The sequence below is a fragment of the Netta rufina genome (assembly GCF_964035555.1).
Source record: "Netta rufina genome assembly, chromosome: 18".
NCBI classification, from domain to species: domain Eukaryota; kingdom Metazoa; phylum Chordata; class Aves; order Anseriformes; family Anatidae; genus Netta; species Netta rufina.
The window spans coordinates 9,557,352-9,621,989 of record NC_140142.1 but is presented as its reverse complement, the minus strand read 5'-3'; the positions used below and the strand labels follow the sequence as shown (position 1 = coordinate 9,621,989).

The 64,638-nt window shown below is 51.4% G+C and overlaps 4 protein-coding genes across 4 annotated transcripts in view; 1 reads left to right on the top strand and 3 right to left on the bottom strand.

The window, feature by feature from the left end:
• Positions 1-1,523: 1,523 nt before the first annotated feature.
• Positions 1,524-2,456, top strand: LOC311216424 (olfactory receptor 14C36-like; the record flags this gene model as incomplete). Its single annotated transcript, XM_084297960.1, has 1 exon — positions 1,524-2,456. One exon carries the CDS (start codon positions 1,524-1,526, stop codon positions 2,454-2,456), a length of 933 nt encoding a protein of 310 aa, XP_084154086.1.
• A 2,007-nt stretch (positions 2,457-4,463) lies between these two features.
• Positions 4,464-37,776, bottom strand: LOC311216423 (antigen WC1.1-like; the record flags this gene model as incomplete). Its single annotated transcript, XM_084297959.1, has 13 exons — positions 4,464-4,483; positions 5,125-5,277; positions 7,623-7,718; positions 8,371-8,511; positions 8,780-8,815; positions 9,179-9,619; positions 10,098-10,412; positions 10,538-10,852; positions 10,933-11,259; positions 11,368-11,682; positions 12,084-12,221; positions 36,635-36,713; positions 37,717-37,776. 13 exons carry the CDS (start codon positions 37,774-37,776, stop codon positions 4,464-4,466), a joined length of 2,436 nt encoding a protein of 811 aa, XP_084154085.1.
• Positions 37,777-55,959: 18,183 nt separating this feature from the next.
• LOC311216578 (olfactory receptor 14I1-like) lies at positions 55,960-56,892 on the bottom strand (the record flags this gene model as incomplete). The annotated part of the gene is made up of 1 exon (XM_084298111.1): positions 55,960-56,892. The coding sequence occupies one exon, from the start codon at positions 56,890-56,892 to the stop codon at positions 55,960-55,962; it is 933 nt and encodes a 310-aa protein (XP_084154237.1).
• Positions 56,893-63,326: 6,434 nt separating this feature from the next.
• Positions 63,327-64,638, bottom strand: part of LOC311216422 (olfactory receptor 14C36-like) — a gene marked incomplete at both ends in the record, with an annotated part of 10,930 nt that continues 9,618 nt past the window's right edge. The window contains one exon of the mRNA XM_084297958.1: positions 63,327-63,991. Within this exon, the coding sequence (XP_084154084.1) occupies positions 63,327-63,991 (665 nt within the window). The remainder of the gene's footprint in view (positions 63,992-64,638) is intronic.

The window sequence follows — 64,638 nt, the reverse complement described above, 5'->3', positions numbered from 1 at the left end:
CAGGGCATGGAAAGGTGATCCTTGGACCTCATCCATTTTCTGAATAAGGAAGGACAGTGCTGGAAATGAGATTCCTTCAGCGGCTGATGGAAGGAACATCAGGGATTACTTCAGTGTGTTTTAAAGCTGATTCCCCTGGAGGCCCAGGGACATCTCAAGGGACATGAGAGAGGGGAGAGACAGAGAGGCATTAGACTGGAGCTGTGCTGCTGAACTGGGCTGGGCTTCTCAGCCCAAGGGGAGCTCCTGGAAAGCAGGCAGCACTGCAGAGAGACAGCTCTGCCCAGAAGCTGCTCCTCTGCACAGTGCAGCAGGGCTGGGGGCACTGCCTGCAGGGGACAAAGGCGGCTGAGAGAAGGGAGGGAGATGTTAAAGGCAGTGTGGAGGGGGGATGCTGAGAGCTCAGTGCGGGAGAAATCTTCACAGCCCTGAACAGGGTAAGTCTCTGGCTGCAGGGCAGCACAGCTGTTGTTTCTGGTGCCATCTCCAGATTTGCTGGCAAATCCCACAGCCTATGGGAACTTTCAAAAGAACTCTTTGGATATTTATCTTTGGAGAATTCTCTTTGGATAACAGAAGAATGACAAGCTCCAGAGCAGGGATTACCTACCAAAGCTATCAGTGGGACAGGACACGAGGGTTCCTTCTCACAGGACCAGCTGCAGGCTGTGCAAGCAGGGAGCAAGCAAGGGTGCCCAGGGCTGTGGTGCAGAGCAGGGTCCCTGCTGAGCCCCAGGGGCTTTGTTCCGGGGCAGAGCCTCTCCCACCTGCGAGGCTCTGCACTCAGCCTGCCTGGGGAGCTGCCCAGGGTGCTGTGGGGAGAAGCTGTGGCTGGAAGGACCAGAAGGCCAGGGCCGGACAGGGTCCTGCTGCTGGCAGGGGGCTGCTACATGGGCCAGGCTCCTCATATCTCCCCAGCACCCCCAGGGCATTTCTGGGGGAGATTCTTGAAAGGGAAGAACAACACCTGCCATAACTGAAGGAATGGCACTCTCTGAGGTCTCATTTTTCAACTTCCTGCTTTGGATGGCGGTCAGGGAGATGATAATGGTGTTGTTAGGATTGTAGAAGGGACCTAAACTCATAGAGCATTACAGTTAAAAGAGATTTGTAGGTCTTTGAGGAAACTCATATATTCACTCCACACCATTTAACCTACAGGCAGCACCAGCGCAACCTTCTTTGTTTCTTTGTGGGATTGTTGGATGTCCCTTTCATCACTTGTAAATAGGGAGATGCCTCTGGCCAGTGGATACCTGAGATGCACCCCTGGTGTTCTTTACCAGCAGCACTGATTACTGCTGAGATTACAGAGGATCTTCATGGTCTCTGTGGCATCCTTAGGCAGAGAGATGCAGAGCTCCAGGCAGGAGCAAGTCTTCTTGAGATGAAGATGCAGTGAGGATACAGCCTTGTTAAGGATGTTTTCTTTGAAATAAGGTTTAGTTTTTGCTTAGAAAAGTCTCTCTAACATGTCACTGTCTATTCCTCCATGGACAGGCAACCATGCCCTGAGGCAGCAAATGTCCAACAGCACCTTCCCAACAGAGTTCCTTCTCCTGCCATTCGCAGACACACGCAAGCTGCAGCTCCTGCACTTTGGGCTCTTCCTGGGCATCTACCTGGCTGCCCTCCTGGGCAACGGCCTCATCCTCACAGCCATAGCCTGCAACCACCGCCTCCACACCCCCATGTACTTCTTCCTCCTCAACCTCGCCCTCCTCGACCTGGGCTCCATCTCTACCACTGTTCCCAAAGCCATGGCCAACTCCCTGTGGGACACCACAGCCATCTCCTCCTATGGATGTGCTGCTCAGATTTTATTCTTTTTCTTTTTCATTTCAGCAGAGTTTTATCTTCTCACCATCATGGCTTATGACCGCTACATTGCCATCTGCAAACCCCTGCACTACGGGACAATAATGGACAGCAGAATTTGTGTCAACATGGCAGCAGCTGCCTGGGGCTGTACTTTTCTCTATGCTGTGCTGCACACTGCCAATACCTTTTCCCTCCCCCTCTGCCAAGGCAATGCCCTAGACCAGTTCTTCTGTGAAGTTCCCCAGATCCTCAAGCTCTCCTGCTCAGATGCCTACCTCAGAGAAGTTGGGCTTCTTGTGGTTAGTGCCTGCTTAGCATTTGGATGTTTTCTTTATGTTGTGCTCTCCTATGTGCAGATCTTCAGGGCAGTGCTGAGGATCCCCTCACAGCAAGGACGACACAAAGCCTTTTCCACATGCCTCCCTCACCTGGCTGTTGTCTCCCTGTTTCTCAGCACTGCCACATTTGCCTATCTGAAGCCCCCCTCTGTATCCTCCTCCTCCCTGAATCTTTTGCTGGCAGTTTTATATTCAGTGGTGCCTCCAGCAGTGAACCCCCTCATCTACAGCATGAGGAACAAGGAGCTCAAGGATGCAGTGTGCGAATTGGTAACTGGATATTTTCAGAACCAATAAACTGCTGTTCTTCCTCTGCATATCACTTATAATGTAGCTCATTACAGGCTCAGAAGCTGGAAATTTGTGTGTGGTTGTGTAGCATTATCTTATCTTTGATTTATTTGTAATAGTGCTGAACACAGAAAGTATCATTATTCATCCTCTTCCATTTCAGTATCTACCTGTCCGTGTGATTCTGAGACATGGAGTAAACGAGAAGCCAGGCTCTCTATGTATTTCAATAAAAGAAAGAACCCTGCTGTGATTTGCTTGCCTGAGATCCTTCCTCAGAGACCTGTGGTGGAGCTGCAGGGGCACATGTCTTCATGGACAGCCAACATGTCCTCACTAAGGGCAGAGCGTGCCTAACATATCTGTAGGCCTACTGCAATGGTGTTACGGTGTTTGTGTGTAAGAGAAAAGTAACTGACATCATCTACCTGATTTGTGCAAAGTATTTGACACATCCCATGTGGCATTCCTGCCTCTAAATTGGAGAGACATGGATCTGACAGATGGACCACTCAATGTATATAAGGAATTGTCTGGATGGTCGCAGTCACAGGGTTGTGGTCAACAGATCAATGTCCAAGTGGAGATCTGTTATGAATGGTGTTCTTAAGGGCTTGGTACTGGGACCAGCACTATTTCACATCTTTGTTGGTGACATGGGTAGTGGGATCGAGTGCACCCTCAGCGAGTTTGCTGATGACAACAAGCAGTGTGGTGAGGTTGACGTGCTGGAGGGAAGGGGTGTCATCTAGTGGGGCCATGACAGGCTTGAGAGGTGGGCCTGTGTGAAACTCATGAACTTCAACAAGGCTGAGTGTAAACTCCCACACGTGGGTTGAAGCAGTCCTATGCATAAATACAAGCTGGGTGGAGAAGGGAGTGAGAGCAGCTTTGAGGAGAGGGTCCTGGGAGTATGGTGCTTCAAAAACTCAACGTGTGTAGGCAATATGCACTTGTAGCCCTGAAAGCAAAATCCTGGGCTGCATCAGAATGAACATCGCCAGCAGGTCAGGGGAGATGATTCTCACTTTTTCTTCCTAACTTGTGAGACCCCACTTAAAATAGGGTGTTCACCTCTGGGATCCCCAACGTGAGAAAGACATGGACCCATTGGAGCAAGTCCAGAGGAAGGCCACAAAAATGATAAGAGGGCTGGAGCATCTCTCCTATGAAGAGGGAGAAGAGAGGAATTAAGAACAGAAGGCCCTGGGCCTTCGTAGGCAGAACATAGAGCAACCTTCCAGTAGCTCCAGAGGGCATAAAGGAAAGCTGGAGAGAGAGAATTTATTAGAGGATGTAGTAACAGGACAAGGGGAAAAAGCTTTAAACTCAAAGAAGGTAGATTGAGATCAGATATTCAGAAGAAATCATTTACTCTGAGGGTGGTGAGGCACTGCAGGAGGTTGCCCAGAAAGGCTGTTGGATGGTGTCCCATCCCTAGAAGCATTCAAGGCCAGGCTGGATGGGGCTTTGAGCAACCTGATTTTGAGGAAGGTGTTCCTGACACAGCCAGGACAGCTGACCCAAATGGATCAAACAGATGTTCCAGACCATCCAGCACCCCCTGCAGCACACCACCCCACTACTAAAAGCATCTCTCAGCCTGCAGCAGAGGAGCCTGCTGGGGAAGAGCTGGGGAGGACCTACCAGCAGGATCAGAGAGGGCAGTTTGGGTACCAAGTCCTGCCCAGGGGTCCAACACTTCTCGCCACTCTGATCCTGCAGGAGAGGTTTCTCTGTCGGTGGGTGCTGGGCAGGCATCTTTGGGTTCCACGGGGGCCCAAGGCTGTAGAAGATGGGTGCTACCAGCGAGTGTATCATGGGGCATCACACAGAGCCACTTTTGCTGGAAACTGCCTGTGGCTGGCAGGACGGAAATGTCTCTGTCAGTAGGAATACTGTCTAGGGACTGGGGGTTCTGGCAGCCCTACAGCCTGATCCCAACCCCGTTGGTCCCAAGAAATGACCATTCCCCACTATTGCATCTTTGAGCTCTACTCCAATTGGTTAGCCTCAGAGAGAGACCCCGACACCTGGGCAGGGAAACACTGGACCTGGGGCAAAGCCCCCAGAATGTTTTAATATAAACATTTGCCAACACAAAGCACAAAAACAGGGAATACCAAGAAGGGAAATACCCATGTGTGTCTGCAGACTGCTGGAAAAGGGAGACCGTTCCCTGGCACTCACGGCTCTCCCAGTGGCACTGAGCTCTCCTCCTTCCTGGTTGCAACCAGCTGCTCGGCAGGGTTGGGCTCTGCTGGCCTGGAGCTCTGGGACACTTGTGCAGGTGGCTCTGGTGTCACATCCTGGGTGTCCTCATGGGGACATGCCAGAGACACCTCTTCAACATCGTCATAGCACATGTGTACCAGAAAAGGGGACAAGGTGTCTCCCTCAGCTCCAGGGTGCCCAGCACTTCTCCAGGAGCGCAGGCTTCCCTCTGTAAGCATCAAGGCAGGCTGCTGTGGTTGGGCCTGTGGGGTGCTCCTCAGGGCTGTACAACACCTTCCCCCTCCACACCAGCCTGAGACACTCGGCCCATTCTCCCAGCCCCCCAAAATATCTCAGGACAGGTTCTCTATGTCAGGAGATCAGGCTCTAAATATTTCATGGATTCTCCTGGCCCTGGGATTGGCACCTAGGAAGTGGCAGTGCTGCATTGCCCTCTCACCTGTGGCTGTATTCCTGGGCCCATCTCCTTCCTCTGGTGTCCTGGGCACTTCCCAGTCCCCCTGCCCAGGGAAAGGATGCTCCCCAGGGTCAGAAACCTCCTCAGCATCATCGTAGCCATCCACTGGGTCACCTCCAGGCAGGACAGGGACATCTGAAAGGAGAGGAGAGGTGGTGGCAGTGAGAAGAGACGTTCTGCAGAGCAGAGGGTGGGAGGGCATGCAGGGACACAGGGCTGACATGCTGCTGGTGTCAGGGCCAAAGCAGAGCCCTCGTCCTTCCAGCTCTGATGGTGGCACTCAGTGGCACTGCTGTCTGTCTGTCTTCTGGGAGGAGAGATAGAGCCCTTCCTCTCCCTCCCCCTCCAATCCCTGGGGCTGGCCCCAGATCATCCTCCTCCTCTCTGTGCCTGGGGTAGGGCTTCAGCTGGGGCAGGGACCCCTCTGAAAAGGAGGCTGCAGAGAGCTGCAGTGGGTGCTGTGGGATGAGCCCTGCTGCCCCATCTTGTGGTCAGCACTGCTGGGGATGGGCAACCAGAGCACTGGGTCAGAGTGGGGGGGAGACCACCCCTGCTACCCTGGGATGAGCCCATCCCGTAGGGGCTCCCAGAGCTGCCCTGGGACAGCCCCCTGAGCTGGTGGAAGGGGATGGGGAGCAGGATGTGGCCCTCATTATCCATGAAGGACTGGTTGGTGACCTAGTACGGCACTTAGATGTGCACAAGTCGATGGGGCCGGATGGGATCCACCCAAGGGTACTGAGGGAACTGGCAGAGGAGCTGGCCAAGCCACTGTCCATCATTTATCAACAGTCCTGGCTATCAGGGGAGGTTCCAATCGACTGGCGGCTAGCAAACGTGATGCCCATCTACAAGAAGGGCCGGAGGGCAGACCCGGGAAACTACAGGCCTGTCAGTTTGACCTCAGTGCCAGGAAAGCTCATGGAGCAGATCCTCCTGAGAGTCATCATGCAGCAATTGCAGGGGAAGCAGGCGATCAGGCCCAGTCAGCATGGCTTTATGAAAGGCAGGTCATGCCTGACGAACCTGATCTCCTTCTATGACAGAGTGACGCGCTGGGTGGATGAGGGAAAGGCTGTGGATGTGGTCTACCTTGACTTCAGCAAGGCTTTTGACACCGTCTCCCACAGCATTCTCCTCAAGAAACTGGCTGCTCTTGGCTTGGACTGGCGCACGCTTCGCTGGGTTAGAAACTGGCTGGATAGCCGGGCCCAAAGAGTCGTGGTGAATGGAGCCAAGTCCAGTTGGAGGCCAGTCACTAGTGGCGTCCCCCAGGGCTCGGTGCTGGGGCCGGTCCTCTTTAATATCTTCATTGATGATCTGGACGAGGGCATCGAGTGCACCCTCAGTAAGTTCGCAGATGACACCAAGTTAGGTGCGTGTGTCGATCTGCTCGAGGGTAGGAAAGCTCTGCAGGAGGATCTGGATAGGCTGCACCGATGGGCTGAGGTCAACTGCATGAAGTTCAACAAGGCCAAGTGCCGGGTCCTGCACCTGGGGCGCAATAACCCCAAGCAGAGCTACAGGCTGGGAGAGGAATGGTTGGAGAGCTGCCAGGCAGAGAAGGACCTGGGAGTGATGGTGGATAGTCTGCTGAATATGAGCCAGCAGTGTGCTCAGGTGGCCAAGAAGGCCAACGGCATCCTGGCTTGTATCAGGAACGGTGTGACCAGCAGGGCTAGGGAGGTGATTGTCCCCCTGTACTCAGCTCTGGTGAGGCCGCACCTCGAGTACTGTGTTCAGTTTTGGGCCCCTCGCTACAAGAAGGACATGAAGGTGCTTGAGCGGGTGCAGAGAAGGGCGACAAAGCTGGTGAGGGGCCTGGAGAACAAGTCCTACGAGGAGCGGCTGAGGGAGCTGGGCTTGTTCAGCCTGGAGAAGAGGAGGCTCAGGGGTGACCTTATCGCTCTTTTTAGGTACCTCAAGGGAGGCTGTAGCGAGGTGGGGGTTGGCCTGTTCTCCCACGTGCCTGGTGACAGGACGAGGGGGAATGGGCTTAAGTTGAGCCAGGGGAGTTTTAGGTTAGATGTTAGGAAGAACTTCTTCACTGAAAGGGTTGTGAGGCACTGGAACAGGCTGCCCAGGGAAGTGGTGGAGTCACCATCCCTGGAAGTCTTCAAAAGACGTTTAGATGTAGAGCTTAGGGATATGGTTTAGTGGAGGGCTGTTAGCGTTAGGTTGGAGGTTGGACTCGATGACCTTGAGGTCTCTTCCAACCTAGAAAATTCTGTGATTCTGTGATTCTGTGATTCTTCGCTCAGCCCTTGGATGTCCCCAGGGTGCAGGGCCAGGCAGAGAGGGGCTGTCCCCTCTGGGATGGGCAGAGCTGGTGGGGAGGAAGCTCCTCTGTGGGGGCCAACGCCTGGATCTCTCCCACAGATCCCATGGTCCAACCATTTCAGGGACCATTGGTAGGAGTTGCAGGGGACAGCCCTGGTCTGGGGTAGGGAGAAAGATCCCCTTCATGAACATACACCCACCTGAGAGACTGAACCTCACCTGCTTCTCCCACGCCAGGCTGTAAGCGATCTCCTCGTACACGGCCTCAGGGAAGGGCTCCCCAGCTCTCCCGGAGCCTGGGGACAGAGGAAGGGCAGGTCTGGGAATGGGCAGAGAGGGACAGGACCCCACTGGGTTCCCCCAGCCCCATTCCCTAGGCCAGCACAGGGCTGTCCCCACAGCACAGCCCCACTGTGTTGTGTTGGCACTGAGGCCACATCCCCAGGGAGGGCAGCATCCCCATGGAGATGGTCTGGGGCAGCATCAGCCTTGCACCATCCCTTTGGAAACAGCCCGTGTGCCCCTTTGGTCCCTGGGTCATGTCCGAGTGCAGACCCTGCACCAATTCCCTCATTTCCCCTTCTCATGGAGCTGCTCCATCTCTGCCCCACACATCAAAAGCACAGCCCGTGTCCTGTTGGGGGGTGGCTGACACCACAGTGATGGACCCCGCTGCCCCATGCTCCTCCTGCCAGAGCTGCTCAGAGGACTGCCAGCAGTGCATCTTCCCCTTCTCACCCAGCCCAGCTCTCACATTTCTCTCCTCACCCCAGAACTGATGCCCCAGGGTCTGGACTCTCTCCACCCCTTGATGTTCATCTGTCAGTCAGTGGGGCAGCACATGGGGCAGGAGGCAGCACACGGCTCTGTTTCTGTGCCCCAGGACACCAACACTCCCATCCCTGCCAGGAGGCATCTGCCCCCCAGGACCACTGGGGAAGGACCCACCTCTGCACCGAGCCCTGGCGCTTCGCACCTGCCCAGCCAGGAGGGCCAGGAGCAGGCAGAGGAGGGCCCCCAGGATGATGCAGAGGATGACAGGCACCGAGAGTCTCTCGCTGCTGGTGGTTGGACGGCCCCGTGGGGGATCTGCATGGGCAGGAACATGGCAGGGGCAGCATCAGACAAGGGAGAGGCTGGGGGCAGGATAAGCCACTGCTGACCACACAAGGCAGCAGGGGCTGGGGGGGACAGGGCTGGGTGATGGGGCAGCTCCCACCCTGCTGGGTCCATCACAGACTTCTCCCATCTCCCTCAATTTCCTGGGAGTCTCACAGCCCAGCAAGGAGCCCCTTCCCCTGGCTGTAGGTCACAGCTTCTCTGTGGGCAGACCCAGCCCTGGGGAAGGACAGCTTACCTGCTTGTGGGGAGGATGTTGCTGTCCTGGGTGCAGCTACAGGGGAGCAGAAGGAGAGTTGGGCTGAGAGGCTGGGGCTGTGGCACCAGGCAGCCTCCCTAGCAGATGGCCCCTACATGTGCCACCTGAATTGTCCCTCCTTTGGGGCTAGGCAGGGTGGCAGGGACAGGGCCCAGCACCACTGCTCTGGGCTGCTCACAAGACAGTGCAGGCAGCCCAGGGGATGTGCTGGCACATCCAGCCCCACAGAGGCTACTCCCCACCCAACACCAGCCCCCCACTCTGCAGGAACACCCTTGCTTGGTCCCGCACTGGGGCCATGCCAGGATCCAGCAGGGCAGACACCCAAGCCAGCTCCTTGCCAAGCCCCCAGCAATGTCTCCCAGCCCCACTGCTCACCTGAGCAATGCACAGCCGCATCTGCCTTATGCTGGCAGGCACCGCTGTCCCCTGGCTGGGCCCAGCAGTCCTGCAGAGACAGCTCCGTCCCCCTGCACTCCATCAGCCACATGGGGCCCGTCCCCTCTCCAGCAACAGCCTGGCCCAGGGCATAGACCGCGGGGCCACAGCCCAGCTGCCTGCACGCCACCTCGGCATCCCGCATGTCCCAGGCATTGTCACACAGCGTCCCCCAGGTGCCGCGGTGCCAGATCTCCACTCTGCCCGAGCAGCCGTCCTTGCCTCCCACGGTGCGGATCTTCTCCCTGTCTGGGGAGGCAGCAATGTCCCATGGCACCAGGACAACTGGGGGAGCCCTGCCAGGTAAGGGGGGCACGCGCAGGGGCAGCTCCCTACCTGTGCAGCTGGTGGAGTTGGGGCATGCAGCCACCTGCGGCCTTTCTGTCCATGTCCCAAAGGAAAGAGAAGTTGGGCTGAAAAGGGCTGCTCTCGGGGTCATGCAGAAGAAAGCAGGGCTGACCTCTGCTCGCACATCCCCATGCTGGGTCAGGGCAGCAGCAGATCCCCATTCATTCCTCCCACACGTCACTGCATGGGGGACCCAAGTGCTTGGCCCCACAAGGTCCCTGGTTCACAGAGCAGCAGGAGGCTGTCCCTGGAGGGGGGACTCCTGAAAGCCCTGCATGGTCTCCTCTCAGACCTTGCGTGGAGATGCCTCTGCATCCCCTAGGGGCTGAGGGCAGCCCACATGTTGACTGCTGCTGGTGGGCATGGGTGGCTCTGAGAGCTGAAGTCACCTTTGTGCCACCAGCAGCAACAGGGTCTAATGCAGGAAGTCAAAGCCCCTCTGGGTTCCTTCTCTGCATTTCACCATACCCAGTGGGGAACAGGACCTGGTGCCTTGAGAAACCAGATTTACCATTGCAGGTGATGTAGATCTCTTCTCGGCTGTCATCACACGACTGCAGATGCCAGGCAGCAGAGGGACACTGCCAGAAGGAGCTGTTGCTCTTCCCACACTCCACGTGATCCAGCCACGCGGTGCCAGACAGCTTGGCAGAGTTTAAAATTATTTCCCAATCCCCCTCATTCCCGCAGCCCAGCTCCTTGCACACCAGTGACACCGCCTCGGTGGTCATGGAGTTGGAGCAAACGCTGCCCCACGTCCCGTTGTAGAAAACCTGAAGGCGCCCGGAGCAGCCGTCACTGTTCTCCAGCCTCAAGGCCATGAACTCTGGAAGGAGGAAAGGCCCCAGGGATGTCCTTGGATGTCAGACACTGATAGCCTTGGCCCTACCTGGCTCTACCCTCACCCTGGCCTCACTGGCCCCAGCTTTCCTCCCAGCTCCCAGCACAGACCTGAACAGATGACTCCCGCGTCCTCCTTGTGCCCGCAGTCGTGCTGCCCCCAGGCCTTGGCAGGGCAGTCCCAGAGAGCAGCTTCGGCCCCGGAGCAGTTGACGCCATCCAGCCAGATCTGCCCGGAGCCCTCCCCAAACCGAGCAGAGCCGGCTGCCTCCAGGGCCCCTCCGCAGCCCAGCTGGCGGCAAACGACGGCGGCGTCGGCCAGGTCCCAGGCGTCGTCGCAGACGGTGCCCCAGCGCCCCTGGTAGTAGATCTCCACTCTCCCGGCACAGCGCCCGGCCCCGTCCGCCAGCCGGACCCGCCGGCTCCCTGCAGCAGGGAGAACCCCGGCTGTCAGTGGCTTGCTGCCCTCCCAGCCACAAACCTGGGGGATGTGCAGCACCACTCACCCCGGCACACGACCCCCACGTCCTCCATGATTCCTGCTGCTGGTGTGCTCTCGGGCAGGGAGGTGTTGCAGAGGCTCAGGTCAGCCTCGTGCCCTGCACACCGCACCCCACGCAGCCCCACAGGTCCTGGTCCTCTCTCAGCCCTCACGGGGGTGTAGGCTGCCTCTGCCTCTCTGCACTGCAGCTGCCGGCACACCACGCTGGCCTCCTGCATGTCCCACTGCTCATCCAGGACTCTGCCCCACGTCCCGTGCTGGAAGACCTCCACGCGCCCGTCGCACCGGCTCCCTCCGCCCACCAACCATACAGACATGTTGCGAGCCGGGCCTGATGAGAGCAGAAATTCAGCCTGGTGCTGCCATGGGGTCCCCAAATTTGTGTGGCCGTGTCACAGTCCAGGGGCAAATGGACTTTACAGCACTGCCCAGTACTCACCTGAGCAAATGACAGCAGCAGCGTTCTCCTGGGAGCACGGTGAGGCCCCCAGGGCAGTCACCGGGCACTGCCCCAGGTGGGCTTCAGTCCCATCACAGTGGAACGAGTCTCTCCAGACGGGGCCGGTTCCTCTCCCAAAATGCCCTCCTCCAGGAATGGACTCAGCAAAGCCACAGCCGAGGTGCCGACAGAGAACGTGGGCGTCCGAGAGGTCCCAGCGGGAGGCACAGAGTGTCCCCCATGTCCCCAGCACCTCCACCTCCACCCTGCCCTCACACGCTGTGCTGCCGTTCACCAGCCTGAACCCCGTGTACTCTGGGGACAAAGGAGGGTGAGAGAGGCCACATTTGTGCTCTTGTTCCCACAGGAGCTGCAGGAGAGGCCGAAGGGACAGCGTGCCTTTCTCCTCCTGCAGCACTCTCATTTTGGGGCTGCAGACCACCACCTAACCCCACCTGTCTCCCACCCAGCACAGCCCAGTGCCCACCCTGCTCTCCTTCCCCCACCACAACCCCAGTGGCCATCATTCCACCCCAAGTCCTTACGTGTGCAGGTGACATGAGTGCCATTGCTGTGGGTGCAGGCCTTGTCCTTGGAGGCCCCCCAGGGGCAGAAGAGGATGGTGGATTCATTTCCCACACACTGCAGCTCTCTGTCCCAGACAGGACCGGCCCCTTCTCCCAGCTGAGCTGCCCCATGGACAGACAGGGCTGTGCCACACTGCAGCTCCCTGCACACCACCTCGGCAGCTTTGGCACCAAAGTGGGAGTGACAGACAGCTTTCCACTGGTCCCTGTCGTAGATCTCCACACTTCCTGAGCAGGGGCTGTCCCCTCCGACCAGCCGCACAAATCCTGGAGCAACCAAGGAGACCTGTGAGTTCCCAGAGCCCTCTGGCAATTCTGTGCCCACCTCCTACCTCATCCCTAAGGCAGCCGCACGCAGAGCCCCATGGCCAGCCCTGCAGCTCTCAGTGGGTACTGATGGCAAAAACATGTCAGGGCTCCCCTGCTGTTCCTCAGAAAACTGCTGAGCACCCATGGGCTGCCCTCTCTCCCAGCCCCCAGCCACAGGCACTGCTCAAACTGTTGCTGCCCGGAGTCCCTGGGCTGCCCAGCCCCAGACCCAGCACAGCAGCACCCGCAGCACGTGGGCCCAGGGAAACAGGCCCAGGAACTCGTGGCTACTTCAGCCTGCTCTGCCCCACAAGGCTCAGGCCAGTTAGAAGAAATCCTTGGAACTGCCCAAAAGCCCCCCTGTTCCCAGGGAATGCTGGGGCTCTTGGGGAGCTCCTGCTAGATGGGGCACATCGGGGGATCCTCTGCAAAGGGGGGTCCTCCGGTAGGGACAGTGTGGTGCTGGACATGCATGTCCCCAGCCACCTACCATGCATGGGTCAGGAAAGCAGGCAGAGAGCAGTCCTGGGCTGACACGAGCTCCTGGTGTGAGGGCAGGCAGAGAGGAGAGCCAGGAGGTGCTGGCACAGCCCCTGTGGCACAGGGCACGCAGGAGAGCCTGAGCAGTGGGTCAGCACTGCCTGGAGGGCCTGTGTCTCTGGGGGCTGGCTCTCATGGGGTGACCCCAGGACAGGAACAAGGTGCCACTTGCCACCCTGCTTGTCTGCCCAAGCCCAGTGCTCCTGCCCTCTGAGTAGCCCCTCTGCTTTGGCTGAGGTTCTCGTGTCTGCTGGGGGTACAACCCCAAAAGTCCTGGGCCATTGCACGCCCTTCCCTGAGGCTGCTGTTGGCTGGGGGAGCTGCTCTAGATTCCCCTGGCATAGGGACCAGCCTGCCAGACAGGGCCTGGGCGAATGGGAGGAGAAAGATGGGAACCAGGCAGCACAATGGGGAAGATTGAGGGCTTTCCTCTCCCAGCCCCAGGCATCTCCCTAGGCTTGGCTACTCCAGCTTCACGGCCAGGCTGGATGTGCCCCCACTGGGCTTTCCCCAGGGACAAGGGACACCAGCAGTGACAGACCCAGCTCAGAGTGCAACTTGACACACAGAGCCATGTTCTGGTGTCCACTTGCTGCTTCCTGAGGTCACAGCCAGGTCCCTTAGAAGTGTCCTCGTCCCAGAAGTAGGGAACAAGTTCAGTCCTTACCAGAGCATGTCACTCCAGCATCCCAGCTGTGAATGCAGTATGCTTTACCCCATCCTGCATGTGTGCAGTCAGACAGGGCAGACTCGGTGCCACGACAGTGAAAATTATTCATCCAAATGCGCCCAGATCCCAGCCCGAAGTGTGCATTCCGATGAGCTTTGAGAGCAACCCCACAGCCCAGCTGCCTACAAACCACTGCAGCATCGGACATGTCCCAGTTGCCATGGCACACGGTCCCCCACTGGCCCTGATGTTTCACCTCCACTCTCCCAGCACAGCGACTGCCGCCATCCGCCAGCCTCACCTCCGCAGCCCCTTCAAACACCAACACAGGAAGGGTCAGGAGAGTTTTGAGTCCCACATTGTGTGTCCGTGAGGACCCCCTCCCCAGGCAGACTCCCAGTTCCCAGGGTGGGATCCCTGTCCCCATAGGCTATCTCAGGGGCAGTGGGGGGTTCCTCCTCTCCCCATGGGCTATGCTGGGCTGGGGATACCCAGCTCTAGCCCTCCTGGGCCATTTGCTGCCCCACAGCCCTCACCACCTCCTCCCACCCCAGCGGACCCCTGCCCCCACCCATGCCCACCCCCACACAGCCCCCAGCCCTGCATGGGGCTCCCACTCTTCCCCATCCCAGTGTCCCCCAAACAGACCCATGCCCCTGAGCAGCTTCCATTGCCCATTGTCTGCCACAGGCACCTCCCAAACCCACTGTCTGGGTTGACCGCAAAAATATCGACAGCCCACATTCCTTCCCAATCCCTGCTGTCAGACAGGCCCCTGTGCTTGACCAGGGCCCCCAAGAAGAACACCTCTTGGTGCAGATGCCCCAGTCCCCTTCTGTTAATGGGACACAACCTGCCCTCCTGGAGTCAGTGTTTCCCCAGATCCCATGGGCAGGGAACAGCACACAACCCCCCTGGGGCACCCCAGACATTGGCTGTGCCCTGGAGATCACTGAGGGCCATTCACTGTCTGGGCCTTCTCCAGACCCAGAGACACCGAGCTGGGGAACAAGGGGTCGCAAAAGGGTACCCAAGGACAAGGTGTCTAGAAATGAAGCCAGGTGTGGGCTGCCAAAAACATGGGAGATGTGAAAATGGATTACCCCCTCCCACCCAGACAGGCACAGATTAAAGAACAGAGCTGAGAGACTGAGCACCTTCTGCCTCTCACATGAGTGGTGCCTGAAAACAACCCCACTCCCAGAGAGATCCCAATGGCCCCACTGCTGCCCATTGTCCCAAGGTTGTTGAAAACAGAAGCTGGCACTTACCTCTGCATGGCTGCACCCAGAGGAACAGCCACAGCACCCAAGGGAAAAGGAGTCCCTCTGTCCCCATCCTGAGGCTCCTGTCCTGACAGCAATGCCCTGCTGCTGGAGCTCCTGGGGACCCACAGTGAAATGGAGATGATGGGAGGGCAATATATCTGTGCAGATGCTGTCCCAGCTGCAGGAGGAGCCAATCGAAGCAGCAGGCACCTTTTTAGACGTTATCGGCACTTATCTCCCCTCCGACGCAGCCCAGCTCTCCAATGAACTTCTCCAGCGCTCTTCATGACCATATATGAGGGACGGCTCCGCTGCGGCTCTCACGTCACTGCGGTGGGAGATCATCGTGGGGTAGGGTTGGGTGTGGGGGCAGATGGCTCTGACACCCCTTGCAGCCTGCTGTGGGAGCACGGAGCATCTCCTAAGCTGTAGCATCCAAGAGCCCAAGGTGTGATTGTCCGGCCGTCTCTGAGCCATGGGATCCACAGGGCTGGTCCTGCAGCAGGGCTGTCAGGCTGGGAAGAGACCAGCCCCTGCCCCTGCTACAGCCCCCGCTGTGCTGGCAGCAGCAGCTGGGAAAGGCCCTTGGGCAGGGCCAGAGCCCCGTTATGGGGGTGCTGCCTGTCCCGTCCCTCCCCAGGGAGCCTCCTGTGGGGTCCCGGCAGCAGCCAGAGCTGGTCCAGGGCCTGCCCTGGCAGCAGAGCTGCAGCCCAGAGCCTCAGGCGTCTCCCTGGCTCTCAGCGTGTCACCCAGGGGCCGTTATTCCCCGCGGCGGGTCGGGAGCTGGAGCCTGCCTGCCACTGCAGGTGCACAAACCGCAGCCCATGTGACATGGCGCCCGGGCAGGAAGACGGTGGTTTCCTCCTGGCCCCGTGCCCAGGCATGGCCCTGCGGTGCCTCCCAGCCTCCTCACAGCTCCAAGCCTGGCAGAGTCCAAGAAGTGTTGGACAATGCTCTCAGACATATACTTTATTATATATATATATAGAAATATAAATACATATATATATACATTTTATATTTTTAATAGAACACACATTTTTATGAATATATACAATATATATATATTACTTATACATTATTATATTTTTATATTTTTTATTAGATTAAATATTATTCTTATATATTTCATGTATTATTATATAGTTCATATGATAATATATAATTACCGATATTATATTATAGATTATATTATATTTTTATTTGATAAATATTTTTATTACATAAAGTATTCCAGTATATTATACTGGATTATGTTATATTATACAGTATAATATATTATATTAATTATATTATATATTTTATCTTATTTTATTTTATTTTTCATTAAATTAATTTTACATGTATTATACATATGTAAAAGGTTTATTTTTTATAAATCTATACATTATATATTTTAGTATTTTTAAAATATATTTACAGTTTGTATAGTTTTTTAGATACATATATAATTTATTTTATTGTCTGGTGGCTGGAGTTTGACTCACTGATCCTTGATTCTTTCCAACTCGGGCTATTTCATGATTCTGCCCAATACAGCTCCAGGTGATGCCATAGCATCTTCACCTGCCATGGGCCTGCTCCTGGCCTATATTCAGACAGCAATGACCTCACAAACACCTACACAAGTTCTTGGCCTGTTCCAGGCCTGCCACCTCCTCAGGCACCAGTGACCTCACAGGTACCTGTACAATCCGTGGGCCTTGCCCTGACCTATCAGCTAATTGATCACCAGTGACCTCCCCACAGACCCACACAAGCCATGTGCTTATTCCTGGCCTCCTGGCTTCTCAGGCACCAGGGTCCTCCCAGCATCTAGCACAGGCCACCCTTGCTCTCAGCCAGTTAGTTACACAGGCACCACTGGCATCCAAATGACATCCACAGGCCAGGGGACTGCTCCTGGCCTATCAACTCCTCAGCTGACCATGACCTCATATGCACATGTTGCCTAATGGAAGGTGTCCCTGCCTGTAGCAGAGGGATGTGGACTAGATGGTCACTAGAATTCCTACAACCCAAACCATTCTATGACTCTGTGATTCTCTGATATCCTTGCAGCTGATGCATACTCACCATGGAAGTAGTCAGGCTCCAGTGACCTCCCGAGAACTTATACAGCCATGCACCTGCTCCTGCCCTATTGGCTACTCAGCCAAGAGTGGCATCACAGGTACATTCCCCAGGCATGGGTCTCCTTCCTGCCTGTCATCTTCTCAGGCTCCTGTGACCTCACAAGCTCTTACGAGAGCTGTGGGCCTGCTGCTGGTCTGTCAGCTCCACAGACACCACTGACCTGAGCACCACATAGACACCTGTTTGGTTTCTGTTCCCAATGAAGTAGTGTGATGCACCAGTAGACAGGTGCCTGGGGTTTCTGTCGGATTTCAGGAATAATCAAGCATGGGGTGCCATCGGTGACATGACATCATAAGCTCCCAAAGACCCACACAAGCCATATGCTTATTCCTGGCCTACTGGCTTCTCAGGCACCAGGGTCCTCACAACACCTAGCACAGGCCACCCTTGCTCTCAGCCTGTCAGCTACTCAGGCACCACTGTTATCACAGGAATATTCACCTGCCATGGGCCTGCTCATGGCCTATCAGATCTTCAGCTGACAGTGACCTCATAAACACAGATAATCTATTGGAAGATGCTAGTGTCCCTGTCCAAGGTGGGCGGTGGCTGCTGATGTTCAGCTGGCTGTTGACCAACATCCCCAGGTGCTTTTCTTCTGGACAGCTTTCCAGCCACTCTTCCCCAAGCCTATGCTACTGCATGGGGTTGTTATGATCCAAGTGCAGAAGCACTGTTGAATGTCATGTGATTGGACTCAGTCCATCAATCTAGCCTTTCCACATCCCTCTGCAAAGCTTTCCTACCCTCAAGCAGATCAACTGTCCCACCTAACTTCTTGTCATCTGCAGATATACTGAGGGTGTACTTGATCCTCTCATTCGGATCATAGATCTAAATATTAAATAAAACTGGACCCAATCCCTGGGAATCCCTGGGGAATGTCACTGATGACTAAGCTGAACATCTGGTCAACTGACACCAACTGGACTGAACTCCCTTCACTCCTTCACTCTTTGAGCATGGCCATTTAGAAAGTTCTTCAACCAGCAAACTGTACACTTGTCCAAGCCATGAGCGGCCAGATGGGTTGTCATTCTGCAGGGCTACTTCTGGTGAGGCTGAGTGAATACTAAGATGTAGCTCCTTCTTTTATGCTTTTTCTAATGCCCTGTTCTCAGTCCTTTCAAACCAACTAAGCATGAATCTGGTGCTTGTGATGAGCTGGTGCTCAGGTCGTGTTCCAGTTACTTGCTATATCATGTATCATTGTTGTTGAGTTTGTACAGCACTGGCATTCTCGCACTCCCTTTTACCTCTGTTTGCTTGAGTCTGCGGTGTCAATGGTAGTTCAGGAAGACTGGGAGGGGAGTGGCTTCAGGGGAAGCACGAGGTTGCTTCTGTCACAGTGGGACTTTGGTCTGCCTGCACAGTTCAGTGGCTCAAGCTCTGACACAGCCAGGAGTTCCACACTTCAAGGGAATCCCAAAGGTAGTTCCTTCCTGAAGGGCGATGCCATCCTGAGTCCTGTCCTTGCCTGTGCAACATCTATCAGTGTCGATACAAGTTTGTCCTCAGAAGAAAGGCCCCATCACAATGGGCTGCCTAGAGCTGGGCTCCTCTCTACAGTTCTGACCTGGAGTCTTCTCCTGCAGGGCCTCTCCGTGGACTGCATCCTCCTTCAGGCCACATCCACCTGCTCCCACGTGGGGTCTTCCATCAGTTGCCATGTGGAGATCTGCTCCAACATGGTGCACCATGGGCTGCAGGGCAACTTCTGCTCTGCCACCTGGAGCACTTCCACACCCTATTTCTTCATTGACCTTGGTGTCTGCAGGGTTGTTTCTCTCAGCTTCATGAGGCCAAACTGCTTCAGTTAAGTGACTAAACCAAAAGAATGCAGGATTTGGGGATTAGGTGTTCAGGTTAGGCTTTAGGGATTAGATCTTGCCTTCCAGGGTTAGTGGTTGGGCAGAGTATTAGAGGGAGGCCTGTGTTTACTGCTTTGGGTTCTAGTCTGTGTCTAGTGTAGAGACTATGTTATGTTACATTGGGATTTTCTTCAGGGCTCTGTTGAGGAATTATGTTAAGGCTGGAATTCAATGCTAGGGATGAAAGGCCGAGGAATAGGGTAAGAAATGAGCTAAGAGTGTATGGTAAGGCCTTATGGATTTGGGACTTGGCTAACCCATGCCAGGTGAGGTTTGAGGTTGGGGTAAGAGTAGTGGATTCCTTGCAGAGAGAGGGATAGCATTTAGATGTAGGGGTAAGTAGGGCTTATGGTTACTGCTTCAAAATATTGCCAGGGCTTGACCTGGATGTTTTCCTAGTAAGTGTTGCAGCAGCACAGCCTTGCCTGAACCCCTCTCACCTCTTCCAGATCTTTCCTTTCTGTTAGCCAAGTCCCTCTTCTCTCCCCCAAATCTCCCACCTTTATTCTCTCAGCTTTCCCCTGGTCTCCCCAAATGTGTCACCCTGTTGGGGGCAGCTTTCTGAAGGCCTTTATGACCTCAGAGGCTCTTCCTCCCTGCTGTTGGCCAGCCAGGTGCTGGGACAGAAGTTACCTCACAGCCAGCATCCACAGGGCTACAAGGAGGTGTTGTGCTCAGCAGGCCTCTTCCCAGCCCATCCAGGAATACCCGGTGTAGGGGATGCCCTGCACAATCCCTCAGGTACCCTGTGGGCTGAGCAACTCATGCTTCAGAACACCTCCCACCTGTCTGGACTCACATTTCCCTGGGAGTTCTTCAGCTCCTTCAGGGCATCCTGAAGGAAATGACCACCTCAATATGCAAAAAAATTATCACGTACTGAGTGCACATGTTAGGGAAGTGTTCAAAACTCTCTGTGGTAGGTGGGAAAGATCATGTCTAGATTTGTTTCATTCAAGTGCATTCCCAGGGCACATTGCCATTAAAAGGAAGGTGACCTTGCGTCACTGTCTGTCCCACAGTATAGTCCTAGGGAATATCTTATGGAACTTCTGCTCACTGGTAGTCATCTCTCCACGCCCACATCTTGTGCACTGTCATATGGAGAATAAAGACATGGACTCCTGATACACTAATTCATTATCCCTCAGAGGAGGAAATATCAACCACTTGTGTGAGCTGTGGCAAGAGCCCCGTCTGGGAATGGTGGTTGCAAGGAGTTGTTCTGGGACCATTGCCCTGAGGCAGCATTTCCCAGAGTGTCCAGAGAACAGTGGTCCATCCCAGCCGGTTCTCTGCTGGTTCTCCCTGTCTCACCCAGGAGGCCAGCTCAGCCCAGACCCTCCCAAGCTCTCCACACCTCCATCTCCTATCCCCAACCCAGCCCAGCCCAGAAGAGCAGCCCATGCTGGGCAGACCCCAAAGTATCAAATGGAGAAGTGGAGGGCAGTGGCAGTATCTCTGCTGCTGCCATCTGCAGGAGATTCCCCTCCCACAGGCATCCTGCAGCTCCCCAGGCCAGCCCCAATCCCCAGCACAGCACAGCACCACACTGCTGGCCCTGGGGCTCTTCAGGCACCACCACTGCAAACACACAGAGCTCTGCTCTGCTCCCAGGACACCCCATGTCCCACACAGCCTTGCCCCAGCCCAGCACGTCTGGGATGGTCTGAGTAGCCATTCCTGCAGCCCCTGCCCATGCTGCCCACAGCCCCCAGCTGGTGGTGCTGCTCTGCAGAGCAAGGGGGCTGTGGTGCGTGGGGCTGTGGGGGCACTCTGCAGGGCCGTGCTGGTCAGGCTGGGAAGGCAGAGCCAGCTGGTAGGGGGCACTGCCACTGACTGCCTCCCACACAAGTGGTTCCTTGGCCATGGATAGCTGGCACAGATAGCCGGCCTTCTTCAGAGTCAGAGACTCATGGAATAGCCCGAGCTGGAAGGGACCCACAAGGATCATCGAGTCCAACTCACTTCCAATGTCAGGATATGTTTTGGGGTGATTCACTGTATTCAATCTATGAAATTTCATCTGAGGTATAACAACCAATTCAACAGAGAGCTTTCCCTATGCCTGCAGTGTTCCCTGGAGTTGCAGAGCTCTGCTTTTCTCACCCAGATTTAGCACCTCAGGGTGGCTCCACCTGGGACGTGCCCGTGCTCTATGGGCTCCACGTGCTATTGACTCCCTGGCACACACTGTCCCTGCTGAGTGCTTGGGCTCTCCTGGCAGCTCCCTCTTTCCTCCTGAAAGAAGCCTGTCTGCCATTATCCCTCTCACCCACTATGTACAGAGGCAGGTGAATTCACCATCTCTGTGGGTCCTGTCCAAGAACAGGAAACAATCACAGGTTCAGCCTGGCAATGCTGCACCCTGGCAATGCTGCTGTGGCAGGACCCTTCTCCCCTCCACCTCTGCAATCTGCCACGTGCCCCTGAAGCTCCACCACAGGTCTACAAGGAAGGGTATCAGGCAAGTAATTCAATGCATGGTCCTTTCTTTTGTTAAAATACTCAGAAAGCCTGACCCACCATTTATACAAAAACTTGGAGTCACATGAGACAGATACATACAGTGTAGGAAGGTATGAACAATGGTATTTCTTTGTGGGAAACACTATGAGAAGTAAAGCAAAGTAAAAAAGGAAAAAAAAAAATAAACAAATAGAAAGATTTCTGGGTATGTATACAGTTAACATTAAGAACACAGACAGTTTATTCCTTCTGAAAAATCTCCAGTCATCACTTTCCATACTACATCCTTGAGCTCCCGATTCCTCATGCTGTAGATGAGGGGGTTCACTGCTGGAGGCACCACCGAGTCCAGAACTGTCAGCAAAAGATTAAGGGAGGAAGAGGACATAGACGGGGGCTTCAGGTAGGCAAAAAAGGCAGTGCTGAGAAACAGGGAGACCACAGCCAGGTGAGGGAGGCATGTGGAAAAGGCTTTGTGTCATCCTTTGTGTCATTCCCCTAGAAAGGGGCTTAGCTGCCTCCCCGTGCCTCACAGAATCCCACTGGAGTTGGGATTCCTCTTCCTTGGTTCAGGTGGGCACAAACCAGGCAGCTCTATGTAAGCTGCTTGTCTCAGCTTTCAGCACTTTGGATGGAGACAGAGGCCAAAAGGGAGCTGTTCAGAGGCAGACACCAGGTGATATTGGAGATGGCAGAGTGACATCTGAGTGACATTTGAAGTGCCAAATTCCTCTGGGCCATAAACAGAGATTTTATTATTGCATGTACAATGTAATATAACTGTAGCCATTGCTCAATAGCAAAGAAATAAAAGAAATAAAAGGCATGCTGTGACCTAGTTGCCGTCACTGGAACGTGGTGGGACCACTCCCATGACTGGAGTGCTGCAATGACTGGTTATGGGCTCTTCAGAAGAGACAGACAGAAGACAGACAGAACAGAAAGGGTGGTGGTGTGGCTCTTTATATTAGGGAGTGTTTTGACATTGCAGAACTCGAATCTGGGAATGATAATATTGAGTCCCTATAGGTTAGGGTCAGAGGGAAGGCCAACAAGGCAGGCATCCTGGTGGGGATATCTTATTGACCGCCAAACCAGGATGAGGAGACAGATGAGGCATTCTACAAGCAGACTTTGAGCTGGTCAGGACACTGGTTGGCAGAGTGCCTTGGGAGGCAGTTCTGAAGGACAGAGGAGTCCAGAAAGGTTGAGCACTCTTCAAGAAGGAAATCTTCAAGGCTCAGGAGCAATCTGTCCATCCCCACTGTCGTGGTTTAACCCGGCCAGCAGCTAAACACCACGCAGCTGTTCGCTCACCCTCCCCCTCCCTCTCTGGGACGGGGGAGAGAAATGGAAAGTGAAGCCCGTGAGTTGAGATAAAGACAGTTCAATAAGACAGGAAAATAATGACAATAATAATAGTAATAATAATAATAATAATAATAATAATAATACAATGGTGATAATAGTACTACTACTAATAATATGTACAAACAAGTGATGCACAATGCAATTGCTCACCACCCGCTGACTGATGCCCAGCCTAACCCCGAGTAGTCCTGCCCCCTCCACCCAGCTAGCCACCCCTATATATTGTTTAGCATGACGTCAGATGGTATGGAATACCCCTTTGGCTAGTTTGGGTCACCTGTCCTGGGTCTGTCCCCTCCCAGCTCTTACTGCACCCCCAGCCTGCCTGTTGGCAGGACAGAGCAAGAAGCTGATATGTCCTTGGTTTAGTATAAGCACTGCTCTGCAACAATTAAAACATCGGGGTGTTATCAGCACTCTTCTCATCCTAAGCCAAAACACAGCATTCCACCAGCTACTAGGAAGAAAATTCTGTTCTAACTGAAACCAGGACACCCACGTACCCAAAGATGAGCCAGCATGGAAGAAGACTGGCTTGGCTGAACAGAAAGTTGTGGCTAGAGCTTAGGAAGAAAAAGAGGGTTTAGGACCTTTGGAAAAGAGGGCAGGCCACTCAGGAGGACTATAAGGACCTTGTGAGGATCTCCAGGGACAAAATTAGAAAGGCCAAAGCTCATCTGGAGCTCACTCTCACTGCTGCTGTTAAAGATAACAGAAAATGTTTTTATAAATACAGAAACACAAAAAGGAGGACTAAGGAGAATCTCCATCCTTTACGGGATGTGGGGGGAAACTTAGTGACAAGAGATGAGGAAAAGGCTGAGTTGCTTAATGCCTTCTTTGCCTCAGTCTTTAGTGGCAAGACCAGTAGTTCTCGGGGTACCCATCCCCCTGATCTGGTGGAAGGGGATGGGGAGCAGAATGTGGGCCTCATAATCCATGAGGACATGGTTGGAGACCTGCTACAGCACTTAGATGTACACAAGTCAGTAGGGCTGGATGGGATCCACCTGAGGCATCCCACCCCTCATCCTCCTGTAGCGAGGTGGGCATTGGTCTATTCTCCAACATGCCCTTTTATAGGACAAGGGAGAATAGGCTAAAGTTGTGCCAGAGGAGGTTTAGGTTGGATATTGGCAAAAACTTCTTTAGAACGAAGGCAAGAGGAGCCTGGCCAGGAGAGATGTGAGATTTGGGGGAGGAAAGAAGAGCTTGGATAGCAGAAGCTAACTATTTTGAAGAGGTAAGAATATTCAGGTAATGTTGATCCCACCATAAAGCTGACTTGAAGCAGTCATGTGAGGCCCTTACCCTATTTTAACCTCTTACATTAATACCTAAATCTAAATGCCACTCCACACCCTGACAGTAATCCACCACTCTAATTTTTGACCATGATATCCCTTGAAGCCAAAATTAGTCCATAACCCCTTTCCATTACCTTTCCTCTCTTGCTCATCCTCATCCCTGCCCTTAACAATACCATTGAAATGCTCTATTTATCCCTAGTCTTCTTGCAGATCTAAAAAAACCCTCAAAGAGCTTGCCCATACCCTAACCACAGACCTGACACCACAAGCAGAACACCAAACCCTCCCACTAAACATCTGCTTAATCTCTCACCCAGAAAGGTTTGCCATAGTCCCTAATGCCGTAAATGAATAAGTATCATCCAAAGCCTGTCTTCCTGTGCATTAACCTTCTCACCTTTAACCCTTTTCCTAATCCTCAACATAGGTTCTTGTTCCCTTGGGGCAGGTCAGGAACCATGAGATTGCTGTGCAGTCACATGGCATTCAAAGATGAACGTGAGGGGCCATGGATTTGATCAGCTTGTAGGTCACAAGGAGGAGGTGGGTGGGAATGCTCTGATGAGCTCAGCTCTATCTCAGGATCTCCCAAACCAGCAGGAGGAACTGGCCTGTGAAAGGGACTGTGAGGTCACTTCTGTCTGAAGCAGCTGACAGGTCACACTTATACTCGGGAACTCTAGTTTTCAGCTGACATCTGCCAGTGGTCCTGGTAGACCAGCAGAAGGCACCTGTTTGGCATGCTGACTGTGGGATCCCCTCTGCCTACATTCCCAGGAGGACCCAGACAGAAAAAGGCTCAGATATGGGTTGTCCTGTCTCTTCTGCTTGAGTCCATGACTGGACAGCAGCAGGCACAAGGCTTGGGTGTGTCTGCAGAAAAGTCTGTAAGGTCAGCAGCCGGACCACGGCTTGGAAGATCCTGGTGAGGTGACTGCTGTCTGGTTAGTTGACAGGATGCAAGAAGGATGACAGGTTGTGATGCCTACTTCAGGAGTGGTTTCCACCCTGATGGAGCTTTCTTTGGTAGTAGGAAAGAGCAGGAGAGAAAAACCTGCCAGAAAGTGCACCTTGGAAGGTTGGCACTGGCCATGAAGAAGACAAAATGTCCCTCAAAGAGTTGTGCTGTGGTGCTAGAGGTCACCCAAAGAGTGTCTTTGATCAGACCATGGGTTTGTGTTTGAAGGAACAGCTGGTGAGGGTTGACGAGACATTGGTGAAACCACGGAAATGCCAGGATGAAAGCAAGGTGAAGAACAGAAATGGGTGTCTGCAGGTTTCCAGGAAATAGGGCAAAGTGTGGGGCAACATAGGAAAGTCTGGAGAGGCCAAAGAGGTGGGTGCTGGCAAGAAGAGAAGGCCCCAGCAGCCCTGACTTTTTTGTCCCCTTGGATAGAGCTTCTGAGGAGATGAGATACAGTCATTGCAAGGGTCTCATTGCTTTCTTAGACCCTGTGCAGAGGCAGGGAGGTGTCATACCATTGTTCTTCTTGAGGCATCACACTGCCCACCACACCCCACAAATCCCCAGCAGGAGCCCAGAGCCAGACATGGGAGTGCAGGACATTCCCTTCTAGTGGCTGGAGTCAGGACCTGGCCCTTTCACTTCAGCACAACAAACCCAGACTTTTCTCAGCACAGTGCTTTCCCTATCTGTAATCATGGCCTCCAATTATCTGCCCTAATGAGTCCCTGAGGAGAATCTTTTGGTAACGGCACTCAGTGGGGCCCATTAATACTCCAAGTCACTTCAACTTTTCCTTCTGACTTTACTTGCTCAAGCAATTGCATCATTCTCCTCTCAGTACTTGAGTTTCACAGACTGAGCACCAAAATCCACCATGGAACTCATAACAGTGCAGAAACTCCTAAGCAAACATATGTCTTCCATAGTGTTATTCAAGTCTTCAAGACTTGGAGAACTAATTGGAGAGATTTCATGGTGTAGTTAAGGAGGAAGATTTCAAAAAACACCTAATAAACATCTCTTCTAATTTTAAAGGATGATTTTTGTTGCATTTCAGTTTTGAGCACCTTTCTTCAATTTATATTAATCCAGGGCTTCTCCTGTGAAAAAAAGGTGGAAAAGCAGTCACTTGAGGTTTGACAGTGCATAGACAACCTTGCTCCTCACAACCCCAACCCTGACACTTCTCTCACTGCCCACCTGGTGCTTGCATCCCTTTCCCTTACACCAGACATCTGCACTGAAGTCTGCAGCTGGATGTTACAGCCCCCTTGCACCAGCTCCCACCTGCTTTCCTTAGAGACCTGGCTGCACACAGGCACAGAAGGGTTTTTCCTTATTTTAAAACAATCAACAGGAAAACATGCAGCAATTTTCCAAACAGCAAAGCAAGCTCCTCATCTTGTATGTCTCCAGTCAGGCTTACCTCACTGGTTTTAAAATTAAGTAAATTTAGTGTTTTATACTAATTAATAGGAAAGTATAGGTATTCAGATTAGTATGATTCCATAAGATTTTAATTCAATGATAAATGATGAGGAGCTTGCTACAGAAACAATTAGGCAGACTGCTAATCGATGAGCAAGCTTGAACTCAATGAAGCTCAAAGCAGAACCTGGGTCAGTGAGAGAAATCTGAATGATCAAAGAGTAAGGGGAGGAAGAAGCAGGAGAACCATGGGAAGTGCATAGGTCCAGACAGGCATCTGGAAAGGGGACATTCAATATAGATAGTTTATTCAAGATGGGTGGAAGTGCCTGGAAGATGAGGGAGTACACCATGATGGACAAAGAGATGACAATGCAAGTACAAGTGACCTTCAGTATTTCTTCTCCTGTGATGAATAGAGATCCTGAAAATTTACCTGAAGAAGGATGTAGATCACTGCTGAAGGAAGTGTCTTTTTGTACCATCACCAATGCAGATTACAAAAATACTTCCTCACATCATGGTAATATGTCCCACCCCATCTTTACCATCCTGTGGGTCAAGGTAGAGGGAGCTGTCAGCCAAGGGACATATTTGGGTGACAAAGAGGGGACCCAGCAGAGACAAGGAGTCCAGGCAGTGGGGTGGGGGAGGCCAGGAGAAGCAGCCCAAGGGGTGCTGCTGCTTGTGAGGACACGTTTGTGCCAGCAGCCTGAGTGGACAGCAGCTCTGTGGAGGCGAGGGGAGTCCAGGGAGCACATGCCAAGAGTGCTTCTGCCAGCAGAGACAAGGCCGGGGCTGAGGCCAAGGGGAGAGGCAGGCCCAGGGCACGGGGCTGCAGGGGCCATGCTGAGTTCCCTGCCCCTGCAGCAGCCGCACTGGCCCTCAGCAGATGTGCTGGCCGGCACACAATGGGAGGTCCTGTTGTGCATCAGAGAGCCACAAAGAGAACACTGGAGAGGGCTGGGGTGATGTGGTTGTCACTGTCCCATGAAAGGGCTGTCTGGGGGTCCCCTCTGCTACAGCTACCGCATGGAGCATGGCAGGAGGAGGGCACGCAGGGCGTGTGACCACACTGCAGAGCCTGACCCTGGACTCTACATGACTGCCTTGCAGGTCCTGGCAGGCTGCGGTGAGGGGACGAGTGAGGGCCCTGGGCCCTCTTCCTGCTCTGCCCAGGCCAGCAAGGGCCCAGAGCGGCCTCCTCTCCCCTGCCCCTGCAGCTCTGGGCTCCCTTCATGCAAGCCCTGGCTCTGCAGCACCAAGCCCTGCTGGGAGCCCTCCCCTAAATGCTGCCACCACTCCCTCATGCTGCTGTTGCCCTGTGCCAGGCACTGCCCAGCCCAGCCCAGCCCAGCACCTGCCCACCTCTCCCTATTTCGATGCCCTCTCCGCAGCCCAGTGCAGCCCAGTCCTGCCCATCCCAGCCCAACAGCCCAGGCTGGGCTGTCCCCAGGGCAGTGCCCACCGCAGGCTGCTGCAGGGCTCTGGGCATGGCCACCACAGCTGCAGCCTCTCACAAGGCACCACAGCTGCTGGGACAAAGGTGGCTCTGGGCCTCCCCAGCAACCCCAGGGCTGGGGCTCTTAGTTGCCCAGTTAAGTTGCCCCCTTAATTAATTTTCAGAGAGCATTGTATTAATCATAGAAAGGAATTTATTGAGTAAGCAACAGCAAGCAAAACAGCCTTGGGCGGCTGGGGATTCTCGGCTCTGACAATGGCGCGCACCTCACCCCCGCCAGGGTCCCTTTTTATATCTTGGTTATTCCGGGGTTATGCAGCACATCCTGGTATGTTCTGCGACTGCGCACACTGTTGCTGGGGGGTCGTCTCTGTCCCTCTGGTGGTCGTGAAAATGAAGGCCGTAGTCTTCCTCAGCGTTGTGGTTCAACTTCTTTTTTTATTTGGTCATGTTGGCCCAGCATGATACAGGAAGGCAGGATGTTGAGACACTAGTTTAACAGCTTATCAGGAGATGGTTACATGATGGTTACAACAGTGTCTTTGAACAAAAGAGGCAACTGAGATGCAGAAAGAGAGAAGGGGAGGGGGTTCTGTTTTTTTGTTACATTGAGCAAAAGAATTTTCATAGTGTCTAGCCAAGCATTATACAGCTTCTTCAGCAGGGAGCTTTTGCAACTCACGCTCCTCAAACAGAACTCCTTGTTTTTATAATCTAAAAGACAATGAACAAACATTTATGGTGTATTACAATGGGCACCCCCTGCCTTTCTGCTCACGTGTATCTAGCAAATCACTGAGGCTGTCCATGTCCCGTCGTCCTCATGGAGCGGTCACTCCCATCCTGGCCTGATCGTGTCACCTTCCTGCTTACTGTGGACAGTGGTGGGTATGGGTTGTGGCAAACTTATCTGTCCTAGAGAGCATTGACAGCTCTTATTCCAACTGACTTCTTAAGGTGAGAGCAGCCAGGATTGTGCTGTGGTCTGGTCCAATCGCCGTTTGATTCTGGCTGAAAGAAGCACCAAATGGAGCAGCATCCCTCTGTCAACACGCGCAGCCCCAGTCACTGTGCCCGAGGGTCTCCAGCAACTCACCAAGGCCGTCCTTGTCCCATCATCCTCATGGAGCACTCACTGCCCTCCTGGCCCGAGCGTGTCACCATCCTGCTTGCTGATAGAGGCTGGTGGGTGTGGGCTGGGGAGATCTTACCTGTCCTGGAGAGCATTGGCAGCTCTTCCGTGCAGCTGAGTGCTTGAGGGCAGAGAGGCCAGGATTGTGCCGTTTCTGGCTGAAAAAGGAAAAGCACCAAACAGAGCAGCATCCCCCTGTAACCATGGGCAGCGCTTGCCTGAGTGCCCAAGGGTCTCCAGCGACTCACCGAGGCTGTCCGTGTCCCGTCATCCTCATGCAGCGGTCACTCCCATCCTGACCCAATCGTGTCACCATCCTGCTTGCAGTTAGAGCCTCGTGGGTGTGGGTTGGGGAGATCTTACCTGTCCTGGAGAACGTTGGCAGCTCTTCCTCCCAGAAGTCTTCTCAAGGGGAGAGAGGCCAGGATTGTGCCATGGTCTCATCCCATCGCTGTGTGTGTCTGGCTTTAATAACAGACAGAGCAAACGGAGCAGCACCCCCGTGTGACCACAGGATGACCCTGCCTCTGTGCCTGAGCTTCTTGAGCATCTCACCAACTCTGACCACCTCCCATCATCCTGTTGGAGTGCTCACTGCCATCCTGGACCAATCGAATCACCTTCCTGTTTGCTGTGGCCTTGGTGAGTGTGGTTTGGGGTAATCTTATCACTCCGAAGAGCATTGGAAGTTCTTCCTTCCAGCTGAGTTCTCAAGGGGAGAGTGGCCAGCAGTGTGCTGTGGTTTGCTCCCATCGCTGTGTGAATCTGGCTGCAAAAGGAGAAGCACCAAATGGAACAGCATCCCTCTGTGAGCACGGGCAGCCCCTACTTCTGTGCCCGAGGGTCTCCAGTGACTCACCAAGGCTGTCATTGTTCGGTCATCCTCATGCAGCGACCACTCCCATCCTACCCCGATCATGTCACCGTCCTCCTTGCTGTTAGAATCTGGTGGGTGTGGATTGGGGCAATCTTACCTGTCCTGGAGAGTGTTGGCAGCTCTTCCTTACAGCTGACTTCTCAAGGGGAGAGCGGCCAGAATTGTGCCGTGGTCTGGTTCCATCGCTGTGCATTTCAGGCTGAAACAGAAGCACCAAGAGACAGAGCAGCATCTGTCTGTGAACATGGGCAGCCCCTGCCTCTGTGCCTGAGGGTCTCCAGCTACTCATCGAGACTGTCCGTGTCCTGTCGTCCTCATGGAGCGCTCACTCCCGTCCTAGCCTGATTGTGTCACCTTCCTGCTTCCTGTGGACAGTGGTGGGTGTGGGTTGGGGCAATCTTACCTGTCATGGAGAGCGTTGGCAGCTCTGATTCCAGCTGATTTCTCAAGGGGAGAGTGGCCAGGAGTGTGCTGCGGTTTGTTGTCATCGCTGTGTGATTCTGGCTGTAAAACAGAAGCACCAAATGGAGCAGCATCCCTCTGTGAGTATGGACATCCCCTGCCTCTCTGCCCGAGGGTCTCCAGCTACTCACTGAAGCTGTCAATTTTCCGTCATCCTGATGGAGCAGTCACTCCCGTCCTACCCCGATCATGTCACTGTCCGGCTTGCTAATGGAACCTGGTGGGTGTGGGTTGGGGCATTCTTACCTGTCATGGAGAGCGTTGGGAGCTCTTCCTTACAGCTGATTTCTCAAGGGGAGAGCGGCCAGGATTATACCGTTGTCTGGTTCCATCGCTGTGCGTTTCTGGCTGAAAGAGAAGCACCACGAGACAGAGCAGCATCCCTCTGTTAACATGGGCAGCCCCTGCCTCTGTGCCCGAGGGTCTCTAGCAACTCACCAAAGCTGTCCCTGTCCCATTGTCCTCATGGAGCGGTCACTGCCCTCCTGGCCCGAGCGTGTCACCTTCCTGCTTGCTGTTAGTGCCTGGTGGGTGTGGGTTGGGGAGATCTTACCTGTCCTGGAGAGCGCTGGAACTTCCTTCCACCTGACTTCTCAATGGGAGAGAGGCCAGGATTGTGCCTTGGTCTCATCCCATCTCTCTGTGTGTCTGGCTTTAATAACAGACAGAACAAACGGAGCAGCATCCCTCTGTGACCATAGGCAGTGACCTGACTCTGTGCCCAAGGGTCTACCAGGACTCACCGAGGCTGTCCCTGTCCCATCGTCCTGATGGAGCAGTCACTGCTGTCCTACCCCGATCGTGTCACCTTCCTGCTTGCAGTTAGAGCCTTGCGGGTGTGGGTTGGGGTGATCCTACCTGTCCTGGAAAGCGTTGGCAGCTCTTCCTTCCAGTTCAGTGGTCGAGGGCAGAGAGGCTAGGAGTTTGCTGTGGTCTGGTCTAATCGCTGTGTGTGTCTGACTGAAAGAGAAGAAGCACAAAACAAAGCAGCACCTCCCTGTGACCATGGGCAGCCCCTGCCTCTCAGCTCAAGAGTATCTAGCGACTCACCGATGCTGTCTGTGTCCCGTCTTCCTGATGCAGCATTCACTGCCATCCTGCCCCCATTCTGACAGCTTCCTGCTTGCTGTGGACCATCGAGGGTGTGGGTTGGGGTGATCTTGCCTGTGCTAGAGAGCATTGGCAGCACTTCCTCCCAGCTGACTTTTCAAGGGGAGAGCGGCCAGGATTGTGCCGTGGTCTGGTCCAATCGCTGTGTGATTCTGGCTGAAAGAAAAGAAGCACCAAATGGAGCAGCGTCCCTCTGTCTACACGGGCAACCCTTGCCTCTGTACCCGAGGGTCTCTAGCTACTCACCGAGGCTTTCCGTGTTCCGTCGTCTCCATGGAGCGGTCACTGCCATCCTAGTCTGATCGTGTCACCTTCCTGATTTCTGTGGACAGTGGTGGATGAGGTTTGGGGCGATGATACTCGTCCTGGAGAGTGCTGGATGTTCCTTCCAGATGTCTTCTCAAAAGGATAGTCGTCAGGATTGTGCCGTCGTCAGCTTCCCATCGCTGTGTGTGTCTGGCTTTAATAAGAGAAAGAACAAACGGAGCAGCATCCCCGTGTGACCAGGGGCTGACCCTGCCTCTGTGCCTAACGGACCCGAGCGTCTCACCACGTCAATCCATCTCCCGCCATCCTGATGGAGCGGTCACTCCTGTCCTGGCCCAAGCGTGTCAATGTCCTGCTTGCTATGAGGCAGTTGTTGGGTGTGGGTTGGGGCGAAATTACCTGTCCTGGAGATTGTTCACACCTTTTCCAGCTGACTTCTCAATGCGAGAGAGTCCAGGAGTGTGCCATGGCTTCATTCCAGCACTGTCAGTGTCTCCAGCTCTAATAGAGGAGGCGACAAACCGAGCAGCCACCCCCTCTCAGCACTGGAAGCCATTCCTTCCTCCTTGCACGAGGCTCTCCCAGCCTCACACCAAGGCTGTCCATCTCCCATCTTCCTGATGCCCAGGAGATGTTTGTTTGTTGTAGCTTAAATGTGCCATATTCCCACTTAGCGTAGTGACACCATGGTGGGGAATGGCTTGGGGCTGTCTTATCTGTCCTGGAGAGCGTTGGCATGTTTTCTGGCTGAGTTGCCAAAGCGAGAGAGGCCAGCAGTGTGCCATGGTCCGGTCTCATCGCTAGGGACGTTTCTGTCTGAAAAAGGAAAAGCACTAAACAGAGCAGCATCCCCCTGTAACCATGGGCAGCACTTGCCTGAGTACCCAAGAGTCCACCAGGACCCACCAAGGTTGTCCCTGTCCCATCGTCCTGATGGAGCAGTCAGTGCTGTCCTACCCTGATCGTGTCACCTTCCTGCTTGCATTTAGAGCCTTGTGGGTGTGAGTTGGGGTGATCCTACCTGTCCTGGAGAGCGTTGGCAGCTCTTCCTTCCAGCTGAGCAGTCGAGGGCAGAGAGGCTAGGAGTTTGTCGTGGTCTGGTCTCATCATGGTGTATGTCTGGCTGAAAGAGAAGAAACACAAAACAAAGCAGCACCTCCCTGTGACCATGGGCAGCCCCTGCCTCTCTGCTCAAGAGTATCTAGCGACTCACCGAGCCTGTCTGCGTCCCGTCTTCCTGATCAAGCATTTGCTGCCGTCCTGCCCCCATTCTTTCAGCTTCCTGCTTGCTGTGGATGATCGGGGATGTGGGTTGGGGTGATCTTACCTGTCCTGGAGAGGGTTGGCAGCTCTTATTCCAGGTGATTTCTCAAGGGGAGAGTGGCCAGGAGTGTGCTGTGGTTTGCTCCCATTGCTGTGTGAATCTGGCTGCAAAAGAGAAGCACCAAACGGAGCAGCATCCCTCCATGACCATGGGCAGCCCCTGCCTCTCTATCTGAGGCTCTACCACGACTCACCGAGACTGTCATTGCTCCATCATCCTGATCCAGTGGTCACTCCCGTCCTACCCCGATCATGTCACCATCCTGCTTGCTAATAGAACCTGGTGTGTGTGGCCTGGGGAAATCTTGCCTGTCCTGGAGAGCATTGGCAGCTCTTATTCCAGCTGATTTCTCAAGGGGAGTGTGGCCTGGATTGTGCTGTGGTTTGGTCCCATCGCTGTGTGATTCTGGCTGCAAAAGAGAAGCACCAGAAGGAGCAGCATCCCCCTGAGACAACAGGCTGCCCCTACCTCTGTGCCCGAGGGTCTCCAGCGAGTCTCCAAGGCTGTCTGTGTCTCGTTGTCCTGATGGAGCGGCCACTCCCGTCCTACCCCGATCATGTCACCATCCTTCTTGCTGTTAGAACCTGGTGGGTGTGGGTTGGGGCAATCTTACCTGTCCTGGAGAGTGCTGGCAGCTCTTCCTTACAGCTGTCTTCTCAAGGGGATGGCAGCCAGGATTGTGCCGTGGTCTGGTTCCATCGCTGTGCATTTCTGGCTAAATGAGAAGCACCACGAGACAGAGCAGCATCCCTCTCTGAACACGAGCATCCCCTACTTCTGTGCCTGAGGGTCTCCAGCGTCTCACCAAAGCTGTCCCTGTCCCATTGTCCTCATGGACTGGTCACTGCCCTCCTGGCTCTATCATGTCACCGTCCTCCTTCCTGTTAGAGCCTGGTTGTGTGGGTTTGGGAAATCTTACCTGTCCTGGAGAGCGTTGGCAGATTTTCCTTCCAGCTGAGCAGTCGAGGCCAGAGAGGCTAGGAGTTTGCTGTGGTCTGGTCTTGTCGCTGTGTGTGTCTGGCTGAAAGAGAAGAAACACAAAACAAAGCAGCACCTCCCTGTGACCATGGGCAGCCCCTGCCTCTCAGCTCAAGAGCATCTAGCGACTCATCGAGGCTGCCTGTGGCCCGTCTTCCTCATGCAGCATTCACTGCCGTCCTGCCCCCATTCTGTCAGCTTCCTGCATGCTGTGAACCATCAGGGGTGTGGGCTGGGGTGATCTTACCTGTCCTGGAGAGGATTGGCAGCTCTTATTCCAGGTGGTTTCTCAAGGGGAGAGTGGCCAGGAGTGTGCTGTGGTTTGGTGCCATCGCTGTGTGATTCTGGCTGCAAAAGAGAAGCACCAAACGGAGCAGCATCCCTCTGTGAGCACGGGCAGCCCGTGCCTCTCTGACTGAGGGTCTCCAGCGAGGCACCAAGGCCGTCTGTGTCTCGTTGTCCTGATGGAGTGGTCACTCCCGTCCTAGCCTGATCGTGTCACCGTCCTGCTTGCTAATAGAACCCAGCGGGTATGGGTTGGGGCGATCTTACCTGTCCTGGAGAGCATTGGCAGCTCTTATTCCAGCTGACTGCTCAACGGGAGAGCGGCCTGGATTGTGCCTTGGTCTGGTCCAATCGCTGTTGGATTCTGGCTGAAAGAGAAGAAGCACCAAACAGAGCAGCATCCCGCTGTCAACACGAGCAGCCCCTGCTTCTGTGCCTAAGGGTCTCCAGTTACTCACCGAGGCTGTCCGTGTCCCGTCATCCTCATGCAGCGGTCATTGCCCTCCTGGCCCGATCATGTCACCGTCTTCCTTGCTCTTACAGCCTGCTGGGCGTAGGTTGGGGTGATCTTACCTGTCCTGGAGAGCGCTGGAAGTTCCTTCCAGATGACTTCTCAAGGGGAGAGAGGCCAGGATTGTGCCATGCTCTCGTCCCATCGCTGTGTGTGTCTGGCTTTAATATCAGAAAGAGCAAACAGAGCAGCACCCCCGTGTGACCACAGGATGACCCTGTCTCTGTGCCCGAGGTTCTCGAGCATTTTACCAAGTCTGACTCCTGCCATCATCCTGTTGGAGCGCTCACTGCCATCCTGGACCAATCGAATCACCTTCCTGTTTGCTGTGGACCTTGGTGAGTGTGGTTTGGGGTGATCTTACCTCTCCAGAAGAGCATGGCAAGTTCTTCCTTCCAGCTGACTTCTCAAGGGGAGAGCGGCCAGGAGTGTGCCGTGGTCTGGAGTCAATTCTGTGTGTGTCTGGCTTTAATAAGAGAAGGAAAAAGAGGAGCAGCATCCCTCCATGACCATGGGCAGCTCCTGCCTGTCTGCCCAAGTCTGTACCACGACTCACCGAGGCTGATATTGCTCCATCATCCTGATCCAGTGGTCACTCCCATCCTACCCCGATCATGTCACCATCCTTCTTGCTCTTAGAACCTGGTGGGTGTGGGTTTGGGAGATCTTACCTGTCCAGGAGAGCGTTGGCAGCTCTTCCTTACAGCTGACTTCTCAAGGGAGAGAGGCCAGGATTGTGCCGTGATCTGGTTCCATCGCTGTGTGTGTCTGGCTTTAATAAGAGAAAGAACAAACAGAGCAGCATCCCCCTGTGACCAGGGGCTGACCCTGCCTCTGTGCCCAACAACCTCGAGCGTCTCACCACGTCAATCCGTCTCCTGTCATCCTGACCGAGCGGTCCCTCCCATCCTGGCCCAAGTGTGTCACTGTCCTGCTTGCAAAGAGACCATGCTGGGGTTTGGGTTGAGGCGAAATTACCTGTCCTGGAGATCATTGACACCTTTTCCAGCTGACTTCTCAATGCGAGAGAGTCCAGGAGTCTGCCATGCCTTCTCAAGAGGAGAGCGGCCAGGTTGTGCCGTCGTTTTTTTCCATCGCTGTGTGATTCTGGCTGCAAAAGAGAAGCACCAACTGGAGAAGCATCTCTCTGTGAACACGGGCAGCCCCTGCCTCTCTGCTCAAGAGTATCTAGCGACTCACTGAGGATGTCTGTGTCCCGACTTCCTGATGAAGCATTCATTGCCGTCCTGCCCCAACTCTGTCAGCTTCCTGCTTCCTGTGTACCATCAGGGGTGAGGGTTGGAGCAATCTTACCTGTCCTGGAGAGCGCTGGTAGCCGTTCCTTCCAGCTGATTTCTCAAGGGCAGAGTGGCCACGAGTGTGCTGTGGTTTGCTCCCATCTCTGTGTGAATCTAGCTGCAAAAAGAGAAGTACAAAACGGAGTGGCATCCCCCTGAGAGCACAGGCTACCCCTACTTCTGTGCCCGAGGGTCTCCAGCAACTCATCGAGGCTGTCAATGTTCTGTCATCCTGATACAGTGGCCACTCCTATCCTACCCTGATCATGTCACCATCCTGCGTGCTAATAGAACTTGGTGGGTGTGCATTAGGGCAATCTTACCTGTCCTGGAGAGCATTGGCAGCTCTTCCTCCAGATGAGTGCTCGAGTTAGAGAGGCCAGAAGTTTGCCATGGTCCGGTCTAATGGCTACGTATGTTTCTGTCTGAAAGAGGAAAAGCACCAAACGGAGCAGCATCCCCCTGTAACCATGGGCAGCACTTGCCTGAGTGCCCAAGGGTCTCCAGCGACTCACCGAGGCTGTCCGTGTCCCATCATGCTCATGCAGCGGTCACTCCCGTCCTAACCTGATCATTTCACTGTCCTGCTTGCAGTGCTTGCACCTGGTGGGTGTGCATTAGGGCTATCTTACCTGTCCTGGAGAGCATTGGCAGCTCTTTCGTCCAGCTGATTGCTCGAGGGCAGAGAGGCCAGGACTGTGCTGTTTCTAGCTGAAAGAGAAAAAAAAACAAACAGAGCAGCAACCCCCTGTGACCATGGGCAGCCCCTGCCTCTCTGCTAAAGTGTATCTAGCGTCTCACCGAGGCTGTCCATGTCCTCTCGTCCTCATGGAGCGCTCACTGCCATCCTGGCCCCAGTGTGTCACCGTCCTCCTTGCTCTTACAGCCTGCTGGGCGTAGGTTGGGGTGATCTTACCTGTCCTGGAGAGCACTGGAAGTTCCTTCCAGATAACTTCTCAAGGGGAGAGAGGCCAGGACTGTGCCGTGCTCTCGTCCCATCGCTGTGTGTGTCTGGCTTTAATGTCAGAAAGAACAAACGGAGCCGCACCCCCGTGTGACCACAGGATGACCCTGCCTCTGTGCCCGAGGTTCTGGAGCATCTCACCAAGTCTGACCACCTCCCATCATCCTGGTGGAGCGCTCACTGCCATCCTGGACCAATCGAATCACCTTCCTGTTTGCTGTGGACCTTGGTGAGTGTGGTTTGGGGTGATCTTACCTCTCCAGAAGAGCATGGCAAGTTCTTCCTTCCAGCTGACTTCTCAAGGGCTGAGAGGCCAGGTTTGTGCCGTGGTCTGGAGTCAATTCTGTGTGTGTCTGGCTTTAATAAGAGAAGGAAAAAGAGGAGCAGCATCCCTCCATGACCATGGGCAACCCCTGCCTGTCTGCCCAAGGCTCTACCACGACTCACCGAGACTGTCATTGCTCCATCATCCTGATCCAGTGGTCACTCCCATCCTACCCCGATCATGTCACCATCCTGCTTGCTAATAGAACCTGGTGTGTGTGGCCTGGGGAAATCTTGCCTCTTCTGGAGAGCATTGGCAGCTCATTCCAGCTGATTTCTGAAGGGGAGAGTGGCCTGGATTGTGCTGTGGTTTGCTCCCATCGCTGTGTGAATCTGGCTGCAAAAGAGAAGCACCAAACGGAGCAGCATCCCCCTGAGACAACAGGCTGCCCCTACTTCTGTGCCCGAGGGTCTCCAGTGACTCACCGAGGCTGTCATTGTTCCGTTGTCCTGATGCAGCGACCACTCCCGTCCTACCCCGATCATGTCACCATCCTTCTTGCTGTTAGAACCTGGTGGGTGTGGGTTGGGGCAATCTTACCTGTCCTGGAGAGCGCTGGTAGCCCTTCCTTACAGCTGTCTTCTCAAGGGGAGGGCGGCCAGGATTGTGCCGTGGTCTGGTTCCATCGCTGTGCATTTCTGGCTAAATGAGAAACACCACGAGACAGAGCAGCATCCCTCTCTGAACACGAGCATCTTCTGCCTATGTGTCCGAGGGTCTCCAGTTACTCACCGAGGCTGTCCCTGTCCCATCGTCCTCATGGAGCGGTCACTGCCCTCCTGGCCCGATCATGTCACCCTCCTCCTTCCTGTTACAGCCTGGTGGGTGTGGGTTTGGGAGATCTTACCTGTCCTGGAGATAGTTGGCAGATTTTCCTTCCAGCTGAGCGGTCGAGGACAGAGAGGCTAGGAGTTTGCCGTGGTCTGGTCTTGTCGCTGTGTGTGTCTGTTTCTGGATTGTGCTGTTTCTGGCTGAAAGTGGGAAAGCACCAAACAGAACAACAACCCCCTGCAACCATGGCAGTCCCTGCGTCTCTGCTCAAGAGTATCTAGCGACTCACCGAGGCTGTCAGTGTCCGTTTGTCCTCATGGAGCGGTCACTGCACTCCTTGCCTGAGCGTGTCTCCATACTGCTTTCATTTAAAGGCTTCTGGGCATAGGTTGATGAGGTCTTACCTGTCCTGGAGAGTGCTGGAAGTTCCTTCCAGCTGACTTCTCAAGGGGAGAGTGGCCAGGAGTGTGCTGTGTTTTTGTGCCATCGCTGTGTGATTCTGGCTGAAAGAGAAGAAGCCCCAAACACAGAAGCATCCCTCTCTAAGCTTGGGAAGCCCCTGTCTCTGTGCCCGAGGGTCTCCAGCGACTCACCAAGGCTGTCGGTGTTCCGTGAACCTGATGGAGCGGTCACTCCCATCCTAACCAGATTGTGTCACCGTCCTGCTTGCAAATAGAACCTGCTGGGTGTGGTTTGGGGCGATCTTACCTGTCCTGGAGAGTGTTGGCAGATCTTCCTTACAGCTGTCTTCTCAAGGGGAGGGTGGCCAGGATTGTGCCATGGTCTGGTTCCATCGCTGTGCGTTTCTGGCTGAAAGAGAAGCACCGCGAGATAGAGCAGCATCCTCCTGAGACCACAGGCTGCCCTTGCCTCTGTGCCCGACAGTCTCCAGCGACTCACCAAGGCTGTCATTGTTCCGTCATCCTGATACAGTGACCACTCCCGTCTTATCCTGATCATGTCACCGTCCTGCTTGCTGTTAGTGCCTGGTGGGTGTGGGTTGGGGAGATCTTACCTGTCCTGGAGAGCGCTGGAACTTCCTTCCACTTGACCTGACTTCTCAATGCGAGAGAGGCCAGGATTGTGCCTTGGTCTCATCCCATCTCTCTGTGTGTCTGGCTTTAATAACAGACAGAACAAACGGAGCAGCATCCCTATGTGACCATAGGCAGTGACCTGACTCTGTGCCCAAGGGTCTACCAGGTCTCACCAAAGCTGTCCCTGTCCCATCGTTGTGATGGAGCAGTCACTGCTGTCCTACCCCGATCGTGTCACCTTCCTGCTTGCTGTTAGTGCCTTGTGGGTGTGGGTTGGGGTGATCTTACCTGTCCTGGAGAGCGTTGGCAGCTCTTCCTCCCAGATGAGTGGTCGAGGCCAGAGAGGCTAGGAGTTTGCCGTGGTCTGGTCTCATCGCTGTGTGTGTCTGACTGAAAGAGAAGAAGCACAAAACAAAGCAGCACCTCCCTGTGACCATGGGCAGCCCCTGCCTCTCAGCTCAAGAGTATCTAGCGACTCATCGATGCTGTCTGTGTCCCGTCTTCCTGATGCAGCATTCACTGCCATCCTGCCCCCATTCTGACAGCTTCCTGCTTGCTGTGGACCATCGAGGGTGTGGGTTGGGGTGATCTTGCCTGTGCTAGAGAGCATTGGCAGCACTTCCTCCCAGCTGACTTTTCAAGGGGAGAGCGGCCAGGATTGTGCCGTGGTCTGGTCCAATCGCTGTGTGATTCTGGCTGAAAGAAAAGAAGCACCAAACGGAGCAGTGTCCCTCTGTCTACACGGGCAACCCTTGCCTCTGTACCCGAGGGTCTCTAGCTACTCACCGAGGCTTTCCGTGTTCCGTCGTCTCCATGGAGCGGTCACTGCCATCCTAGTCTGATCGTGTCACCTTCCTGATTTCTGTGGACAGTGGTGGATGAGGTTTGGGGCGATGATACTCGTCCTGGAGAGTGCTGGAAGTTCCTTCCTGATGTCTTCTCAAAGGGAGAGTCGCCAGGGGAGATTGTGCCGTCGTCAGCTTCCCATCGCTGTGTGTGTCTGGCTTTAATAAGAGAAAGAACAAACGGAGCAGCATCCCCGTGTGACCAGGGGCTGACCCTGCCTCTGTGCCTAACGGACCCGAGCGTCTCACCACGTCAATCCGTCTCCCGCCATCCTGATGGAGCGGTCACTCCTGTCCTGGCCCAAGCGTGTCAATGTCCTGCTTGCTATGAGGCCGTTGTTGGGTGTGGGTTGGGGCGGAATTACCTGTCCTGGAGATTGTTCACACCTTTTCCAGCTGACTTCTCAATGCGAGAGAGTCCAGGAGTGTGCCATGGCTTCATTCCAGCACTGTCAGTGTCTCCAGCTCTAATAGAGGAGGCAACAAACCGAGCAGCCACCCCCTCTCAGCACTGGAAGCCATTCCTTCCTCCTTGCATGAGGCTCTCCCAGCCTCACACCAAGGCTGTCCATCTCCCATCTTCCTGATGTCCAGGAGATGTTTGTTTGTTGTAGCTTAAATGTGCCATATTCCCACTTAGCGTAGTGACACCGTGGTGGGGAATGGCTTGGGGCTGTCTTATCTGTCCTGGAGAGCGTTGGCATCTTTTCTGGCTGAGTTCTCAAAGCTAGAGAGACCAGCAGTGTGCCATGGTCTGGTCTCATTGCTAGGGATGTTTCTGTCTGAAAGGAAAAGCACCAAATGGAGCAGCATCCCCCTGTAACCACGGGCATCCGCTGCCTGAGTACCCAAGGGTCTCCAGCGACTCACCGAGGCCGTTCCTGTCCCCTCATCCTCATGCAGCAGTCACTCGCATCCTGACCCGATCGTGTCACCATCCTGCTTGAAGAGAGAGGAAAAAGAAGCTGACTCCCTCTGGTTGAGGTTGTGTCTGGAGCAGACACTTGAGCAGGAGGAGCAGGCAGCCGAGCAGCCTCCCCGTCAGCACGGGCAGCCGGTACAGGCCTGCCCAACCGCCCAACCGCCCTTGGGGCCAGCATTCCGCAGCCATGGCCGTCCCCAACGCTTTGTGTTGTGCCAGCCTGGGCTTTGCTCTGCCCTTGCCCCTCAGGGTGCAGCAGCCTGGGGGTTGCCATGTTCCTCAGCTTTCTCTCTGGAAAAAGGCATGTGTGGCTAGAAGCATGCCTGCTGTTGTAATCCAGTTACATTTAACTGGAGTTAAAGCCACTTGGAGGCCGGTCACTAGTGCAGTCCCCCAGGGCTCAGGACTAGGGCCAGTCCTCTTTAATATCTTTATCGATGATCTGAATGAGGGGATCGAGTGCACCCTCAGTGATTTTGCAGATGACACCAAGTTAGGTGCGTGTGTCGATCTGCTCGAGGGTAGGAAGGCTCTGCAGGAGGATCTGGATAGGCTGCACCGATGGGCTGAGGTCAACTGCATGAAGTTCAACAAGGCCAAGTGCTGGGTCCTGCACCTGGGGCACAACAACCCCAAGCAGAGCTACAGGCTGGGAGATGAGTGGTTGGAAAGCTGCCAGGCGGAGAAGGACCTGGGAGTATTGGTGGATAGTCGGCTGAATATGAGCCAGCAGTGTGCTCAGATGGCCAAGAAGGCCAACAGCATCCTGGCTGGTATCAGAAGCAGTGTGGCCAGCAGGGCTAGGGAAGTGATTGTCCCCCTGTACTCGGCTCTTGAGATTCTTTTCTGAAGGTGAAGCCACAATATCTCTTGTCAAGTGTTCAGAAATTGTACTGATACAGAACGGATCATTTCCATATCAACTCTTAGAAATAGGAAAAATCCTGCAAATAAGCAATTGACATGATTATGCTTTTGGTGCTGCACAAGCTAACAGTAGTCAAGTAATCTTTGGCACTGATGCCATGGTATTTTGCAAGTTAAAGTACTAAGTTAGGTAAATGCATGTTTTTAAACACAGTTTTCTTGGTGTAATCGTGTTTTCACTCTCTATTACTCATCTTTTACGTCTATATTCTTAATCTATTTCTACAATCGTTTTGTGTAATTTTGTTTAGTTTCTTCTCCTACATGCATTCACTTGCATTCTGAATTACCTTTTTCCTCTCTTATGCTGTCATACACTTTTTCCTCTCTTGGACTGTTTCTTCATTGCTCTGTTGATCTAGACATAGTTCTTTCTATATCTCCATTTGTTCTTATTTCAGCCCACAAATAATTAGATTCCATTTAATTGTGAGCAAGACATATCTCACTGCAGAAAGAAAGGAGTTCTCCAAGTAGCACACAGATTACACAAGAGCTAGCAAGGTCCACCCTACCTATCAGTCACTTCTGAACTAACTAGTGATGCACTGCTTCCCATGCTCTCTACCCCATGATACAGCAAAATAGAACCACTTCCACTCATCAAAGGCTCATCTCCTACAAACAGGGATCAGTGTTATTTATGGTTCATGTGTTCAGTCATGTGTCAAACACGAACATCTAGATTCCAAGATCTGTGTCCACGCTGATGGGTTCACACGACACTCTCAGTCTTACCATCTGTTCCATAAATCCTTAGAGCTCTTTGAAGTATGAGGCCCTCACCCTCAGACTTCGAAGTATATTCCAATCTGGATAAACACATATTGCCTAAATCCATCTCTCTGCACTGTGTAGTTTTACTGTGATATAATATGGTTATTTTATTATTATTGTTATTTTTCTTAATGGAAGGCTTAGAAGCAGGCATTTTACTGACAGGAAGAATTAAAAGACGTCCCAGTTTTTCATTCCCTCTACAGCAGGTCAATCTTCATCAGCTGGCAGAATCATAAGAGCTCATGCAGCTCACAGAACTGCAGTGAAATATGTCTCCAGTTAGCTAGACAAGAGAAGGTTGGTGTGCAGATGTAGACGTGGGTTATAGATAAATATATCAAAAGAAGTGGGAAGCAATAGCTGTAAAATAAGGCAACTGGAGAGGAACAGCTGACAATAGGACATAGTGAAAGTGAGAAAGGAGGAAAGGAAGAGCGAAGCTATAAATCTGAGTTACGGAAGAATCACCTTTTCTTCAGCCTTTATTCAACTAAGAAACACATAGTTTTGAACTGCGCTTTTCACAGATTAGGAAAAGTGGTAAATCTATAAATTAATCAGCCATTTGGATAGTTAAGGTGCTGCCCTGTGTTTAGGCAGAAGCAGCTGGAGTGAAGATTAGACTGGTTCAAAACAGAACAGGGTGGAGTTATTTCAGCCCTCTGAGCCCAGATTTGTACTTCCCATGGGCAGCTGCAAGATAGCTAGAGAGCAGCTCTCTGCCATTTACAGGTAGATAAGTGATTGTTTTCCATTTCCAAAATTCGATTTATTTTTGATTAATAAGCATCCAGACTCTTCTGTATCACCCTATCTCTGTCAGAAAAGGAGAACAATGAAGAAAATAAAAAGGGGGGGAACGACGACACGTGGTATAAGCAACCCAGAGAAGTAAATCAATATTCCAATTCTCAACCAGACAAAAGTTCAAAATACTGAAAGGGTGTCAGAAAGCTTCCAGGAATCTTAGTCCACACTGAAGGTATTGGCACCAGGAGAGGACTGACAGCATGAGTGTCTGCTGGACAAAGAAAGAACTAATAACGTGGGTCTACCATTTAAGTAACTTTCAAAGGGCAATCTGAATAAAGGAGGCAAAGGATTGATCTTATAGGCTAACTACTGGTATGCTGGGTCAAAATCCTCTGTGAAGAGAAGTTTGAGGTCTCTTACCTAAAGAGAAGGCTTAACAACCCTTCAAAATCAAAAGAGATTGACTTTGCAGAAACACTTTCAGACTGAGTTGAGAAAAGTAATTTAAAGAGTCTTAATTTTCTTTTATTGCTCAGAAGCCAGAGTTCATATAGACAAAAAAGATAAGGACTTTAACACTTAGAGAAAGGGGCACTGAATTTGTAAATTAAGTCAATGTGGAAACCCTTTCTTTCTACACATTCAAAAAAAAAAAAGTGACCATAAAGGACAAAGAACAGGATGGATGTGTTTTACAAATGCTAGAAACATACATGTATGTAACAAGATTGCTGTATTAGAAACATATGTTGAGGGAAAATTATGATTACATTGGAATGACAGAGACTTGGTTAAATCAAGCTATCAACTGGGAGATAAAATTACCAAGGGATAAAGTTTGCGGATGGGTGAGGTAAAACAAAAGTAATGAGGGAGGGAGTAATTTGCATACAGGGAGAATACTGAATAAACAGAAATAAATGACACTAGGATTTTGGCTGACACAACAGGGACTATTGGAAGCAAACGGAAGAATGAGATATGGGAAAAGTTAGTCCTTGGACCTTGCCAGAGACTTTCAGGAGAGGATGAGAAAGCATATCAGGAAATGTTTTTACAGATGAAGGAAGTCTGTATCGAATCCAGCGTAATGATCCAGTGGAGGAGTTCAATTACCTAGACATTTCCTAGGAAAATGTTAGTGGGAAAAACTATCAAGCAAGCATTAATATAAGAGTAATACAGGATTGCTTCCTTACGGAATATGCTCAAAAGCCACTCAGGCCACAGGAGAAGGGTAATGTGGATATAGTGAATAGAAATAAACTAGACACGATGAATACAGTGAAAGCTGGGAGGAGTATTAAAATAAATATATAGTGCAGTACATGTGGTTGCAATGCCATTAAGACTGGGGGGGTAAGTTGCACTGGCATGTTAAATAAAATCAGACCCTTACTGAACATTAAATAAACTAAAAGTAGCCCAAAAGAATCAAGCTTCACCAAAGGAAATGCAGGGAAAAAATTGAGATATATTTAAGAACATATTTTCAAAATACAAGTAATTCATCGGGGATGAAGCCAGAAAAAAAAACTGCAATTGTACCAGGGAAGTGTAGTGCTTTATCTAGTCCCATTCACTGAACAATAGGAAAAGAAGCATCTTGTGGCCAGTAACACGTTTGAAACAGCATTTCCCATAAATTCCCCATGACCTGTGAGCCCATCTGTTTTGCTACTGGTGCTGGAAGAAAAATGTGAGTAGATGAGAAGGGACTGCAGATGAAAAGTAGAGACTAGCTGTGAAGAGAGAAATGATACGTGTTTAAATAGTTTCTGAAATGACCTTGCTGCCATGCACAAAGCCTAATAGCCAACCTCCACAGCACATTACAGGCAGACACTCACACCAATGTGAGGAACCTAGATTCAAGACCATATTTTGGATAACAGAGATTGGACTCAGGAAGCTATTTCTTAATAAATAAAATAAAATAAAATAAAATAAAATAAAATAAAATAAAATAAAATAAAATAAAATAAAATAAAATAAAATAAAATAAAATAAAAAAGTTCATTTTATTAAAAGTAATTGCATTTATTGTTCAGAAGTTTACTTCGTTGTATGGCTCAGTTTTAGCTGTTCTCCCGTTTTCTACAATTGACAGTTGACAATTTGTACAACTGGCCATTGCATGGACTTTTAGTAATAACAACAACAAAGCATGTGTGAGTTTTATTGATCTAAACATCAGTTTCCATACAGTTTTATCCCTGCATCTGCCTTTGGATCTGTAGATTTTGCATGTCCAACTTTTAAGTCAAAGTTTGATATAAAATTTTGGTTCTCTAAGTAGCTTCTCAAGGTCTTAAGCCCATCACCAAGTTGATGATTAAAGAGAAAAAGCAGTTTGTAATCCTTTCCCTGAAAGGAACAGTATTTTAGGAGAAAAATAGCAAGGAGTAGATACATGCATAAACATCACAGGTCACAGTATGGCCAGCTGGATTGCTATGTCACCTGAAGTGTGGGTATGTGTACTCTGCCTTGCTTTTCTCCTTACACAGTGTGGTGGTTGTACTCGGGTGGTAGCCGAGCTCCACCACAACCGCTCTCTCACTCCCCCTCCTCAAAGAGGAACACAGAAAATACAATCAAAAGGGCACAAGGGTTGAGATAAGGACAGGGAGAATGTGCAGTAATTATTGTGACTGGCAAAACAGACTCAGCAGTAAGATTGATTGCCTATTCCTAAGCAGCTAGAAAAGCGAGAAACAAAGGAAAGAAACCAAAAGCACCTATCCCCCCCATCCACCCTCTTCCACCTCCTCCCCCCGAGTAGCGCAGGGGAGTGGGGGAATGGGGGTTATGGTCAGTCTATAGCGCTTCTCCACCGCTCCTTCTCAATCCCTCTCGTCCCCTGTGCTGTGGGGTCCCTCCCACAGGATGCAGGCCTTGCTGAACTGACCTGGCGTGGGCTTCCCACAGGCAGCAGCTCTTCCAGAACTGCTCCCACATGGCTTCATACCATGGGCTCCATCCCTCAGGAGCAGACTGCTCCAGCACAGGTCCCCCACGGGCAGCAGCTCCATCCAGGTCACCTGCTCCTGCGTGGGCTCCTCCACGGGCTGCAGCGTGGAACCCTGCTCCACCGTGGTACTCCATGGGCTGCAGGGGGACAGCCTGCTTCACCATGGGCCTCACCACAGGCCGCAGGGGACTTCTGCTCTGTGCCTGGAGCACCTCTCCCCCTCCTTCCTCACTGACCTTGGCGCCTGCAAGGCTGTTCCTCACTCCTCTCATTCTCCCAGCTGCTGTGTGGCGCAGTGTTGTACTTTTTTTTTCTTAAATCTGCTCTCACAGAGGCGCAAAACAACATCACTTACTGGCTCAGCTCTGGCCAGCAGTGGGGCCCTTGCCAAACATGGGGCAGCTTCTAGATCCTTCTCACAGAAGCCACGCCTGTGGCCCCCTAACACCAAAACCTTGCCACGTAAACCCATGACACAGCAAGTGGCTCAGACTTTCTCTTCCTGGAACTACTCAAGAAATGAGAGTATCAGTAGCTTTCTAGCACGAAGACAATTAGAACAAACGTTGAGGTTTGAAAGCCTGTTGCTCTAAGGATTGAAGCCTATTTTTAACATTTTAGATGTTGCTTGGCATTCACAGAGCAGTGTTCAATGGTAGGCCTCACAGCTGGTTTCCTCTGGATTTCCGATAATCCAACAAATTTCTCCTTCCGTTGATAGCAGTCTCACCCTAGTATGCAACAGTCTCGTAGTAGCAAGTCCTGGTCCCTGCCAAATAATTATCAGTACAGGAAAGATCTGAGAAACGTTCTAAATGGATACTGTCAGTAGATGTTTGCAATGATTTTAAAAAATCTGAACAGAAACATTGAAGATCATACCCATGCAGGGAATGTGATTAGACCCTGTTTCAAGCATCTTAGCACCACTGAGACCAAACATCAAGGAAAAAAAAAAAAGAAAAAAAAAAAAACAACCTTTCAGATTTGTTTTTGAGAGTCTGAATAACACATTATCTCTTCTCATTTTATTGCTTATTAGACAGTATTGCCATTCACACATTTTGCTCCAACAATGAGGAAGTCAAATGGCAAAAAGGTTGGAAAATAGTTCTGAAAAACACCAGTTTAATCAGGGATAGTTCGCCAGTCTTGAGCCTGAAAAATGCCACGTCTCCAAATCCAGTCTTTTTTTTAAACTCTGTTCCTTATCCCCAAAGAATTATGAAATAGTGACAAAGGCATTCCGGAAGGTCTGTCATCAGTGCATTTGAAAGCCTGAGACATGAGCACTACAGTCTGCCTGGGCAGACCTATTCTCCCATGTGGAGCGTATGGTTCAGTTAACAGGACTCCAACCATCTGCAAGAAAGTACACGAGAACATCAAGCCCTTAATTATTCTCCACTACCGCAGTATATTTATATTCTGAAATCAAACTTAGAGCTTCATTTTCTGCTGACATTTAAGTGTGGAAATTAATCACTTGGCATTGTAATTCTACATATGATGCTAGGGGAAATTATAATAACATCCAAAGTACCACATCTTTAGTCTGCATTTTGCTTTAGACATGTTAGATAATGCTTAATGAAGCATTTTACATCCTATTAAAGCTTTACAGCACACACTCTTTGTACTAAAATATTCTTAGAGTGAGTGCCTAAGCGCCGCTTAAAATCAGATACACTTCTAAAATAGAAAACATAATATATAATTTTCTTGTATGATAGAGTTCATGCAACTCTTTTGCATAATTGATGCAGTATTCATGGCAATAACTGCTGGTGGTAAAATATAGTAGGTGGAGATCAAGTAGCATGTGTGCATTGTAACATTAAAGGTTCCAGAATTTTGATATATGACTCAAATAAATACAATAAACACAATATTTATTTAATAAAATGCACCTGAATGCTATTTCCATTAATGAATGATAATGTGCTATAGAGCTTTCTAATAGTCTAAAATAAAAACATTATTCAAGACACATAGGCTGAAGCATTCTGGAAGTCCTTAGACACAGAGGAGTACCATTTGTCAACAAATAAGTCTTTTCATAAACATTAAAAACAGTATTTCAAAACAAGTGGGTACTGATCACTGAAAAATGGGACAGATAGAAAATCGGAATCAACTTTTAAGCACACAATCAAATCTTGCTAATGCTAGTAGGGCAACATAACTCACCCAGGTAAATATTCAGGCAACTATAAAAACAAAAACAGAGAAGGCAGGAAGAAAGCCGTAGAGAAGTCATAAAGATTGCACAAGATTCCATGGCATTAAAAACTTTTTTTTTTTTTGCCATAATTTTAATTTCTATATTAATATTTACGATGAGAAAAAAAAAAAGAAAAAAAAAAGAAAAAAAAAAAAAGCATTGAGTCATCTGATCCAAACATTCCATTCCAGAAATATCTTCAGCAACTGTGATTTGATCAAATGTGAACTAACTAATGGAAGTGTTGAAAGCCCCATCCTTAACACTAGATAAACTTGCTGACGAATTCCAAGTGCTTGATCCAAACACTAATTTTGTTGGAGAACAGTTCCAACCTTAGAACAGTTTTTCTACCTCCGTTCTTGTCAAAAGATGCATTGAAACTTTCCAAACACTTCAGCTATAGGTATATATAGGTATACCCACCTAGTATGTTTCAGCCTAAATTACTAATATTTTAAGATACTAAAACAAGGTTCTTACAGTATGGTGATAACCATACATGTAATTGTGACCATATGTGTCTATTCTATGGGAGAAATAAACTGTAAAAGTTTACCACTATCTTTGCCACAGCTGTAATAATAAATGGTAGAAGTCATCATCTAAGCATCACAAAGTTCTCTTGATAAAGTGCTCTTGCCATACCGATAGAATTTGCTGCCCATGTTTAAAATGAACATATTATGAAATGGTTCCAATAAGATCAAGTAGTTTCATGTCTTTTTTAGGCATCCCTTACAGCAAATACTGCCATTTCTTATGATAAAGCAGCCAGTGCTGCTTAACCAGCTCATTTTTAACCAAATCCAAAGATGTTATTTAAGTTTTATTTTATCCCCAGTCAAGTAGAACATTCTCCAACCCTGACTCTCAAGGTAGCTTTCAATTTGCATATTTGCCTCAGGGCTTGAAGTGCCATTTAGCCAGAGGCAAAGAGCTGGCACAAGGCTATGTAGCACATAAGGCCTATATTGAAGTGATAAACTGTGATAGCCTCCTCCTGTTTTAGTTCACAGAAGTAATTCCACCTTTCTCAAGGACGTGACCCGGTATAGTGCATCCAAATCCTGAAAGTAGAATCTGCCCATACATAGCTATATCTAGTTATAGAATTAAGCCTTCAAAAGTAGAGCTCAGAAGGGAGCTCTAAAACACTTCAATAATAAAGAGACTAATTAGAATAAACAGGCTTCTCAGCCATATTACCTTTTATTAATGTGGGAATGAACATCTCTTGAGCCATAAGGGGATAATCATGGAGTCGACTACCTTATAAGCACCACCACAATACCACAGTCAAACTGTTGATTCATCCGGTCTCATATCCTGCCTCCAGTGGAGGTCAGTGCCAGCTGCAGCAGAGGAAGGCAAAAACAACCAGACAGTTTAATGACGATCCTATTGAGGTTTCATCTCAAAAATAAATAAATAAATAAATAAAAATAAATAAAAATGTTGTGACTGGGCTCTAATGAAGACAGAGTGAAGGTGTTTTCAGGTTTAATTTCTCTGTCAAAACTGATTTCTAGTGCAGAACATTTGTATGAGTCTTTGACCAGTCAGTCTCCAGAAGCCATTTCATTGTATCTCCCCTTTGTATGCTTGCATTACTGTTCTTCATTCAGTGTCTTCGTCTGCGGTGACACTGCCCTCAAATTCAAGCAAAAATGCAATGAAGGACTTCCATGCAAAGTTCAGGAATCAGAGCTTCAGGATGATGGAAGTGATTCAACTGGCTGCCTCTCATTAAATGCTCAGAGAAAGAGCTGTTATGCTTCTTTAAATAAGCTGTTCTTTCAAGAGTAGAACAACAACAACAACAACAACAACAACATGCTCCAGTCATTAGTATTTTCTTTCCAAAAAGGAAAACAGATCAACTTATGTCAATGCACAGTCAATCATCATAATTATAGTACCAGCTTCAGCAGATCAGAACTGAAGGATAAAAATATATTTTGTTTTGTTAAATGATTTGGTAAGGAATAGGTTTGTTTTGTTTGTGTGTTTCATAAATATACATGAGAACAGGAGGAAAAGGAAAAGGGGAAAAAAATTATCCTCATTAAGAAATATTGGGCTAGTGTTTAGAAAAGAGGAGGAGGAGGGAGGATGGTATTGTGGTTCCCAGTTCAGATGAGGCTCTGGTGTGCACAAGAAATGTTAAAATAGATGAAGCCTCATGAGCCTGATTGAAGCTGGCATGTAAACAGCTACAACGCTCATAAGCTGCACATAGCTAGTCCAGTCAATAAGTCACTTTCTAGGCCTGCTTACATAACTTGAAGTACTTCCTACTTCATCTAAATGTTTCCTAGGCTCTCATACCCAAAGTAGGCTGTGAAAATGTTGCTTTCTTTCATCTATCTAAGCTGTGTAAGTAAAAGCAAAGAGACACCTCTATTCCGACCATGTCCCATTGCAAGGCCTACAACTAAATCCATCTGTGAGAGAATTAAAGATCCTGCCCACTTCCATGTGACCGTCCTACCAGGAGACAGGAGCCCAAGGCTGTACTCAAGCATCAACCCCATGTAAAGCGTTCCTCACAAGCACTTCAGTTTGAACAAGGGAAGCAAGCATGCTTCAGTCCTCCAGCTCAAGCTGAGCGACCATGCCAATAATGTCAGGGACATGGAGGCTCCACAGAGAGCTGCAAAGGGAAGCTCTGTTCCAGCTTAATAATATAGCGGGATTGTCCTGGAAAATAGACAGGCTGAGTGGCTCCCTGGGAGTGAGTGGGGATTAGGTGTTTATAACTAAACATAAGTAAATTGAGGGAGGTTGAAACCCACCCCAGAGGCTGTACATCCTCCTTCAAGTCTTGAAGAGCTTTCCAGTTAGAGAAACAGACAGCATCTCCCCTGTGAGAAAGACAATTTCAGAGAATTTTGCCTAACCCCATTTAGAATTTTAAAACACTTATCACTGTGCCCTACCAATTCCATGTAAGCCCAATACAACCTCCCACCTGCAAGGTAAAAGCAGAGGCCAGACAAGCACCAGCAGACCCATGAGCCAGCAATGGCAAGACACTGCTGCTGCTTTGGGGCTGCTAGCAGATGAAAACCCTGGGAAAATTGCTCAGAGCTTTTTTTTTGGCTCTGCCCTCCATGGATGAGATAAAACAAGGAGGGTTTTGGCAGGAGGTGAGCTATTCCACACTTGTGCTTAGGTGGGAGATTAGAGACAAGCCCAGGTGTTTGCACCAAACCCAACACACGCACACATCGCAGAGCAACAGGGACCACACTAGCATGGCCCAGCTCTGCACACCCATGCATTTCCTGACAGGACACATTGGGTGACACACACCTTGGACATTCCAGGACCAAGGGGACTCCTCACAGATATTCCAGCTTGGCTCAGGGCATGTGCTAACCCTGCTCTGAGCTGGAAAGCTCCCCAAAGTGCTCAGTGCAGTATTTCCAGCCTGTGGAGTTCAAGTAATAGTCAAACAAGCTTTGAGAATGTGCCCTGACAGCCACCTGCATAGCCATGGGCCTCCTGCTGCCTCCTGAGAGCCTGAGGCACAGCTGATTTCAGCACAGCATCCCCACCCATCTCCTCTTTGAGTCCTGTGACCTGCCCACATCCATGTCACCTCACCTGCCTCCTCCAAGACCAAGTGATTGCTGCAGGACCTCTCATGCCCTGCTCAGCTTCATGAGGCCAAACTGCTTCAGTTAGGTGACTAGACCACAGGAATGCAGGATTTGGGGCTTAGGTGTTCAGGTTAGGGTTTAGGGATTTGATCTAGCCTTCCAGGGTTAGTGTTTGGGCAGACTATTAGAGGGAGACCTGTGTTTACTGAGTTGGCTTCTAGTCTGTGTCTAGTGTGGAGACTATGTTATCTGTTGGGATTTTCTTCAGGGCTCTGTTGAGGAATCATGTTAAGGCTTGAATTCAATAATAGGGTCTAAAGGCTGAGGAATAGGGTGGGAATTGAACTAAGAGTGTATGGTAAGGCCTTATGGATTTAGGATTTGCTAACCGACCCCAGGTGAGGTTAGGAGTAAGAGCAGTAGATTCCTAGGCACTGCCCTGAGCAGATCCCCTTTTATGCTGGAGATGCTGATATAGAGCCAGCTGTGTCAGAGAAGTGCCCCTGGCCTGTCCCTGCCTGTGCACACAGCAGCACGATGAGCAAGTAACAAGTGCAATCAGTCCTCATAGCAACACAAGAGGTCTGTAGGAGAGTGCAGGAGGTGAAATGGAGAGCTGATTTGGACAGACCAAGCCCTGGGGCTCCCTGGCATTGCTGCTATGCCAGGACTCTTTTCCCCTCAACCTCTGCACACAGCCAAGTGCCGCCACCTTTCTCTGAGGAAGCATCTCAGGCAAGCAAGTCACTGCGGGAACCATCTTTTTATTTAAATACACATTCAATATTTAATTGTCCATTAAATACACCTCTTTTATACCAAGTCTAGGAGTGACATGAGACATTAGGTAGCAAACTGGAAGGAGAAGAAAAAGGATTTATTTATTTATTTATTTATTTTTTGGATATATCACTACATAAGTAAAGCAAAAATAAAAAGAAAAAAAGAAAAAAGAAAAAACACACAGGATATGTCCTGGCCTTTAATGAGTTACATTATGAGTGATATGCAATGAACATGCAGTTATTTGCTTCTCAAAAACCTCCAGTCATCACTTTCCACACTGCATCCTTCAGCACCTGATTCCTCATGCTGTAGATGAGGGGGTTCACTGCTGGAGGCACCACCGAGTACAGGACTGCCAGCAAAAGATCAAGGAATGGGGAAGAGATGGAGTGGGGCTTTAGGTAGGGAAATATAGCAGTGCTGGGAAACAGGCAGACAACAGCCAGGTGAGGGAGGCACGTGGAAACGGCTTTGTGCCTGCCTTGCTCCTAGGGGATCCTCAGCACTGACCTGAAGATCTGCACATAGGACACCACAAGGAAAAGAAAACCACCCAATAATAAACAGGCACTAACCACAAGAAGCCCAACTTCTCTGAGGTAGGCATCTGAGCAACAGAGCTTGAGGATCTGGGGGATTTCACAGAAGAACTGGTCCAGGGCATTACCTTGGCAGAAGGGAAGGGAAAAGGTATTGGCAGTGTGCAGCACAGCATAGAGAAAAGTACTGCCCCAGGCAGCTGCTGCCATGTTGGCACAAGTCCTGCTGGTCATTATTGTCCCATAGTGCAGGGGTTTGCAGATGGCAACGTTAGCGGTCATAGGCCATGATCCTGAGTAGGTAAAATTTTGCTGTGATAAAGACAACAAAGAAAAAGACCTGGGTAGCACAGCCTGCATAGGAAATGGCCCTGATGTCCCAGAGGGAGTTGGCCACGGCTTTGGGGACAGTGTTGGAGATGCAGCCCAGGTCAAGTAGGGCAAGGTTGAGTGGGAAGAAGTACATGGGGGTGTGGAGGCGGTGGTCGCAGGCTCTGCCTCCCTGCTGTTGGTCAGCCAGGGGCTGGGACAGAAGTGACCTCACAGCCAGCATCCACAGGGCTACAGGGAGCTGTTGTGCTCAGGAGGTCTCTTCCCAGCCCACCTTCCCAAGGAGCAGTGGGTGCAGGGGATGCCCTGCACAATCCCCCATGTTTTCCCATGTAGCATTTATCAACACCAGTGCATCCTGAAGGAAATGCCCATCTCTGTGTGGAAAATTGAATCAAGAAATGAATTTTAGGAAAATGTTGAGAACACTACAGAGAAGGAGTTGGTGTGAAAGTCATGATGTCTAATTTTGCTTTATTTAGCTGGTTTCCCAGGAGATCATACCTCTAAAGAGAAGGGACCTTGAGACTCTGTCTGTCCACATGATAGCAGCCTTAGGAAATAGTTTCTGGCACTTGTGTTCACTCAGGTTCATCTCACTGCACCAATACTATGGGCCATCTGAAATAGACAGGGCAAGCGTGGATTCCTGATGTAGTCATTTGGTGTCCTTCCATGTAGAAACAAACCACCTGTGTGAGCTGGGTCAAGAGCCCAGTGCTGGGAATGGTCTTTGTGAGGAGCTGCTCTGGGACCATTGTCCTGGGGCAGCATCTGCCAGGGTGTCCAGAGAACAAGGGCTCATTCCAGCCCCTGCTCTGCTGCTCCTCCCTGTCTTTGCCAGGAGACCAGCACAGCCCAGACCCTCCCCAGCTCTCCACACCTCCCTGTCCTCTCCCCAGCCCAGCCCAGCAGCCAGCCCAGGCTGAAATGCCCCCAAAGCAGCAAGTGGAAAAGTGGAGAGCAGTGGCAGTGTCCCTGCTGCTGACATCTGCAAATTACCTCACCTCCTCGCCTTCCCCTTGTAGAAGAGACACTCAAAGCTCATTGAGTCCAACTCATTTGCAATGGCAGAGACATTTTGGGGTGATTCATTCAATCTAGTCTTTGAAATTTCACCAGAGGTTTAACAACTAATTCAGCAGACTGCCTTCTCTGTGCTTGCTGTGTTCCTTGGAGTTGCAGAGCTCTCCTTTGCCTGTTCTATTCCAGGTTTAGCACCTTACCTCTGGGTGGCTCCACCTTGGACATGCTCATGCTCTGTGGGCTCCATGCCCTGTTGACTCCCTGGCACACACTGTCCCTGCCAATCCCCTGGGCTCTCCTGGTGACTTGCACTTCCCTGACACCTGCCCACTTTCACACCTATTGCATGCTGTGGATACAGGCAAGTGAAGTCACCATCTCTATGGGTGCCAGACACCAGCTGGCAATTCCAAAATCAGCCTTCCCTGCCTAAAAGCTGATCCTTGATGATCAGCTGATCTCGTCGCCCTGAGCCCACAGAGAAACAAGCAAAGCAAGGAGCCTCCTTTGAGTCCGTTCCTTTGCAATATCCATGAGATGAGATGTGGGAGAAGAGCTGAGCCTTCAGGCACTGCCCTCAGTGCCAGATCCCCTTTCATGCTGGAGGTGCTGGTACGGAGCCAGCTGTGTTAGAGACCCTGGCCTGTGGACAAAGGACTTCCCCACAGCAGCACAATGAGCAAGCAACAAGAGCAATCAGAACTCACAGCAAGAGAAGGGCTCTGAAGGAGAGTGTGGGAGGTGAAAGAGAGCACCTCAGAACAGACCAAGATTTCAGGCTCCCTGGTAATGCTGCCGTGCCAGGACTCTTCTCCCCTCCACCTCTGCACAGAGCCAAGTGCCCCTGAAGTTCCCCCACAGGTGTCTGAGGAAGGATCTCAGGCAAGAAAGTAACTACAGGGTCCTTTCTTTTATTTAAACATACAGAGAGCCTGGCTCATTGCTTCCACCAAGTCTTGGAGTCACCCAAGGCAGGTAGATACTGAAATGACGGGGAGGAAAAATGTTATGTCTTTGTGCCTTTGCAGACACAATCATAAGCAAGGCAAACAACAACAACAAACAGCAAAGCGCACTCACAGAAAACAAACATTTGGGAATATAATGAGTTACATTATGAGTGATATGCAGAAGAAAACAGACCATTTATTGCTTGTGAAAAACTCCAGTCATCACTTTCCACACTGCATCCTTCAGCTCCTGGTTCCTCATGCTATAGATGAGGGGATTCACTGCTGGAGGCACCACCGAGTACAGAACTGCCAGCACAAGATTCAGGGAGGAGGAGGACATAGAGGGAGGCTTCAGGTAGGCAAATGTGCCACTGCTGATGAACAGGGAGACCACGGCCAGGTGAGGGAGGCATGTGGAAAAGGCTTTGTGCCGTCCCTGTTGTGAGGGGATCTTCAGCACAGCCCTGAAGATCTGCACATAGGACAGCACAAGGAAAACAAGACAGCCAGATGCTAAAACAGCACTAACCGCAATAGGCCCAAATTCTCTGAGGTAGGCATCTGAGCAGGAAAGCCTGAGGATCTGGGGGATTTCACAGAAGAACTGGTCCAGGGCATTGCCTTGGCAGAGGGGGAAGGAAAAGGTATTGGCAGTGTGCAGTACTGCATAGAGAAAAGTACTGCCCCAGGCAGCTGCTGCAATGTTGACACAAGTTCTGCTGGCCATTACTGTCCCATAGTGCAGAGGTTTGCAGATGGCGATGTAGCGGTCATAGGCCACGATGGTGAGAAGATAAAACTCTGCTGAAAGAAAAAAGAAAAAGAAAAAAACCTGAGCAGCACAACCTGTGTAGGAAATGGCTGTGATATCCCAGAGGGAGTTGGCCATGGCTTTGGGAACAGTGGTGGTAATAGTGCCCAGGTCAATGAGGGCGAGGTTGAGGAGGAAGAAGTACATGGGGGTGTGGAGGTGGTGGTCGCAGGCTACGGTGGTGAGGATGAGGCCGTTGCCCAAGAGGGCAGCAAGGTAGATGCCCAGGAAGAGCCCGAAGTGCAGGAGCTGCAGCTCGCGTGTGTCTGCAAATGGCAGGAGGAGGAACTCTGTGGGGACGGTGCTGTTGGACATTTGCTGCCTCAGAGCATGGATGGCTGTCAGTGGTGGAAAAGACACAGAACAAGTTAGAGAGATTTCTCTCTGCAATACCTATAGCTATATATTATGTTTCATCACAACCTGCTCAGCAAGACAGACTACTACTTCCCTTTGAGGAAGATGTGCTCCTGCCTCTAGCGCTCAGTTTTAGTTCCTATGGGTGTAGAGGGACCAGACAGATCCCCTGTGGGCTCAGCCAGAGTCGGTACTGCCCTACAGCGTCTGCTGAAAACCAGTGGGGATGGATTTCAGGTGCCCACTGGACACAGGTTTCTCAGTATTTTAGGTGCTGAGTACAACATCCAAAAATCTGTCACAAAACAATGAAGTATATAGGTTATAGAGTGTGGAGGAAAACTGTGAGATTCCTCACAGACCTACAGATCTCTTTCAGTGGAATAATCTAACAGCTTCACTGACTGACACAACCAGACAACTCCATTAGTGTTTTCCTGACTGCTCTTTAGGGCAGGAAAATGAAAGCAGAAACTCTAGAGAGTGCCTTCCATGCAGGTAGTGCAGGAGTTGGTCCATCTTGTCAAGAATCACTGCCAGAGATGCCCTGGGGGTGCTGTAGAGCTGAGAGCTGCCTACCCCAGGAAGCAGCGTCTGGGCAACAGCAGGACCCTGCCCTGCCTGCCAGGGGAAGGGGTGCTTCTTCCACCCAAAGCTTCTCCCCGCAGCACCCTAGGCAGCTCCCCCGGCAGGCTGAGTGCTGAGCCTGGCAGGCAGCAGAGGCCCTGCCCCAGCACACAGCCCCTGGGGCACAGCAGGGACCCTACTCTGCACCACAGCCCTGGACACCCCTGACTGCACCCGGGCTGCAGCCAGCCCTGTGAGAAAGAAACATCATGTCCTGTCCTTCAGTTATTTATGGCAGATAATCACTGTTCCGGAGCTTGTCGTTCTCCTCTTATCCAAACATTAAGCGTCCTCCTGAAAGCTCCCATAGGTTGAGAGATTTGCCAGCAAATCTGGGGATGGCACCAGGAACAACAGCTGTGCTGCCCTGCAGCCACAGACTTACCCTGTTCATGGCTGTGAAGATTTCTCCCACACTGAGCTCTCAGCATCCCCCCTCCACACTGCCTTTAACATCTCCCTCCCTTCTCTCACTGCCCTTGTCCCCTGCAGGCAGTGCCCTCAGCCCTGCTGCTGTGCTGTGCAGAGGAGCAGCTCCTGGGCAGAGCTGTCTTTGTGCAGTGCTACCCGCTTGCCAGGAGCTCCCCTTGGTCCCAGGAGCCCGGCCCAGCTCAGCAGCACAGGGAGCTCTTGACAAGTCCCTGGGCCTCCAGGGGAATCAACTTTGAAACAGACGAGTAATCACTCATATTCCCTCCCGCTGCTTCTGAAGGAAACTTTTCCAGCACTGTTATTCCTCATACACAAAAACTATGAGGTCCAAGAATCACTTTTCCATGTCCTGGTTTTAGGCAGAACATTCACACAAGGATAGGGAGGGACCTGCCTTCCCCCTGCTGAGGGAAGTGTTTCAGCTGAGTAAAACAAGGCATCTACTTCTTTATTTGCTGTCCAGAGGCTACAAGGGGGCTCAGCTGCCTCTCCCGTGCATCACACAACCCACACGAGTTGGGATTACTCTTGACCTGGTTCAGGTGGGCACAAACCAGGCAGCTGCATGTCAGCTGCCTGTCTCAGCTCACAGCGTATTGAATGGAGACAGAGAGCAGAAGGGAGCTGTTCAGATGCAGACACCAGGTGACATTGGAGGTGCCAGGGTGACATTTGAGTGATGTTTCAAGTGCCAAATTCTTCTGGGCCGTAAGCAGAGATTTTATTGATGCATGTCCATTATAATACAGCTCTAGCCATTGTTCAATAGCAAAGAAACAAAAGGCAAGCTATGACTTGTCTGCCATCACTGAAACTTGGTGGGAGCACTCCCATGACTAGAGTACTGCAATGTCTGGCTATAAGCTCTTCATAAGGGACAGGCAGCACAGAAGGAGTGGTGGCATAGCTCTATATTAGAAAGTGTTTTGATGTTGTGAAACTCGAGGCTGAGAATGATAATGTTGAGTCCCTGTGGGATAGGGTCAGCGGGAAGGCCAACAAGGCAGGCATCCTGGTGGGGATATCTTATAGACTGCCAAACCATGATGAGGAGACAGATGAGGAATTCTACAGGCAACTGGCAAAAGTTGCAAAATCATCAGCACTTGTTCTCATGGGGGACTTCAACTTCACAGATATATCCTGGAAATGCAATACAGCTCAGAGGAAGAAGTCCAGGAGGTTTCTGGAGAGAGTGGAAGATAGCTTCCTGACGCAGCTGGTTAGTGAGCCTACCAGGGGAGGTGCCCTGCTAGACCTTCTCTTCACAAACAGAGAAGGACTGGTGGGAAATGTTGTGGTTGGGAGCTGGCTTGGGCAGAGTGACCGCGAAATGTTAGAGTTCTCCATTCTTGGTGAAGTCAGGAGAGGGATCAGTAAAAACATGGTCTTGGACTCCCAGAGGGCAGACCTTGAGCTCTTCAGGACACTGGTTGGCAGAGTCTCTCGGGAGGCAGTTTTGAAGGGCAGAGGAGTCCAGAAAAGCTGGGCACTCTTGAAGAAGGAAATCTTAAAGGCTCAGGAGCAGTCTGTCCTTATGTGCCCAAAGACGAGCCAATGTGGAAGAAGAGTGGCTTGGCTGAACAGAGAGTTGCTGCTAGAGTTTGGGAAGAAAAAGAGAGTTTAGGACATTTGAAAAGAGGGCAGGCCTCTCAGGAGGGCTATCAGGATGTCATGAGGCTGTGCAGGGACAAAATGAGAAAGGCCAAAGCTCATCTGGAGCTCACTCTGGCTACTGCTGTTAAAGATAACAGAAAATGTTTTTATAAATACATAAACAGAAAAAAGAAGACTAAGGAGAATCTCCATCCTTTACCGGATGTGGGAGGAAACTTAGTGACAAGAGATGAGGAAAAGACTGAGGTGCTTAATGCCTTCTTTGCCTCAGTCTTTAGCGGCAAGACCAGTTGTTCTCTGGGTACTCATCCCCCTGATCTGGTGGAAGGGGGATGATCTGGTGGAACTAGCTGCTGTGCGTCAGAGAGGCTGGGAGTCCAGCAGCAGTGCCATGGGCTGGAAGGATCACAACCAGCTCACTTCCACCTGGGCAGATTCTGGCCCAAGAAGGGAGTGTTTTATAAGTATGATATTACGAGGGCAGTGGTGCCTCAGAAACTTCAGTAAGTCCAGAAAGTCCAGTAGGAAGCAAATGGCTGTTAAACAGCCTGTGAGTTGACTTCTTTCTGAAGCAGCTGACAGGTCATCCCTTGACTCCTGGCTGGGATCTGTGCCTTTAGGCTCACCTCTGGTGGTCTCCATGACAAGCCAGCAGATGCACCTGCTCTGCACATAGTTTGTGAGATCCTCTCTTCCTAAGTCCCTGGCAGGCCCCATAGAGGAAGAGGTCTTGAAGAGGTTTTGTCGTGTCAGAAGTTTCAGCTTTTGCCTAATTCATCCTTCAGGACTGCTTTCAGTTTTTGATACAGAGGGGTCCACTGCCTCCGAGATGTCTGGGGGAACACAAAGCCTTCATGAGGGCAGGGAAAAAGTTACCCTGGGTCCATAGGAGCCATTCTAGAACCAAAACATGTAGGCAGGAAGCTCACTTTCGTGGTGTTGCAGAGCTGCTGGGCACATTGCACGGGGTGCTCTGACAGCCTTTGTGTCCTTCTCCATGCTGCCTTAGGAGATGCTTCTTTCTCAGGAACAGGGTAGCCAACAGAGGTGAGGCAGATACTCACAGGACCCGCGGGAACAGGGTTAAGCTGAGGCAGGGGAAATTTAGGCTTGACGTCAGGAGGGGGTTCTTCACAGAGAGGGTGGTTGCACACTGGAACAGGCTCCCCAGGGAAGTGGTCACTGCACCGAGCCTGTCTGAATTTAAGAAGAGATTGGACTGTGCACTTAGTCACATGGTCTGAACTTTTGGGTAGACCTGTGCGGTGTCAAGAGTTGGACTTGATGATCCTTAAGGGTCCCTTCCAACTCAGGATATTCTATGATTCTATGATTCTATGATTCTATAGGTCACTGGTGAAGGAACTGTGTTTTTGTGCCATCACCAACGCGGATTACAAAAACACTTCCACATGTAATGGTAATACATCCCACCCCATATATACCTTCATGTGGGGAAACAGAGAGGGAGATGACAGCCAAGGGACACATTTCGGTTGGGAAGGTGCAGCCCAGCAGAGACAAGGAGTCAAGGCAGTGGGGTGGGGGAGGCCAGGAGAGGCAGCCCAAGGAGTGGTGCTGCTTGTGAGGACAAATTTGTGCCAGCAGCCTGAGTGGGCAGCAGCTGTCTGGAGGCGAGGGGAGGCCAGGAAGCGCATGTTAAGAGGTCTCCTGCCAGTAGAGACAAGGTCAGGGCCGAGGCCAAGAGGCGAGGCAGGCCCAGGGCAGGGGGCTGCAAGGGCCATGCTGAGCTCCCTGCCGGGCTGGGGTCAGCCACGGCTCAGGAAATGGAGGACCCTGAGTAGTGCTGCTGTGCAGAGCCAGGGGGCTGTGGTTCCTGAGGACCCCCAGAGGATTCTGCCCTGCCTGTTTTTCTCTGGGTGGTCAGCAGACCCAACTCCATGGGGATCTCTGCTGCTGAGCCCCTTTCCATCTGCCCTAGTGTCTCAGCAGCACAGGGCAGTACTTGCAGCATTATGGGTTGTCTCTAAGGTCACAAAGGGCAGACAAGTGCTGCTCCAGACCTTGCCCATGAGTCTCCAAAGAGGGTGTCCTCAATTAATCTGCATCTTATGGGCCTTTGCCTGCTGGCAGTTCACTTCTTCTCATGGCATTGCAGAGCCCCCATAGCCCATGGACTCCTCAGATTCAACTCTACCAGACCCTTCTTTTGATGGTCACTCAGATGCGGTTCTAGTCACTACACATGGAACACACTGTCCCTGAGTTCCCCTGACATCTCCTGGCAGCTCCAGATTCCTCTCCAGGCAGACATCAGCCATCGGCCCTACTGCAGGGGGCACAGTGCTATGTAGATGAGTCCAAAAACGGTTGTTGTCTAATTGGGCAAATGCCACCATAAATGGTGCAGGACTTGGTTGCTGTCAGACCACCCTGGGACTTTAAGCCAGTGTCCTTCATTCCATGAACTTGCCCAGAAAACAAGGAGCAGGGAGCAACCCCTAGGCTCTGCTCCTAACAGCAGCACTGGAAGAGGTGTCCAGGCTTCTGGGTTTGCCTTCTGAAGCCCCTTTTTTTACTGTCATGCTAGCAGGCAGCCCAGCTCTGTCACTGGCACATTCCCTTCTGCTGCCTACAGTCACAGGACTGCCACAGGCAAAGGACTGTCACCAAGGTACACAAGGTCCATCTGTGGGATAATAGAAAGTGGCAAGGAAAAGGTGGAGACTGTGGAAGTGAAATGACAGCAGCAGTGAAAAGGCCTTGTTCTGCTGCAGTCATGGCTCCAGGGAAGCAGCAGCCCTGACCCAAAGGGAGCAGAGAGGCAGAGCCCAGCAGGCAGTGAGGGGCAGCCCAAGGGCCACCCTTGTCACTCCTTGTCCTGGTTTCAATTAGGACAGAGTTAATTTTCCTCCTAGTAGCTGGTAGGGTGCTATGTTTTGGCTTAGGATGAGAAGAGTGCTGATACCATGCTGATGTTTGAATTGTGCTTACACCAAGCCAAGGACTTTTCAGCTTCTCACTCTGTCCTGCCAGTGGGCAGGCTGGGGGTGCAGCAGGAGCTGGGAGGGGACAGACCCAGGACAGCTGACCCAAACTAGTCAAAGGGGTATTCCATCCCATCTGACGTCATGCTAAACAATATATAGGGGTGGCTAGCGGGGTGGGGGGTGGGCTGCTCGGGGTTAGGCTGGCATCAATCAGCAGGTGGTGAGCAATTGCATTATGCATCACTTGTTTCGTACACATTACTAGTAGTAGCACTATTATTATTACTATTATAATTATTATGTTCCTGTCTTAATAACCTGTCTTTATCTCAACCCACAGGCTCCACTTTCCCATTTCTCCCTTCACAGAGAGGGAAGGGGAAGGGTGAGCGAAATGCTGTGTGGTGTTTAGCTGCCGACAGGGTTAAACCACAACACTCCTTCATGTGGCAGCTGGGCTCTGGGCCCTGAGCCCCTCCTGCATGCTGGGGCTATTCCCCCAGCTCCAGAGCAGGTGGAAACAAACAGGAGCTGAGACCAATGAAGTTCTCGTGGCTTCTTTTTTATCTGTATCTATAGAAGAGACCCGATCATAGCTCCAGATGATGATTGTCTCAAAGTAAAGAACAAAATAACAGGTAGGAGGCTAAGAATAAGCTTCTCTAGATCAAAGCAAGAAATGGAAGAAAAACACAATAAGAGAAAATAAAGGAGTAATAGAGAAAACAAAAGATTTTCCTCAGTTTCTGAAATAAATTAGGAACTTTAAAGCACATTATTGATTTGAAGAAGCATGTATTCCAAGAATTTCCAGACTGCATCCTTGAGCACCTTATTCCTCATGCTGTAGATGAGGGGGTTCACTGCTGGAGGCACCACCGAGTACAGAAATGACACCACGAGATTTAGAGTTGGGGAGGAGAGTGAGAGGGGTTTCAGGTAGGCAAACATGACAGTGCTGAGAAACAGGGAAACCACGGCCAGGTGAGGGAGGCACGTGGAAAAGGCTTTGTGCCGGCCCTGCTCAGAGGGCATCCTCAGCACGGCCCTGAAGATCTGCACATAGGACAGCACAATGAAGACAAAGCAAACTAATGCTAAGGAAATACTAAACAGAAGTGTCCAGACTTCCCTGAGGTAGGCATCTGAGCAGGAGAGCTTGAGGATCTGTGGGATTTCACAGAAGAACTGGTCCAGGGCATTGCCTTGGCAGAGGGGCAGTGAAAATGTATTGGCCGTGTGCAGGACAGCATTGAGAAAGCCACTGCCCCAGGAAGCTGCTGCCATCTGGGTACAAGCTCTGCTGCTCAGGAGGCTCTCGTAGTGCAGGGGTCTGCAGATGGCAATGTAGCGGTCGTAGGCCATGACAGTAAGAATGGAATACTCTGCTGTGAGAAAGAAGGCAAACAGTAAGACCTGTGCAGCACATCCTTGAGAGGAAATGGTCCTGGTGTCCCAGAGGGAATTGGCCATGGCTTTGGGGACACTAGTAGAGATGGAGCCCAGGTCGAGGAAGGCGAGGTTGAGGAGGAAGAAGTACATGGGGGTGTGGAGGCGGTGGTCGCAGGCTACAGCGGTGAGAATGAGGCCGTTGCCCAGGAGGGCAGCCAGGTAAATTCCCAGGAATAGCCCGAAGTGCAGGAGCTGCAGCTCGTGTGTGTCTGCGAATGGCAGGAGGAGGAACTCGCTCACAGAGCTGCTGTTGGACATTCTCTGACTTTGACAAGGCTGTCTGTTGAAGAGGGGAAAGCAAAGCAAAGTTAGAACATAATTCTCTGAGGAAAACCTAATGCAAGTCTTATAGCACCCCCAAACAGAGCCTCTCTCTTAGCACGAGAACTGTTCTGCAGCTCTCTTGCTCGAGCTGCAGCTGGTGTTGGCTGAGGGAGGCACTGGGAGCAGGGGCTGCTTTGGGCTCTAGAGGAGTCCTTCCTACTGTACAGCACGAGGGAAAAAGGAACATAGGGGAAACAGGTTCAGTCCACCTCTCAGATCATTGAGCTTTGCAGTACTCTTGCAAACATCTCCAACCACAGTGCAGAGCAAAGTAGGATTTTCTTTGCTTTATTTTCTAGTA